The sequence below is a fragment of the Equus przewalskii genome, chromosome 30, assembly GCF_037783145.1.
Source record: "Equus przewalskii isolate Varuska chromosome 30, EquPr2, whole genome shotgun sequence".
Taxonomy (NCBI): domain Eukaryota; kingdom Metazoa; phylum Chordata; class Mammalia; order Perissodactyla; family Equidae; genus Equus; species Equus przewalskii.
In genome coordinates, this window is record NC_091860.1 from 7,063,542 (window position 1) to 7,135,630 (window position 72,089).

Here is a 72,089-nt window from a genome sequence, read left to right on the forward strand (position 1 = left end):
ATGTTGCGGTACTTTCCTTCTATACCTAATTTGTTGAGAGTGTTTATCATGAAAGGATGTTGTATTTCGTCAAATACTTTTTCTGCATATATTGAGAAGATAATGTGATATTTATCCTTCATTCTGTTAATGTGGTGTGCCACAGCTGTTGATTTGTGTATGTCAAACTGCCACTGCATCCCAGGGAGAAATTCTGCTTGATCGTGGTGTATGATTCTTTTATGTGCTGTTGAACTCTGTTTGCTAGCATTTTGTTGAGAATTTTTGAACCAATGTTCATCAGAAATATTGGCCTATGATTTTCTTTTCTTGTAGTGTCCTTATCTGGGTTTGTTATCAGGTTGATGCTGGCCTCATACAATGAAGTTGGAAGTGTTCCCACCTCTTCAATTTTTTGAAGAATTTGAGAAGGATTGACTTTGAAATTCTTCTTTCAATGTTTGGTAAAATTCACCATTGGGCCATCTGGTCCTGGGCTCATTTCTTGGGAGATTTTTGATTACCAATTCAATCTCCTTACTTGTTACTGGTCTGTTTGGAATTTCTATTTCTTCATGATTCAGTCTTGGTGTGTTGTATGTTTTCTAGCAATTTGTCCATTTCCTCTGGGTTATCCAATTTGACATAGTTTATAGTGGTCTCATGATCCTTTGTATTTCTGTGGTATTAGTCATAAGATTTCATCTATTGTGTAGAATTTTATGTATTTGTGTCTTCTCTCTTTTTTCTTAGTTTAGGTAAATGTTTGTCAATTTTGTTTGTCTTTTCAAAAAACCAACTCAGGTTGTTTGATCTTTTCTATTGTTTTTCTAGTCTCTACTTCATTTATTTCTGCTCTAATCTTCATTATTTCCTTCCTTCTGCTAACTTTTGGCTTAGTTTCTTTGTCTTTTTCTAGTTTCTCAAAGTGTCAAGTTAGGTGTTCATTTGAAATTTTTCTTTTTTCTTAGTGTAGACATTTACTACTATAAACTTCTCTCTTATAACCGCTTTTGCTGCATCCCATAAGTTGTGGTATGTTGTGTTTCCATTTTTGTTTCTCTCAAGATATTTTTTTATTTCCCTTTTGGTTTCTTTTTTTGACCCATTGGTTGTTCAGGAATGTGTTGTTCAATCTCCACATATTTGCAAATTTTGCAGATTTCCTCTCTCCTGTTAGTGATTTCTAGTTTCATACCATTATGGTTGGAAAAGATACTTGATATGTTTTCAATCTTCTTAAATTTTTTAAAATTTGTTTTGCAGCCTAATATAGGATCTATCCTGGATAATGTTTTGTGAGTACTTGAGAAGAATGTGTATTCTGCTGCTGTTGGATGGAATGTTCCGTATATGTCCGTATATGTCTGTTAGGCCCGTTTGGCCAAATATGTAGTTCAAATCCGTTATTTTCTTATTGATTTTCTGTCTAAATGATCTATCCATTGTGAAAGTGGGATATTGAAGTCCCTTACTATTATTGTATTGTTGTCTGATTCTCCTTAAGATCTGTTAATATTTATGCCATATATATATATATTTTTTTTTTAAGAGCTCCAATGTTGGGTGCATATATATCTATAATTGTTATATCCTCTTGGTGAATTAACTTCTTTATCATTATGTAATGACTTTCTTCATCTTTTGTTACAGTCTTTGACTTAAATTCAATTTTGTCTGATTAAGAATGGTCACTTCTGTGCTCTCTTGGTTACATTTGCATAGAATATCTTTTTCCAATCCTTCACTTTCAGCCTCTGTATGTTCTTAAAGCTAACATGAGTCTCTGGTAGGCAGCACGTGGTTGGGTTTTTTTAAATCCATTGGCCACTCTATGTCTTGTGATAGGGGAATTTAATCCATTTGTATTTAAAGTAATTATTTAATAGTAAAATATGTAAAATTATTTAAAGTTTTCCAATTCTTTCTTATGCTCTATCAAATCTGATTTTGAGCCACCCTAGTGAATTTTGCAGTTCAGTACTTGGGTTCTTCAGCTCCAGTATCTCTGTTTGGTTCTTTCTTGTCATTTCTGTCTCTTTGTTAATATTCTCATTTTTCATGTATCATTTTCCTGATTTCATTTGTTTAGCTATCTGTGTTCTCTTCTAACTTACTCTGCTTCTTTAAGAAGATTATTTTGATATTTTTGTCAGGCAATGTACAGATCTCTATTTCTTTTGGGTTGGTTACCACAGATTTGTTTTCTCCCTTTTACTGCATCACGTTTTCTTGATTCTTCATATTCCTCATAGGTTTGCTTTGTTGTCTGCACATTCAAAGAAGCAGCTATCTCTTGTGATCTTTATGGACTGGTTTTGACTGGAGGAGAGCTTCATGAGTCAGCAGTGCTCGATATGAGGCAAGATAGAGACCCTCCCCTTGGGGAGTATGCTGTAAGGCTGGAGACAAGGCCCCCTTTACTTCCTTCTCTCTTTTCTGGAGGAAAAGCCTCAGCTCTGTGCTTTTTCCCAATTATACATAGTAGTGCTAGCTATAAGAGGATGCTCACTGCTTTTCTTTGCTGCTAATTGTCCCGGGGATTGAGCTGCTGTTACTCTGCAGTATGAGGTGAGATAGAGATCATCTCCATGGAAGGCACTCTGACTTGCCCCTTTTATTCCTTCACTCCCCTGTGGAGAGAAGCCCTCAGTTCTGTCCCTATTCCCAGAACAGTGCTGACTGTAAGGTCATGCCCTTCCCTTTCCTTTTTCCTAGCTGTCCCAGGGTACCAGGATCTGCAGCTCTTTCAGCACTTGGTGTGGTGAGATAGAAACCACTCCCACAGAGGACACCTGAGAGTCCAGGAGGACAGGTGACCGGCTGTGCACCCCAATCTTGCTTACCCTCTGAGGGAGAAACCATGGACCAAAGTGAGCTTCTTGGCTCTGTGCTAAGCCAGTTTGGTGGAGGGACTGACACAGGTAAAGGGCAATTGCTCTTCTTACCCAGACGGATGCTCTCATCCATGCTCCTCTGGAGTTGCTTCTACTTCTTAGCTGGATTTTGAATTTCTCTTCAAGTATTTTGGTACCAATATCTTGTTATATAGGTATTTCTATAGAGGAATGAGCGCTAGGCTTCCTGTCCTGCCATCTTGATGACATCACTCTGATTTATTTATTTCAGTTTGGCTTTTAATTGAGATTGCTTGTTTAAATTTCATTAAAATTTTGTTCAATTATGTCAAATATTTACATGGTTCCAAAATCAAAACATTGAGTTCCAGCTGCCACCTTTCTCTCATCCCTATCTCCTTCTTCCATAGAAAACAATTTTAAAAGATTGTGCTTTACCCTTCTATTTTTGGAAATGTAGGCAAGTACATCTCCATATTTACCTCCTTTTCTATCACAAAAGTGGCATTCTGTACACATTCTTCTGCACCTCGGGTTTTTTTCACTTAGCAACATATCCTACTGATCACTTTACAGTAATTTACAGAGATCTTCCTTGCTCCTTTTAATAGCTACATCGTGCTCCATTTTAAGGATGTGCCATAGTTTATTCACATCTCCTATTGATGGACATTGGATATTTCCAATCACTGGATATTACAAATTGTATTACAATGACCATAAACGTTATTTCATATTTTTGCCAGTGTATCCTTGGGATAGAGTTCTAGAAATGGGTTTTTAGGTCAAAGGGTAAATGCATAATTTTTGTATATATTGCTGATTTTCCTCTGTTAGGATTATATTATTTGCTTTCCCAGCAGCAATTATGAAGTGACTATTTCCCCAGTCTTGCCAATAGAAATATGTTGCCACACTTTTGGAGTTTTGCCAATCTGATAGGTGAAAGTGTTATTTATGTGTAGTTTTAATTTGCATTTATCTTATTATGATCAAGGCTGGGTATCTTTTATATTTTTAAGAGAAATTCGCATTTCTCTTTCAGTAAACTGTTTATATCTTTTGCCATTTTTCTATCATGTTATTGCTGTTCTTATCAATTTTTAGAAACTCTCTGTATTAGGAATATTAGCCCTTTTCTGTAATATAAGTTGCAAATATTTTTCCTGTTTAGTCTTTTGTCTTTTCACTTTACTGTAGTTTTGCTGTTGTTGCTGCTGCTGTTTTGTTCATTTGCTTTTAGCTGCACAAAGTTTATTTTTATTCTAATGTGCTCAAATTTATTTATCTTCTTTTGTATTGCTGCTTGATCTTGAGTATAGTTAGGAAGGTTTTCTTAATTCAAGGATTTAAAGTAGTTCAGGCATATTTATTTTAGTACTCAAACGGTTTTACTTTTTGCATTTAGGTCTCTGATCCTTTTGGAATTTATCTTAGTGTATGGTGTGAGGAAAGATCTAAATTTCATATTTTCCCATTCGACTATCCAGCTGTCACTATATTAAAAAGTCTTTCTTGCCCTCCGCTGTTGACATTCTACCTTTATCATATACTAAATTTCCGTAGACTCTTGTACCTACTTCCAGATTTTCCATCTGGTTCCATCAGTCTGTCTGTTCATACATAATACCACCTGTTATAATTAAAGAGGCTTTAAAAATATTTTAATGTCTTGTGGGGTTAGTCTCCACACTCCTCCTCTTCTTTTTCTCATTTGTCAATCCTTCTAAGTGGGCTTTGAAATCAATTTGTCTAGCTCCAGCAAAAAAAGCTGATGGTAGTTTTCTTTGGACGACATTAAATATGTAAATTAACATAGGGAGAGTCTACATGTGCTGGATCTTGGTATGAACAAACGTGATACATTTTATTATTCATTCAAGTTTACATTTGTGGTTTTCAAGAGTGTTTTATAGATTTCCTCATATAGTTTGCACATTTCTTATTCAATTTAAGCTTAGGTATTTTGCATTTTTGCTACTTTAAATGTGGTTTCTCTTCTACTATTTTTTCTAACTAGTTAGTGTGTATGTATGATTTTAATTTACGTAGGTGAATTTTATATCCTGTCTCTGTACTAAAACTTTCAGAGGAGATTTTTTTCCCATTGATTCCTTTAGGTTTTTCACATATATAAACAGATCACCAGCAAAGAGGAATAGCTTTACTTCTTCCTTTCCAATTCTTATGCCCCTAGTTACTTTCTCTTGTCCAGTTGCATTAGCTAACAACATCTCCAGTACAGGCTTAAATAGTAATGGTGAGTAATGGTCATTCTTGCCTTGTTCTTGACTTAGTGAAAAAGCTTCTAGTGTCTCCCCGCTAAGTAAGACGCAGGCTTTAGGCTGAGGTATATATATTTTGCTATGCCATGTTAAGAAAGTTTTCTCAGTTCCTATGTTTTAACATGGAATGTTGATCAATTTTCTCTAATGTATTTTTTGACCATTATTGGAGATGATCATATGACTTTTATTCTTAGCCCTGTCCATATGATAAATTGCATTAATTCACACCAAGAATTTTGAGCCCTCTAGAAACATCCACCTCTGCATATAAATTCCCTTGTCTTTGACTGGCAGAAAGAAACTAAGAGAGGAGATATTTTTGAGGTGTTCACTATCAGTAATCATACTGAGCCTTCTCTAGGTTTCTGGCTTATCTCCTAGATATGTAAGCAAAGAGAGAATTGCCTGGCTAAATGTAACTCTATTTTTATGACTCTTTGTAAAATACTATATCCCCCACCACCGCCCCCACTCTCTGTTTGGCATTCGCACAATCAGACTAAACTTTTGAAAACCAACAGCTTAAAACCCTCAAGTCTTAGGAGACCCGTAGCGAGTTACAATGCTCCTCGGCCAGTGCGGCAGTGCCAAAGTTAAGCCCCATTTCTCATTGGATAGCACAGACCCAGAATACACGAGCACATCCAAATTAAATGCAGACGTGTTTCAGCTTGGGAATGCAATCCGATGCCAGAAGGGAGAGATCAGCTTTACTAACCAAGCCACCCACTATCCCAGGAAGATGACAGGAATTAAAACCAGGCTTTCCTGGTGTTATAAATTTGACTTCTGTCAGCAGTGGCAATTATACTTTGAAAAATTGCACTTATCATTATTTTCTCAGTCCCTAATGTCACAATCGAGGAGAACTGAGTCCAACAAGGTGTTCCAAGTTCTCTTTCAGGTAAGAAAATGAAATAAAAGGCTGAGTGCTCTGATGGTGAGATTTCATTTCTTCATTGTTAGAGGGAAAAGCCTCAGAGAATTCTAGAAGGAGGAGGTGATGTTACCATATGGGGACTCCAACCTCCATCACTTAGCCCCTCAGAAAACACATTCAGGGCAGGTCCTATTGGCGTCTCTGCCTTTCATCCTCATGAAGAAAGGAGTGAGATTAAATGGTCAGGCACGTGCTAGATATCTCTTTCATTTCTATCATGAAATTAACTAAGATGACTCTTGTGAAACAGGCAGTCAGCTTTGCAAATACCTTCCCCTTGTACACACACACACGCGCGCTCACACATCTCTGAGGCAAGGATGAGAGGACGTGATGTCAGTCTGAAGCCAACCCTGAAATCCTCCCCATATCTTTTGTCAAAATAAAGCTGCTCCCTTGACCTGACTGTCTTTGTATCTGAGGATTGGAAGCATTCCGAAATATATTTTGGTTCAATCAATCTCATACCCCAAATTACAACCCTTTGCAGTGAGATTGGGGAAGAGAAGATAAATTTATTCTTGTCTCAGAAGTTACCATGTCTCTAAGCAGCCCCACGGGGCCAGAGGCCTTCCCTCCACCAGCATCCCCATATCCACCACTCCCGCCTCCATCAGTCCCACCTCACCACCACCTGCGCCCTGCTCTCGTGCTGCTTCTTGCATCTGCCTCCAGAGGTGAATGGGTGACCCAGGCTCCAGGACTGAGTAGAATAATGGCCCAGAGGTCCAAATTCCAGAAGGGGGCAGAAAGATCACTGTTTGGTGCACCAAAATGAAATTATTGTCATTTTAAGAGACACAGAGGTATTTTCAGAATAAACTTAAAACAAATTTCTGGGTTCCGTGCCCTGGGGTCTGAGTGAACTGCCAGATTCTTTCCCCTCTACACGGGCTTTGCTTTTACTGTCTATTTATATCATGCTTAACTCATGTCCTTCATGTTGCCATTTGAGCGCGCTTCCTCTTGTGTCTTCTTTGGTGGGGACAGAACCCAGCTGGTGACCCATGCTCTCCACGGAGATTTCTGTATTACAGATGCTTTCCTCTGAATACAAACAGACTGCCTTCAAGCCCTCCAGCCTACAAACGCTCTCTAATGACAGCGATGAACGTGGCTTGTCCACGTGATTTGGGGCATGTTTTGTTTTTCTGACTTTGGACATGGGAATTTCTCTCTCTCAAAACCGTCATTGGGAGGGGACCACGGAGATTGCAGGAGAAATGCAAGTAATAGAAAGATGGCCCCACCCCACCTTAATAAGTGACCAAGCAGATCTGTTTCATGGCCGAGCCCTCTGTGGGGCCATGGCAGTTTAGCAAAAGATAAATCAGCCTGAGGCTGCGGACAGCGTAGATGGTATCCTAACACTCCACGAACATGGAGCCACATCCCGATATATTGGGATGCTTTCCTCGCTCACCGTTCTCCTCTCCTCAGCCTGTCTCCTTCCCTGCTTGGCCACTGCCCCTCGCCCCCACCAATCTTTTCCTTATTTGATTGTCAAGGAGGCCGTGGGCCAGGAGAAGGACCAGGCAGGATTATGCATGCCCATTCATGGGGCAAACAGATTATGGATTAGGTACCAAATTCAATACATTCTCCAAGGAATCCCATCTGAATGATCTTAGCTTGGGGAATATTTCCATCTCTAGCATTAACGGAATCCCAGATTTGAAACTTCTCCACAAATGAAAAGCCCATTTTAAACACAAAACAGATGGGAAGTTTCTCAAAGTCTGGTCAGCCAGAATTTCAGGTTCACTCATGGTTTATAAACTTCATCCTCAGAAGGACCAGCCAGTGGGCTGAAGGAAGGAAGGGACATTCTCTGTCTACGTACCATCTGAGCAACTTATCCTCATTCCCAATGACACACAGTGTCCACCATGGGGAAGTGTGGCTCCCACAAAGGAAACCAGGCCCCCGACAGAGAAGTCAGCAGCCATAGGCCTGCAAGCCAGATGGAACGTGGCAAAATGCGCTCGCAGAATCTCCTGGAGACTTTATTCCACTGGGGCTGGGTTTCTGGTTGTGACTGTTTAATTTTTAGATTTGCTTGTTTAGGTTTGAGGACAGTGGCCTAGTAAGGACAGGGATGAAAAAAGGAATTGTACACGGGCCAGCCCTGCAGCGTAGTGGTTAAGTTTGCTCACTTTGCTTTGGCGGCCCAGGGTTCCCGGGTTTCAATCCCGGGCCTGGACCTAGCACCACTGGTCAAGCCACACTGTGGTGGCATCCCACATATAAAATAGAGGAAGACTGGCACAGATGTTAGCTCAGGGACAATCTTCCTCAAGCAAAAAGAGGAGGATCAGCAACAGATGTTAGCTCAGGGCCAATCTTCCTCACCAAAAAAAAAAAGAAGAAGAAGGAATTGTATATACCTCTTCACCTAAAGAGGCAGCATAGTCCTCTGTCACTCACTAGCAGTGTAGCCCTCAGCAAGCAACTTAATTGCTCTCTGCCTCAGTTTTCTTATCTCTAAAATGGAGATAATAACAGTACTTACTGAGTCTATGAAGACAAATATTAAGAAAGCTAACATCTGCAAAGCATTTAGGACAGTGCCGGCGAGAGCAAATGCTCAATAACCACATCTCAAACCTGGAGCACAGAGGAGGAGGCGGTTCTCGACGGAGAAGGGGATGTTTCTGACACATTTTCAACGTTTAGCATTTCATTTCCCAAATCTTTTTTTTTTTCAGAAAAGTAGAATGAAATTGGTACTAAATCCTTAGACTGCATCATAGAAGAGGAGAGAAGGAACACGCTGCATAAAGGAAAAGCAGGAAAAGTGGTACAGATTGCATCAGCGCTTCCTTAGGTACATCAGGTGGGACAGAGAAGTGGTGGAGGGTCAGGACATCGGGGACACAGCCGTTAAGCCGCTTGCCCTTAGAGTGTTGTTTAGGTTTTGATTTTGTTCCCTCTGTACCCTCAAGTGCTATAAACAGTGCCTGAAGCGGTACAAGACAAACGTGCTGGGATGACCCAGCTTTTGACGCCTGTCTCTGCCCGCCCTGCTCTCTGAGGATGGCTTTCCATCTCAGGAATGTGTGGAAGCTGTGTGGTGAGCAGGTTGCGGGCAGAGGGATGGAGCATCACAGGGCCTTTCTGGCCTCACCTCCAGCCTGCGGGCAAACGCGCCAGCCTCTCTCTCCTGGATCCTGTCGTAGCCTCCTATCTGTGCTCTGTGTCCATCCCGTTCCTTCCAGTACATTCGCCACAGGGCAGCCACACAATCTGTTGAAAACCTGTATCTGATCACTTCACGTCACTACTTAAACCCTTAGGGATTCCCCAGTTCATTAGCACAAAATCCCAAATCTTTAAAATATTCCGTAAGGCCCCTGGTGATCTCGGTCTACCTCTCCCACTTCGCTGACCAGTTGGCTTCCTCTCAGCTCCTCTGACGGGCCAGGCTCAGTCTAACTCTGGGGCCCGCCCACTTCTGTTCCTCTGCCTAGAACACCTTTTTCTCCCTCCACCCTGCTAACCCCTGCAGATTTCAGAGTCTCTGTCACAGGGAAATTAGCCGTCATCTACCACCTTTCTGGGTTCGATCTCCTATTTTATGTTTTCACTGGACCCTGCACGTCTCCCTGATCATTCTTGTCACGTGCTAATCAACAACTTGTGCAATAATACATCTACCGGCTTCCCCGCCTGGTGTAAGCTCCATGTGGGCAGGGACCATGTCTGTCCAGTTTGATGCTTCAGCCTCAGCGCTTACCATAGAGCCAGGCATATGGTACATGTTCCATCAATATTTGTTGAATGAATAATGAATGAAAGTATGTACCTGGCAACCCAAAAGCCTTCTCGTGTTCAGAAAGTTTGGCCTGGGAAAATGCAGCGTCTTTAGATCTAATTCACTCAATCGTCTCGTAGACCTAAATAATCATATGACATTTACCTACTCACTCACTCATATATGGCCTGCCTTCCCCTATTGGCAGCTGTTTGTGGGTTCACAACGAGGAACTGACATTGATGATTCAGCAAATGGCATAGCCATTCATTCATTCTCCCTCCATTCAGACATTCACCAAGCCTCATGTTTGCAGATGCTTGAAAGGCACAAGGAGCTTTTGGCTTGATAATTATTTTTTTTCTACAAATAATATATACTCAAGAAAAGATTTCACATGCTTCAAAGCCAGTTTGCAAGTGGAGGGTGCAGGCTGGTTGGAAATTGGGGGTTACTTATGCCAACCACGGAGGTTACGTCTCTAAAGCAGAGCAGTTCAGCCACCTGGAACTGGCTGTGGAGTGTTTGGGGCAATGGCCCGCCCAGGGCTGGCCTCCAAGGCTGTTTAGGGTGCTGTGAGAGTCCCCTCACGCTGGGGCCAAGGTCATTAGGAGAGGGCCGCACAGACCTCTCCCGGCAGGAGGAGGCTGGAGGGAGCTATATTCATCCCCTCCGTCATGGCGCTGATTTATAATCTGGGTGATGACAAATATTCAACTCAGGCTTCCCTTCTGTGGCTCTGCCTCCTGAGCTCCGCTTGACCTGAGAGGCTGCGTCCTGCAGAAGCAGCAGCACAGCCGCTCTGCCCTCCTTATGCCTCCGCCTCTGTTTCCACTGGAGACGATGAAGGGACAGCAAGATTACGCAATCCCAAGGGTAACTCCTCAGTTCCAGCCAAGTAAGTGCACTGAAGGTAGAGACCTTCAGTTTGACGTTTGAGAAACGTGTCTGGGGTCTCTGAGTAAAGATCAACGAACTAGCCACCGCCCTGCTGCGCTGGAGCAGGCATGGTGGGATGCAGCGGGTGGCTGGCCTTCTGCGGCTCTCTCTTTGTCTTCCTCTACCTGCTGCCCGTGTGGTTTTCCTGCTTGTTTCCCTGGGAGCGCCTGTTCATACCATTTCCAGGAGCTTAGCAGAAACATGATTTCCAAGGACTGGGTACATATCTATGTAAAAGAAATGCTCGTTTACGCCAAATTAGAACACCAAGAAAGTGCAAGCGAGCAGGTGGATTTTCTCCCAGCTCTACGTTTATAAAAACAAAAGAGAAATGACAAACGAGCAACTCACTCTGAGGGATGAATTCTGCACAAGAGCTCTGGAATCTGCAATTGGAATAGGCTTAGCAGATTTCCCAGTTTCTTGAACTTAATCTACGGTGTCAGGCTCCTAACAGCGCCCTCGGGTGCCGTGGAAATGCAAGGACCTTCTGAATCATTAGATGAGAAAAAAGCCGTTTTCAGAGGAAGTTATAAAGTATTTCATTTACTTAAAATTCTTTGAAATTGGAGAATGCTGTATGGTATGGATAGGAATTCTTAATTAACTAAAATATTTGAATACTTGAATAACCAGAACATTCCATTATGGGACCATTTTAGAGAAACAGGCGTTGGTCCCTCTGTAGAGAGCACACTGTGCACAGAGCAAAATCTGAGTGAAATTATTGATTCATTTTCGACAGAAGAGTAATATCTGCAAGTATGACGTGTATCGAATCAATTTGTAGGTTCAGCCATCCAATACCTTTAAGTTCTTGCAGAGGTAGAAGAGCTTAGTTCTTACATTTCCTCAATAAAATTGCCCTTGATGTTCTGGAATGAGGTTTCTACAAATCTAATATATTGCTCCTGAAATAGCCTATTAAAAACGATGACTTGTTCTAATCTACGGCGCTTTCTGGCAGGGAATGCGATCATAATCAGTAGAGCAAAGGTCAACAGGAATGAATGGCATCTGTTCTCAAGGCGTCTAGGAGAAAGTTTTCAAAACCAGATAAGAATTTAATACAGGAATTTTTTGTCTGCCTAATCAAATTTAGATGCCCCACTGCTGCCTGGAATCTGTGCTGTAGATTGCAATCTGCAGGTGGCTATAAATGAGTCATGCGTCTTGGAAAGGAGTTCCTAAAATAGGAAACCTTTTTTTTTTTCCCTATGGTTCAAAGGTTCTTATCAGAGACCTGCTTCTTGACAAACATCATTGTATTCATCCTTACTATCTATGGGTCAGATATTCTGCAGGGCTCAGCTAGGCATTTCTTCCATTCCATGTGGCATTGATGGGGGGCAGTAGGTAGTTTTGGTGGCAGTTAGGCTGGGCTGGAGGGTCCAAGATGACTTCACACATATGCCTGGTGCGTTGGCAAGAAAGTCAGGCAGGGGGGCTCAGCGGGCCCCTCTCCTTCTCCACGTGGGGTCCACGCCTCTCTGCATAGTCTCTGCTGCAATAGTTGGGCTTCTTGTATGGCAGCTCAGGACTGTAAGAGACAGAGTAAGACCTGGGCCAGCAAATTAGCGCAGCATCACTTCCTCTGTACTCTATTTGTCAAAGTTGTCACAGAGCCTGCCCAGCTTCAAGGGAGGGAAACAAAAACTCCATCTCTTGTTAGAAGTGTCAAGAAATTTCCAGTCATCTTCAACATGCTCCAAGAAGACTGAAGGGAAAACACCCAGAATTAGTTTGAGCATCTTTTCAGGCAACTGATGGACAATATCCAAAGGGCCTGAGAGCAGTAAAGTCTCCATGTAAATCATGTTCTTCTACCTTCGTTGCAATGTGATTGCTCAAAACAGCTCTTCGCTTTGGCAGGAGAAGCTGGGCAGAGATTGAGCCCCAAAATGCCACCTGTGAATAGGAACCCCACGTCTGATAGCCTCATATTCTTTTCCATTTGAAAAAGGAACTTACCTAGATATTTCTCTTGTCTTTGATTACTGCTCCCTTAATTTTGTTTAAAATGCTCAGAAAATCTACTGAAAAAAAAATTCAGTTACTATATGCACTCATTTCAGGTCCACGCTGACACTCTCTTTAGTTCTTTTGCTGTGCCAACTGCCTTTGAGCTGGGGCCAGTTTTCCCTTCTGGGTACAAAGGAAAAGGAACTAACGCACAATTTGTAGCCCTCCCACCCATGGTTGGAAGCCCCCCGGTACATTATTGTTGTATCAACTACATTGCCAAGGCGTGAAATGGCGAATTAGGACTCAAGTTTCAATCTAACTTTGCTACTTCCTGACTCCTCTTTCCCTTTCACCCTCTTCCAACGTTTGTGACTATAATACAGGGTGTGTGTATCTTTGAGAATTTCGCTTTTTAATTCCAGCGTGAGCCCAGGCCTAGAAGGAAAAATTTCAGACAGTAATCAAAGCAGATGAGAAGTCGCATTTCTATTCTGCGTCATAAACTTTGCAGGGCCCCGAAGACAGAGGTCCTCTGGTCCAGACGTCTGTCTCCAGAATGTTGTCCTCTATCACGTGCTGGACCTCAGGGCCCCAGCAGAGCCATGAATTAATAATATTGTGAAAGGATTTTTCTCCTATGGTAACTTCCTAATGGCCTTAAGTGTTTTTAGATCATTAAATTCTTGACAAAAAATTGGGGTGAGGGAAGCAGAGGAGAAAGAAGGAACAAAGAAAGTCACTTTTAGCCAAAAATGTTAAGAAACATTGCCATTTGAAAATAAATCAGGACAAATCATCTCTGAAATGAGAATATAGAGTCAAAGAAAAATACAGAAATTGGTTTACAAAACTTTGATGAACACACAACATTTCAGGAACACGTGTTGCCAAAGCAAGGCCCCCTTTGACTGTGAGTGTGCATACCCGTCCGTGTTTCTTTTCGTTTGGGTTTCCACAAAGGAGCAATCAGATCTGGATGTGGTCGATCTCTGGTTTCCTGGGTGAGTGATAAACAATTATTTCTGTGTTGTCCTCCCAAAGACATGAGTCCTGCAGTGAGTACCACAATCACTGTCATGTGTCTAAGTGGCACAGAGAATGTATTTCAGTCACAGGGTGTGTGATTTGCATTAGGTATAGCGATGACAAGCTCAAAGGTGACATGGATATTGGGCTGTACCAATACTTGCCTATCAACTAGCATGCAGAGAACCCCAGGTTTAAGTCAGACTCACACGACTCTCCTGATTAAGGCAATGAAATTTCTAATGCATTTCATCCCCCACTCCCTCTTCCGCCTCCAGGTGGACAGGGCAGGCTGAACAGACCAATGGGGAGCTCAAGCTTTGCTTTGTTTCCGTTGTGCATAAAATCCTTATGGTTAAGAACAGTCTAGATCCTGGAGAAAGCTTTAATGAATTACTTTCAGTTCGCTCTCTCCTTGTCCTCTCTATTGCTGTATGTTTTCCTGGTACATGGCTAACTGTGTGTACTCTGCATTCCTTCTCTAGGAGGGGCTCAGCGAAGGCTATTGCTCACCATGCTTTGCTCTAAGCCTGTCACGCTAGCCATGCCTCTTGATCACTCAGCATCGTTCACAGCCCTCCTGCCTTACTTTTTTCCACGGCTTAAAGGTGCTTCACTTTCCTGGTTGCTTCCTGCCACTTTGCTGCTCTTCATAGTCCCGTTACTGTCTCAGTTTCCTCTGCCACATTTTTAGTGTTGGAATTCCCCAAGGCTCCATGCTGGGGCCACTTCTCCCTCCAGACATTCTCTCCCATGCATCTATCAAACACAAACTACACAAATGATGCACAAACTCATCTCGAGCCTAAGCCTCTACTCTGGACTCCAGATCCGCATATCTAGCTGCCTACTTGATAAATCCAAGTGGGAATCTCAAACTTTAAACTCAATATGTATAAAATCAAACTCATTTGGCTTCTGCTAAGCCTAGTACTCTTTCAGTGTTTCCTGTCTCTCTAAATGAACCCATTATGTAGACTAGAAACTTCAGAGGCATTTTTGAAAGCCCCTCTCCCTAGCTCCAAAAGGCAAACCATCGCTTAGTAGGTCACCTTTTCCTCTCGAATTTAACTCTTGAATTTTCCCACGTCTCTATCTCTGCCCTGGTCTCCTCTCCACTCATGTCCATCTATTCTCCTCTCCATGTGCAGCCAGAGAGATTTTTTGGAAACTCAATCTGACCATGTAACTCCCTTGCTTGAACACTTCTTTGGCTTCGTGTTGGTCTTACAGTAAAACCCCAAACCTTTCATCTGGTTTCTAAGGCTCTGCATGGTCGGGCCCCAACAGCCTGGACGAACTCGTTTCAGGACTGCACTTCCTTGTTCTCTGCGCTCCAACAACACTACACGTTCAGCTCCTACAATGTTCTGTGCTTGTTGTCTTGATAGGGCCTGTAAGTGCTGTGTCCTCTGCTTGGAATATTCTTTTACCGCACCCCCCTTGGCTGGTTAATTCCTATTCCTACAGATCTCAACACCTTAATCACTTCTTCAGGGAAGACTTCTTGATCTTCCTGAGCAGGTCAAGTTTTCTATTATTAGAGTGGCCTTATGGTTTCTCTTCCAAACTAGGACACTTTTGAGAGTGAAATTAGGCACTGTGATTAATTATGCTGGGATACGGGTGGAAATTGGGATGATCCTTGGCAAACCACATCATATGTTCCCCCACCTTGGACACCAATAGGACTTGCACTGTGCTGTACCCCTCTTTTTACCGGTTGTAATTGTGCATCTGTATGTGTGGTTCTTTGGTTGAAGGCTTCTCCGCCAGAATAGCTGCAAGCTCCATGAACTCAGGACCTCTAGTTTGCTTGTTTTGGAAACTCCATTATATTCCCACATTGAACACATTTTCTAAATAAGTTAAAGTATCAGTTTGTCGCCTGAGTCACTCAAGAAGGAGAATCAACTAAACCATTGCATCTTTTGCCCAGAGACTTCCCTGCTTCCTGACAAAGCAGGGCAAGAGAAACCTTAGCAATGAACCATTCAAAGAGTAAGCAGAAACAGAAATATCACCATGCACCACACAGCACACGGCCCTGTGGGACGCCTTCCATCTGAAGCATGTAGGGAGAAACACCATCATTTTAGCAAATTACTGTTTTGTTTTCACTTAAAGAAAGAACCTGTGCTCTGGCTGTGAATGCATTGCAGATATTACGCTGAACCATATTTCCCAAGTTCTGTTATCTTTTCACTCAATAGCTTTGCCCCAAATAGAGCTCTTCACTTTCACATGAATGGCTGCCAAGTTTTTAAACTCTTCTCTCTAAGAAATCTCACTCTAGAGGATATAGCATCTCCATTCTAGTCCAAGAGAGTGAAAGCATGCCTGTGAGAGCCTGAGAAAACAGGTGGGGAGGTGAAATTTTCCTACAAAACGTGGCCTCTGTGTAGAATCAGGGACACTCCTGTATGTATACAGATTGGAGGTGATCCAACATTATGTCTTCGGAACATGAATTTTGATTTGGGAAACTTGAACTTGAATCCTGGTATGTTCCATGAGTTTCATACCCTTCCTTCTTTCCTCCTTTCCTCCCTCCCTGTCTCCCTCCCTCCCTTTCTTCCTTTTCTTCTCTCTTAATGAAAGCTATCAGGCTCCCTGTTCAACACACCCTTCCCAGATCCTCTTAATTGTAAGGACAGAGTAAGAATACAGCCAGAAGTTGAAAAGGTTTGGCCAAGAACATTATTGCAAAAAGTCAGAAATGTGTCTAGCCTGGTGGGCTCACTGTGTGTATACAAAGTTCAGGGACCCACAGGAACACCTCGCTCTCTGTGTACTATGGCACCTACTGGACAAAGAAATACATCTCTGAAGTGGAAGGGAAAATGTGAAACACAGACATGAAATTACGTTTCTCCCCGTGGCACCGTCAGTGAAATTAATGGTAGCATTAGGAGAAAGTGGAGAAGGAGGAGGAGGAAGAGAGGAAAGTCGCCTGCTGGGATGACAGCGGTGGGAGCGGCTGCTTGGTGACTCAGCCTTCTTAGACTTTGCTGTCCTGAGGTGATCTTGGGAGCAGGGCCCTGCTGCGGGTGCAAAGTCTTCTCCGGCAGATGGAACTAGCCTGGTCTTGTTATCAGCTGACGTGCCTTCCTGAGAGCAAGAATATAATCAAATTATCATCTTGAATTCTGTACCTGGTTCCATTTTTCCATCAAGGGCTATAGGATGGGGAAGGACCTCCAGCCCCCTTTAAGGCAAGGGAAGGGACTGTGCCTCTTGGACCCCCACTAACTTCCGGACACGGCTGAGCACGCCACAGATGTTCAGTCCTCCCGACAAGCCTCCAAGGGCAGCATCACCTCGGTTTACAAATGAGAAACCTGGGCTCAGAGAGGGTAAGAACATTGCCCAAGGTCACACATTGTGTTGGCACAGAATCAAGACTGGAAGCCAAGCATGTCTGGCCTAAAGCCCATGGTCTTTGACTCATCACCTGCCTCGGTCTTCACGCTTTGTCCACAGCAAACAACACCAGGTTCCCCCAAGCAGAGCTCAGCTCGCTTTCATTGAATGGTTGCTTACAAAAGGTTTTCGACAACGACCCTGTGAGGCAGATACCCTTTTAATCCTCATTTTACAGGTAAGGAAACTGGGGCTCGGATTGGCTAAGAAACTCACCAGAGTCCACAGCTCCTCAGTGCTGGGTCCCCACCTCTCCATCCTGAAGCCATTGCATACACAGCTGTGCCTGTGGGTGAACGACAGTGTGGGCCTCCCAGGTAGTCATGAGCGTCACCATCATGGACCAGGGAATTTAGATTTGGGGCTTCCTGAGCTCTAAGCCTAGGGACTGCTGGCACAGATTCCCTTGCCCAGTTGTTTTTTGACAACTCCCCAGTCAGCTTTTCCATCACTCAACAGGCCTCAAAGCGACCTTGCTTCCTCCCGGCATGAGGGAACTAAGGAAGGGATTGCAGAGGAAAACTAAAACTGAAGCCGTATATAGATCTTCCTCCACTTACGATGGGGTCACGCCACGATAAATCCATCGCAAATTGAAAATATCCTAAGTGGAAAATGCATTTAATACACTTAACCTACCCAACATCCTAGCTTAGCCTCATCTACCTTAAATGTGCTCAGAACACTTACATCAGCTTGCAGTTAGGCAAAATCTAGCACAAAGCCTATTTTGTAAGGAAGTGTTGCATATCTCATGTAATTGATTGAATGCTGTACTGAAAGGGACAAACAGGATAACAGGATGGTCCTCTGGGTACTGAACAGTTGTCAGCTCATCAGTTGTTCACCTTGTGATCTCGGGGCTGACCGGGAGCTGTGGCGCTGCTGCCCAGCATCACGGGGGAGGATCCGACCGCATAGCGCTGGCCCAGGAAATGGTCACAATTCAAAATTCGAAGTATGGTTTCTACTGAATTCATACTAATTTTACACCATCATAAAGTCAAAGAATCATAAGTTGAACCATTGTATGTCAGGGACAGTCTGTTTTAAAAATTCCTGTTTTTTCCATTCATTTCCCTTTTCAATCCTAAAAGATGCTTTAGTTTCTGTTTATTTCCATGCTGGGCCTCTAGTCTTCCCGAGAATCTGTGGGCTCCTCAGTAGCTTCTAATACATTCCTTTTCTAATCAAGCCAGAGAAAGAGTCAGTGTCTATTCCTTGCAAACAAAGAACTATGATACTTTATATATTAAATATGTAAATGTAAACCATTAATTTATACTTATCCAGAATCCATTTAAGTATAATTTAAATAATCCAAGTTCCATAATTTTATAAGAAAAAGACAAAGGATAGAAAACCAAAGAGTGATCTTGGTTTTGCTTTTGTTGTTTATTTTTACGTAACTTGGAATATAGAACAATTGTACATTTTTGCACTGGACCACAATTCAAATATATTTCTTGTAACACCCCTTATGCTATCACACCACATACCCAAATATTTGCCTCGAAATAAATATTCAGCCATTATAATAACAGGGTCTGTGCAGATTCCCCTCAGTCCCCATCCTTTCCTTTTATAAGGAAAGTTTGTCCGTAACTGGACAAGGATAGTTAATTTTCATTACAGTACTCTGATTAAAACTCTGAAGTGGTTTATGAATCAAAAAAGATTACATTGTTTAATATTTAATTGATAATCTGTTGCAACCACAAAACTAGGTGATAAAAACCCTGAAACTCAGTGGTGTAAAATGATAGGAATTTATTTTGCTCGTGATTCTGTGGGTCAGCTGGGCACTCTTTCTGGACTATGCTGGGCTTGCTCATACACTGACACTCACTCAAAGTTGGCTAGGCGGCTCTGGTGATCTTGGCTGAGCTCTCCCCTGTATCTGGGGGGTGAGCTGGCTGTCAGCTGGTCTAGGATGGCCTCAGTTGGGACAACTAGGGTGAGCTGACTCATTTTCCAGCTTGGGCATGTTCTCCATGTGAGGGCAGAGGACCAAGAAGCAGAAACATGCAAGCACCTTTTAAAAAAAATCTGCTTATTACAAGTGTGCTAACATCCTTTTAACCACCAAGTTAGAAATATATTCCACCTCTTGATGGGAAAACTGCAAAGGCAACTTGTAAAGTGCAGAGATACAGGATGAACTGGTGCCATTTGGTTCAATCCATATCCCACAGAGCATAGTATTTTGCAATTATCACTTTTTTTTTTTGAGGAAGATTAGCCCTGAGCTAACATCTGCTGCCAATCCTCCTCTTTTTGCTGAGGAAGACTGGCCCTGAGCTAACATCCATGCCCATCTTCCTCTACTTTACATGTGGGATGCCTACATGTATGGCTAGCATGGCTTGCTAAGCGGTGCCATGTCCACACCCGGGATCCGAACCTGCAAACCCAGGGCCACTGAAGCAGAAGATGTGCACTTAACCACTGCGCCACCAGGCTGACCCTCAATTATCACTTGATATTATATAATTTTGAAATGTAGCAGGCCACTATATTCTGTATATAGAGCACAACATTTCCGCTTTTTAAGTAGTTCAGTTCCAACAATGTTAAATTTAGTATCTACTTTGTGCTCAGGAGTATGAAAGGGACTACAGGTGGAAACTAATAAAAGGAACCCAAACTAAATGGGAGACGGGATGGCCTGTAGGGGGAGCCCTCATGGCCTATCACACATCCTCAATTACACCAAACAAGAAGAGACCGTCATTTGCATCTTGGACAAGAAGTAAACCTACTTTACTACTGAAGGAAGACTTCCCTCCCTACCTGGCAACAGCGCATCCAATGAGAACTGCTGCAGCTCAGCCAATGAGAAGCCTTTGCTCCCTGAACTGTTACTTTCCCCCAATGGACTTTCATTTAGAACAGCCCCTCCCACTCCCCTTTCCTCTATGAAAGCAGCTTCCTCCTTTCTTTTCCAGATTCGCCTATGCTTCTCCAGCAGGCACATGCCAAATTGCAATTCTTTTGGCTATTCCTGAATAAACTCATTTAGAGATGAAATAACAGACAAATTTGCTTTTTAAGTTGACACAGGTAATCTTATAAAGGTGTGATCCAGAGAAGTCAGTAATAGTATAAACTCCTTGAATGTTACATTGCTTCCAATGTCATCATGTTACTAAAAATACAGTTTATTTGAAACTCTTTCTGTTCTTTCAGAGACAGGCTTTAAAGACATATGCAGGTGTGACATCTTGCAAAGATTTGCATGACATCTTGGTTTGACAGTTTGACACTTCTTTTGCATCAGGATGGAATGAGTCTCGGGGACTCCCCGGGTGGGGAGCAGCACTGCTGGGCCCCTTTATGGAAACTGAGAGCAGAGGCTTGGATAACGTCCTCCATGCTTAGAAGAGCTCTTCTGATTCCTCCAACAGGTCTCTTGAAGACATGGCTCCTCAGGAGCAAGCACGGCCCTGGGCACCAGCGGATGCGGCATGCGGATGAAAGGCACAGGCAGCTCCAGATCCTTCCGATGCAACGCGTCAGATCTGAAGGAGCAGCAGGCTGAGGCTCAGGTCCAGCGTCAAAATGGGGATCAGGCATGTGCGCGTGCGCGTTTGTGTGTGTGGGTGTGGGGGGGTGTGTGTGTGCGCGCGCGCGTAGGAGTTGGAGGAAACAGCAAATTAAAAGAAGAGAGAGAGAATTATTTAAACTTTTCTAAAAAGCAAAAATAATTGGACCATCACATTCAGCATCTTGATGTCTCAGGCACACCCTCCCTCTCAGCTGCTGGGTGAGTGACAGGGCGACGTGAGGAGAGGGAGTTTGCCTTAAAAGCCCGGCAGAGAAGACAATAGTGGCAAAGGAAACCTTTTGAGAACATTGAGGCCTCCCAAACCCATTGTTTTATGACAATGACTTATTTGCAGGCCCTTGTAAAAGCAACCAAAAAGCCTTTTTAAGTGAAGTACAAATGTTATGGTCGCCTAGGATGACTGTTGGGTAGTATGCATTTTTATTGCTAAAAATCAGGAGTCAAATTAATCAAATTAAAAAAAAAGCAGTTTACAATTCAGAAATTTCCAAAGGCCTCAGCACTTGTGCATCCTAACATAAGATACATTACATAAACTCTATGAGGGATCCTCAGTCACTGTTTGATTATTTGCAGTTTTGCTGCATAAAGAAATGGAAGGACGCTCGGATTCCAACTCCGGAGGTTGAGGCTCTCAGTTCTGCCCTGCCACACTTTGGGGTGCTCGTTCGGTGCATCCTACCTCCTGCCTGGGAGCCAGGCTCCTCCTGTGTACAACTCTCACCCCAAGGTTTTTCCTTGTTAATATCTTAGCAGTTTCACCAGAAAATCTTTAGAGCCAACCAAATGTAATTAAGCGTATTTTTCCAACATATAATGTTGCAACAAAGAGGCGAATAGTAGAACCATTTTCCCCAAACCATTTAACAGCCTCCAAGGAGGCATGATTTCCTTTCAAAGTAAACTATATTTCAACTCATAGAATGTTTTTATTATCCAAATTGGACTAAGTAATTGACTGTTTTGGAACTGACTCCTTCATTGTCTCAGTAACAATTAGCCAGTGAAACATTGCATAGTAGAACGATAACCTGAAAAGATTCAGGTAAGATTTCCTGTAATCATTTGCTATAAAACCAATCTTGCCTTCCCCAATTACTCTTTGGCTACTCAAGATATGATCAGTACATTTAAATCGATCCTATAACTTGGCACATACACAAACTTGCAAGCGTACAACAATGTTCCTCCTAATGAAAGAGAGGAGTGGGGGTATTTTTATACTGCTATGTGGCTGCGTTCTAGAACACAGTCCACACAGGGCCAGAGTGTAAGCAATATTATAACTCCAACACATCGCATTTAATATTCAACTTTATAAATGATAGAGTTGAGCACTTTTTCTTTTTCTTTAAATTCTCAGCTTTGTCTCCATTTATTTTTATTCCAGCCATCATCAGTTGAAACATTCACTAGCACTTACCCAGTGCAAAGTACCACACTAGGAAGAACTGAAGGATGTTGACCTTGCTCTTAGGAAGTATACAACATAGATAAAAAAATAAGATATGAACACAAAAATATAGATATCTATCACTCTGTGCCAAAAGCAGGCTATGATAGAGTCAATTCGTGGTCCAGAATCTGCCTCCTCTGGGTAAGAGTGATCAGGGTCAGCATACAGGGGCGAGGCCGTTTGTGCTGAGAAATGGGTAGACTCTAGATGGTGCCATTTTATTCCTAGAAAGGGGATGGAACATGCAAAGATCATTTCTAGTTTTCACAGAAGACAGATGTACATTTCGATGCTTAGCGTATATTGATGATTAGACTTATTATTTCTTTTCTTTTCACACTTCCTTTGCTAAGTGTCTGTCTCTCCTGAATTTTATCTTCAAAACTTATCAGTTATATCTGTACTTGAGCTGTGGCTATACCAACTTATCCCACTTTTCAACACTAGAAATTCCCATTAGCTGCTGTTTTTCCAGAAATGGGAAAATCTGACAGACAGACAGAAGTAAGCCCGTAAGAATCTCGTTTATGTGCACCTCTGGTGAGTACGTGGTTTTTGCTGTTGGTAAAAGGAACATGGATCAATGGACAGGCCTCGTGGATGGATCCACTGGCCTTTGTCTGGGGGGTCACTCCTCCCTCTGCTCTCCTAAAGGGATGAACTCAGTCAAAAACTAACATCATTCTTGCTTAACTTACTAAATGCCAACCACACAAGGATCTGGCAGGTGGGTCAATGTCACTGTCTACGGTCAGCTTGGCCGCAGCGGTGAGGAATGTTGTGCTGCCATCGCCTTGCCTCGAGCTCTAGGAATCCTCCTTCCTTTAAAGTTGGGCTATTTTTAGTCTTAATCCTTTTCTTAGGCAGCAATTTATGCTGGAGACAATTCAGAGGTATTTTCCTTCTAATCCCACAAAACTCAAACTAAGTTTCCATAAGCTTCTTTCAGGATACAGTCCATGCAAAACCGTATGGGAACTTGCCCACCCTGGAACAGACACCGCCTGGTTGAAACGAAGTTGGTAAAGACTGAACCCCACGGCGCAGTTGTAGTAAGACTATCACGGTGACTCACGTCCAGCTTCCTTTCCAGCTTTACTCACTGAGCAAGACTGACCACTCCCCTTACATTTCTACCCAGTTCTGGAGAGTTACGGGTCTTTGTTAATGTCTTTTAAATGCCACTTTGAGCAACTGGGGAAATACTGTAACCAAAGCCACAAATATAAGTGCTTCTCTCAGAGCAAGGAGGACCCAGAGGGTCTGTGGGCGAAAGCTCATTGGATTGTGTCTATTCAAAAGTATATAAAACACTTGTCAATAAAACGCAGAACCATCCATGGAATGACTGTCAACCCTGGTATATGTTGCATCTTATGAAATTGGCCAGTGGCAGAATAACACCGTGAAGTGCTTTGAGCTTCTCAGAGGAAAGTCATTAAAAAATGCCGGAAGTCAACCAAGGGCATCGTGCAGTTAAAGGGGGCACAAAGGTGCTTCCAGAACGCTGTGCAGCTACGAACTACTCTTCCCGTATGGTGATCCTGGGTGGCAGTGCCACGTGGAGTTTCACCTCTCAAAGAGACAACACGGAAAAGGAGAACAAAATGAGACCTCAGGGACGTCAGTTACGTCAGCACAGACCAGGGCAAGAAAAGGGACTGGAAGTTATCAAAGAGTTTTGATCCGTGTAGAGAATCCACTTGCATAATCAAAGCAGGCAAATGAACAAGCGAGAGCCCATCTTACTTCACGTCTAGAGGGCTGAGCTGTGTCATTTGCCAGATTTTCATTTCATCTTGTGGTTGGTGATAGTTACAGCCTGGGAGTGACACTCCTCCCTTTAAAGCAAATATCTAAAACCCAGGAGAGTTTGTAATGGGTGAGGCTTAGTGGGCAAGCAGTAGAGATACACTCAGAAACCCACGGGCCTGGGGAATCTGAGAAGGAAGGAAAAGAAAGCAATACGGCCTGCCTGCCGGTCCTGCAGCTCCCGCTGGGCAGGCTGGGTGAGAAGCCCTGAGGTGGAAGGAACTAGGGCTCTGGGAGTGGTCGGGCACGATCCGAAAAGAACAGAGCCTTTGCCTGAACTCTCCTATGCCAAGTGCCACAAAGGAATCAGAGTTAGAAAGAAAACTATTGCCGACCCTGTGGAACAGCCTGAAGTGCCCGGCAGGCCTGGGCCAGAAGAGGCAGAGCCGGCCAAGACTGAGAGAACTTAGGCCCTTTCTCTGTAGTTTTCCAACAACTTTCCTGTGTCACACCCAATGCCATAAAGAAGAGGGTCCTTCTCTAGCTACATTATGACCTGAGACTGATTTCATTCTTGGTGAGTCAGCTTAAGGTTGACAGCAAACATCTCCTCTACGTGAGGAGTGTGCTCCATAACAAATCCAGGAAAGATAAGACAACAACGGGGCATCCTTTCAGTAGGAAAAGATGACAGAAGTCCTTTTGTAAACTCAAAAAATACGATTGTAACCATATCAAAGAGAAAACAGTTTAAAGGGAAAGCAAAACTCCTGTAATGTTCATATAATCTGAATTGCTGAATTTGTTAATAAAAACAAAAATCTTAGAGAGGAAACTCCCTCAGCTTGACAAAAATCTCCGTGTGTTATACTTAATTGGGAAGGACTGACTGCTTCCTCCTGGGATGGGAAGTGAGGAAAAGATGTCTACTCTGTTACTTTCACTCAACATAGTGCTAGAAGCTCTAGTCATATATGAAGGCAAGAAAAAGAAATTAATGAAGATGCAGATTGGAAAAAAAATCAAACCACCTCTACTGGCAGATGACATGATCGTCTGCATAGAAAATCCCATAGGATCTGCAAAAAAAGGAACCTCCTAGAACTCATACATGACATCAGCAAGCTCACAGGATAAAAGATAAGCACAAAAATTCATATTTCTATATATTAGCAATGAACATGTGGACATGGAAATTAAAAATACAATACCATTTACAGTTGCTCAAAAATATGAAATAGGTATAAATCTAACAAAACTTGTATACTTTCATATGCTGAAAACTACACAATGCTGATGAGAGAAATCAAAGATCTAAATAAATGTAGAGATTTTGTGTCTATGGCCTGAAAGTCCCAACATAGTAAAGATGTCAGTTCTCCCCAAATTGATTTACAGATTTAATGCCACTTCTATCAAAATCAGAACAAGATTTTTTTGTAGACATAGACAAAATTACTCTAAAATTTATACAGAAAGGCAAAGGAACTAGAATAGCCAAAACAACTTTGAAAAGAAGAAAAAAATAGGAGGGATCAGTCTACCCACTTTCAAGACTTACTGTATAGCTGTGTGGTATTGGCAGAGGGATAGACACATAGAACAAAGGAAAAGAATAGAGAACCCAGAAAAAGACCCACACAAATATGCCCAAGTGGGTTTTGACAAATGTGCAAAAGTAATTCAATGGGGGAAGAATAAACTTTACAACAAATGAAGCTGGAAGCAATTGGACACCCGTAGGGAAAAATATGAACCTCAAACCTAAATCTAACATTTTATACAAAAGTTAACTCAAAATGGATCATAGATTTAAATATAAAACTATAAAATTTGGGGGAAAACATCTTCAGGGTCTAGAACCAAACAAAGCGTTCTTGGGCTTAACACTAAATGTGCGATTCATAAAATAAAAAGTTGACAACCTGTGCTTCATCAAAACTAAAAACTTTTGCTCCGTGAAAGACCTGGTTAAGAAGGTGAAAAGACAAGCTACAGAGTGGGAGAAAATATTTGCCAACCACATATCAGACAAAGGACTAGGATCCAGAATGTGCAAAGAACGTCTAAGCCTCAAGTCAAAGAGCAAACAATTCCATTAGAACATAAAACACACACACAGATTCACTGAAGAAGATACACGGATGGCAAACAGGTCTCTGAGAAGATGTTCAGCATCATCAGCCCTTAGGGAAACTCAAAGTGAAACCACGATGAGCTATGTTCCCCCATCAGAATGGCTAAAACAAAACATAGTCAAAACACCCAATGCTGGCGAAGATGCAGGGAAACGGGGTCACACTGCTGTCAGGATATAAAATGGTGCAGCCACTCTGAAAAACAGTTTGGTAGTTTCTTAAAAATCTAAACGTGCAACTACAACAGGACTTAGCAGTTATACTCCTAGGCGTTTGTCGCAGAGAAATGAAGACTTGTGGGCGCACAAAAACCTGGACACCAATGTTTAGAGCAGCTTTATTCAAAATGGCCAAAAACTAGAAAAAACCCAGATGACTTTCAATGACTGAGCGGTTAAACAAACTGCATCCGAACCATGGAGGATTACTCAGCAATAAAAAGTAGTGAACTTTTGATATACAAAACAACCTGGATGAATCTCTAGAGAATTATGCTGAGTGGAAAAAAAGTCAGTTTCAAAAGGTTACATACTTAACGATTCCATTTATATAACATTCTTGAAATGATCAGATTTTAGAAATGGAGAACACATCAGTGGTTGCCAGGGGTTAAGGTGAAGTGGAGGCAGTAAGTGGGTGTGGCTTAAAAAGAGAATATGAGAGATCCTCACGGTGATGGAAGTGTTCTGCATCTTGACGGTATTGATGTCAATATCCTGGTTGTGACATTGTACTGTAGTTTTGCAAAATGTTACCAATGAGGGAAACTGGGAAAAAGTATGTATGGGATCTCTCCGTGTCATTGTTTACAATTGCGTGTGAATCCACGACCATCTCAAAATAAAACGTTTAATAAAAAAAAAACACCTTCCTGTTATGTTTACAGCACCATCTCTGCTCCCAATCACTTTCAAAACTCTATGTTTCACTCTGGGAACACAGAGTTCATTAAAGTGAACTTGTCGATGACATCCTCATCTTTGTTATTTACATCAAGGAAAGGTCTTTACTAATTGCAAATACAGTGTCTTTGCACCAAAACATTTCTTTAGGTGAATTTTGAAATGAGTTGTATCTTCCAGTTAGTGACATAATCTTTCTGAGTCTTGGAGGGGAAATCAGTTATTCTGAAAACAAATTTATTTCTAAAAGAAAAGGCACAAGTTTTACATAATGTGCTCTTGGCATGATATTTTGTATTAATTCTTCAATTTATGTATGTGGGAATACACATGCCACAGTTTCTACTGGGGAGTCTTTGCCAAAATTTCCTTCTAGTCTGAGGTCCAATGTTTCTGGTGGGAGTTTCATAACAAAATAAGCATTGTTTCCACTGGGGTTTATACCAGAAATAATTAGGTAAAATGGTGGTATAATGGAAACTACAGCTTTTATGATTCATTATTGCATTGTTGCTAAACTTTACAACATTCAGGGTTTGAAGGACTAAGTTAGCTGCTGCAGATCACCAGGAGCAACCATGCCTGATACGTAAGCATCCTCGTTTGGTTCAATAACCGCAGTTTCAGAAACCTGAGACCCAAGACACTGCTGATTTTTGCAGACTCTTAATATTAAAAGGGTAACTTCGTGTCTGTGCATTAATGAACTCGCAAAATTCATTGCTTAATTCAAAAAATGCAGGAAGCCTCCATCACTCCCTCTGACACTCCCTTACGTAGACAGAATTCTGTGAACAAACCCCTCTGCCTGCTCCTTGCTTCATACAAGGCACTGATTTCGCCATATCTTGAATTTGCTCTTCTCCGTATTTAATTTTTTGTTTACTATTCTCCCTGAAGTAGATTTGAGGGTTGACAAAATGCTTTGATAGCTTTCAGGGTATCAGAGGAAAGTAGATAAGGGAAACTCCCTTTAGCCAGAATAACAACAAATAAGTTAAAATAAAAAGATTGAAATATACCTATTATTTTTTAAAATAGAAGACATTGAAAACTCTCTAAGGCATTGAAATACGAAAAGTCTTCAGAACTGCTGAGTCATTTCTTAAAAAGATTTAGTTTAGATTATTTTATGATATTTTAGATCTTTGAAAATTGGTTACCCAGATAGATAGTCCAATTCAGTGCCCAGAGTATGGACCAGTAGCAGCATGGCTGAGGGGCTTGTTAGAAATTCACATTTGGGGGCAGACCTATTGAATCAGTTTTAGATCAGCTGAGTGAGAGTCCCTGGGCGCCGGAGAATACAGGGGCATCGTCAAGCTCTCCAGGTGACTCCTATCCACGCTAAATGCTGAGGATTACTAACGTTAGATCAGTGCTGCTCACAGGCAGTGTGCGTGCTGCAGACCGAATGAGCCTCCCTGCACCGCCCCCCAAATCTGTATTTTGAAGCCCTAACCCCCAAAGTGACTGTATCTGGAGATGGAGTCTTTAGCAGGTGTTTTAGGCTAAATGAGGTCATAAAGGTGGGGCCCTGATCCAATAGGACCGTGACCTTATAAGAAGAGGGGGAGAGAAAGATCCTCTCTCTCTCTTCCTCTTTCTCTGTCTGTTTTCCTGTCTCTCTTCCGTTCTCTCTCTCCCTCCGTCTTCTCTCCCTCTCCCCCCACCACCATGTAGGACAGAGCAAGCAGGCGGCCGCCTGCAAGCCAGGAAGAGGGCCCTGCCCAGAACCCAACCATGCTGCACCCTGATCTCTGACTTCCAGCCTCCACAGCTTTGAGAAAATACATTTCTTTCAGCCACCCAGTCTGTGGTATTTCATTGTGGCCCCAAGCTGACTAAGGCAGTCATATGAACCATCTGGGATCTTGTTAAAACAAATTCTGATTCAGAGTCAGGACATGGGGCAGCTCTCCTGGGTGACGCTGTCGTCCTGGTGCATGGTCCCCACTTTGAGTAACAAGGATATAGATGACCTTCCATTTCACTGAGAATCAAATCCACCCCTCCCTGCCATTTTGACCTGTAAGGCCCTACAAGATCAGGGGCCCACCCACCGCTCTGATTTCATCTTGTACCTCCCCCTACACACTTCAGCACTCCACCCTCCTACCTTTTCCTCAAACATGTTCAGCTTCTCCCTGCCTCTTCGTGCCTCAGGACCTTGGCACTTGCTTTATCTTCTGCCTTTACCCCCAGCTCTTTGAATGACTGTTCCCTTCTCATCTTTCAGATCTCAGTGCTGTCTTCTTAGAAAGAACCTGGCTACCCTGTCTAAAGCAGCCCATCTCCTGTGGCCACTCTGTCACGACTTAGCCTTTCATAGCCTCATCTCCATCTGAGGACATCTCTATCCATCCTGCTATAAATTGTTTGTCATCTGTCTCTTCCACAAGAATGCAAGTCCCATGACAGCAAGGCCTTATCCCTCTTTTTCACCTAAAATATCTGTCAACAGGTAAACGATGTGATGTCACTCCCCATGAGGTCCGAATACTGAAATAATAGGGGCACTCTCTTCCACGTATGTGGGTAAACGAAGACGTCAGCTCCACTCACTGGGTGCTCACTGAAGCCGGTGATCCGTCTGGCCCTGGTTTTGGAGTCCCTGGTGTTCTCTATCAGCCGTGCCCCCTCGTCTGAGCCTGAGCCAGGTCTGACCAGGAGAAAAAGGACATCCTCAGCTCCCAGGACCTCAACCCCTGGGTTATGACGGCAGTTTGGAAGTTGGCCAGGGATGGGTGCTGGCACCCCTCAGCCTCTCTGAGGGAGATCTTCCTCCTATTCCGCTGTCTTGACTGAACTTCTGCCCCAGCTTCGCAGCTTAGCACCAGGTCCTGCTGCCTCTAGCCTGGGGGCTAGCCTGGGGGCTGGTGCCCCAGCACACTGTGCACTTTGTGCTAGTGGCCTCCTCTGGGCTGCTGGATTCTACCCCTCTGGCTCCTGCCTCGAGAAGTAGTTGTGGTCCTGCCACGAATGGATGGATTGCACTGAAACAAAACGCCGTCAGCCCCCACTGGCTCACAAGAGCCCACGGTGCATGTCTCTTTCCAGCTCCACGGTCAATGACTTCACAGTAGTAGCTTACAGTGGACGACAGCGGGGGTCTTTACACCAGAGAAATCGGCAGCTGCTTCGCATCAGGACTCTGTTCCCCCCAGGGAGCCAGCTGTTAAACATTTACCAGCACCCCGCTGGCTTGAGTCCACCTGCATAGAGAAGCTCTTGTTATCTGCACGTCTCTGCTGCTTTGCCTACCATCCGGAGGGATGTCTCCAGAGAGGGCCTCAGCATCCCACGCAGACCGGCCTGAGTCAGCTCAGGCAGCTTCCTCCCAGAGTTTCTGTTCCTGGTTTCTGCAACCAGCTCATTTAATCCTAGTCTCCTCTCCCTGTGCCTATAGACACACACACACACACACACACACACACACACACGCACACCACATAGTGAGGTCTCATTGGCTCGGAATCTTTAAAACATATTGCAAATTCTGACGAATGTGCCGGGTACTCTGAAAAGTGCTGAGAGAGACACAAAAACAAGCAAGGTCTTGGCTCTTAATGCACAACACAATATAATTCGAAAACTACAAAAAGAAAATAACCAAAGTTAATGTCCATTCTCATTCTCCCCAAAATTTTTGTGGATACTTTTCTAAGTTTTCACAGACCAGAGATAAACACAACTTACATCACTGATATTATCGAAGGTGCTGGCACAAATCTGCAGTCGGTTGACCAGAAGAGAGAAAACAACTCAACACTATCAGGAGGGTCAGCCGAGTGCATTATCACCCGTGTGTGCCATTCATCACACACCGCCCGGAGATGCTTGATCTTGTTCAGCCTGATATTTAAACCTGTGGTTATCAACCAGGGAGGGGCCAGTGATGACCAGCAGCATCCAATGGGCTTTTCAAACTCTGAGCAGCCAACAGCCCCATCCCCTAGTGCCTACTCCTCTTCTTTGTGAAAAGCTGATGCCTTAAATATTGCATGGTTTATTTCACATACGTTTATATCTTATTTCCACAGGTGGGTTGCAGGTTCTTGAAAGACAAAGACAGTGGCTTACACTTACTTTATTTCTTCCAGGATACCAGAACAGTTCTGACAACATTTAACTTAAAATTTTCTATATGTCAAACACACTGTAAATATAGTTTAAGGAAAAATGACAAAATAGTAAATGTATTTGCAACATGTTGCATCTATAGTATAATTTTAAAACTTCTTATAATTAATGGGGAAAAAATTGACTCTCCTTCCCCAAATAGACAAAGAGTAAAAGGGGAAATTCACAAACATACACAAATGACCAGTAAACATTTGAAAATATAGTCAGCCCTACAAGTTATCAAAAAGGTACAAATTTAAGCTACTATTAAGCAATTATTTAAGCAAAACTAAGATGCCTTCTTTACCTATTAGACTGATTTTAAAATTATTTATATGATTATACCCTCTATAGATGATTTTTTAGGGAAATGGGTGCTATTCTACATTTCTGGGAAAAGTGTACATCATGATATTGCTAAAAAAGAGAAATTAGAAACAGCATGAATTTGTAATAATGGGAAAGTAAGTGGATTATAGTACAGACATGGAAAATATAATAAAACCATTAAAAATATAGTCATAGGAAAATATTTAATGATGTGGAAAATGTTTGTGAAATGTGCTAATTAATTGTGTAATTGTAAAAAAAGAAATATACAGAAATATCATAAAAATATTGTTTTGTGATGAGAAAAAGGCAAGTGCTTAAGGTTTTGATGTTTAAAATGCAAAGTTTTTTACACTTGTGGATATTCAGTGAGGTCTTTTTCTGTAAACAGAAAATGATGAAGCCCCTTCTTTCAGTGTTCCTGTTTTTTGGGTTGTTTTGAGGAAGATTGGCCCTGAGCTAACATCTGTGCCCACCCTCCTCCATTTTATACGTGGGGCACCTGCCACAGCATGGCCTGATGAGCGGTGTGCAGGTCCGTGCCCGGAATCCGAACCAGCAAACCCTGGGCCGCCGAAGCAGAACGTGCGAACTTAACCACTATGCCACTGGGCCGGCCCCAGTGCTCCCGTTTTAATTAGGAATAACTCTTCAGAGGATGAGCAAAGATTTCTTCAGGCATTTTGTGTCAATAGGCAAATAAAATATTTTACCCATTAGAAGATCAAAATATGCGTTCAACCCAGGAGTCAAGTTCTCAGTCACAGCTGTGTGGCAGTAATAAAAAGTACCCATTAGAGATGAAAGGGGTAAGAAATGTTTTAGCCTTGGATTTAGTTATGGAAATATCCCATAGAGCGTTGAGTAAGGGGTCCTAGGATGGGGAAGGGAAAATGTGCACAACAGGGCGGGGATGCGCTGGAGACAGATCAGGGCCGACATGCTCTCCACTCCTCTCTAAGAGTGGAGCAGCACTGAAGACCTCAAGAAGACCAGTGACCTCTGGCCCTGGAGCAGCCTTCTCGCAGATCCCGTCTTGCTCTACATAAGCCTCGTTAGAAAGATGTGTCCTCAGGCAGCCAGGCTATAGCCCACAAGGTGTGTTTCTGTGTTGCCAAATCAAGAGCTCAGACAGCATTAGTGTTTCAACAGGCGGATCCAGAACGTGTGGAGTCCACACGGTCTGAGATTCCCCCTGTCCTAGGATGTCGGAAGGGCTGAGAGAGTGCCTTCTCTGTTAGCTTACTTTCTTACTTGCTCAGAGCCTGCATTTCTGACAGCATTGACATTTTTTCCATCCTTTCTTAATACGAGAGCTTTTCTCCCCTCCCAAAGTTCCCTTCCCCTACCACACAGTAAATTCAATCTGGACTCCAACACCTAGGACATTTCTCCATGGAGCCAACAGTCTCCACATGAGAATCTGCTCAAAACGTTTTACCTGATGAACCACTTACTTAGCCTAAACGATGGCTCAGTTAATCCAAACAGCCAAATTGGCGTGTACATGTGAAATCCAGACAGGCACACATCAGTCCTCAAATCCAGCTAGGTGATGCCTTAATCTGTGCAAGCTGCTCTAACAGAATACTGTAGACCATAGACTGGGAGGCAGTCGGCGGGGCGGGGAGGGGGACAGGGCTTATAAACAATGGACATTGATTTCCCACAGCGCTGGAGGCTGGAAGTCTAAGATGAATGAGACTGCCAGTCAGTGTCTGGTGAGAGCCCGCTTTCTGTTTCCTGTTTCCTAGCCGGCATCTTCCATCTGCAACCTCACGTGGTGGAAGGGCGAGAGAGCTCTCGGGAGCCTCTTTTATAAGGGCACTAATCCCATTCCTGAGGGCTCCACCCTCATGACCTAATCACCTCCCATGTCCTAACACCATCACCTTGCAGGTTAGTATTTCAATATGAATTTTGAGGCGAGAAATCCAGACCATAGCAGGCAGTGTCCTCGCACAGCCGAGGACCTGAAACCAAGCTAAAAAAATCACTAGGAGCAAAGGTGAAACACAGAGAACAGCTTCATCGTCCTGCATCATGTGCTATGCTTCTCCTGGTGATGGGACTGGCCAGAAATTTGAACTAAAAAATGCCTTCCTTGGTACCCCTGAGATGAATGGAAATATAAAGGCTCAGGTCCACAGGGACCTGAGAAGTGATTTTTACCACATTCCTCCTAATGTCAGCGCCGTCTCTCTGGTCTCCCTAGTGGCATGATGTGGCCATTTACCGCACAGCCCCACCAACATCGCATTGTGCTCGCTAACTTCACAACGGTAGCCCCTGGTTTCTCTTAGTCTGTGTCTTCAAGGTCCTAAAGCAACTAAAAGAAAATTCACTTCTTTACTCAAAGGAAAAGGCTCAGAGGGGCTGGCCCCGTGGCCGAGTGGTTAAGTCCGTGCGCTCCGCTGCAGGCGGCCCAGTGTTTCATTGGTTCGAATCCTGGGCACGGACATGGCACTGCTCATCAAACCACGCTGAGGCAGCATCCCACATGCTACAACTAGAAGGACCCACAACGAAGAATATACAACTATGTACTGGGGGGCTTTGGGGAGAAAAAGGAAAAATTAAAATCTTTAAAAGAAAAAAAAGGAAAAGGCTCAGAGGTTTTTCTGAGTTTAAACTAGTAAAAAGTATTCTAGCGGCACTCACATTTTTGTTATAAGCCATGGAAACACCATAAATGAATTTCTTCTAATCCAATAATTTGTGCTAAAATCATTTATCCAGCCTCAGCAGAGACATAAAGCCTTCGGGGCTGGAAAGATGTTTACTATTAACTTGAGGGCACCATTATTAAATTTGCCAACATTGAGGCTAGGTGTTTGTATGCAAATAGCCTCTCAATTACACTTTTCTGTTTTTTTTTTTTTTTTTTTTTTTTGCCTTTTAGCAACTTTGCATGCTCTCTAAGGACACAAGGGCCGACTATAGATGTCTGGTTGCCCAGGGCAAGCACAGTACTTTGCACAGAATAGACCATCAATAAATATTTGTTGAGTAAACAAATACTTGAGGAAGGGAACATTTACACAATGCACATTATTTGGGGGTAAAAATTGAAAATACTTTCAAATGAAATATGTACTTGCAAATGCTCTCAGGATGAAGAAACACATCCAGGGCTGCAGTGCCGCCAAGATGCACAACACCTGAGGACTCGATTCTCACAGGTTATAAACTATTTGCCTTTATTAAAAAAAAAAAAAAATCTTACTAGGATTAAATAAGAAGAAAATGTAGGGGCCGGCGTCATGGCCAAGTGGTTAAGTTTGTGTGCTCCACCACAGCAGCCTGGGGTTCACCGGTTTGGAACCTGGGCACGGACCTACACACGCTCGTCAGGCCATGCTGTAGCAGCCTCCCACATAGGAGAGGTACAATGACTTACAACTAAGATACACAACTATGTACTGGGGCTTTGGAGAGAAAAAAAAAAGAGGAAGATTGGCAACAGATGTTAGCTCAAGGCCAACCCTCCTCACCAAAAAAACCCAAAAAAATTACCTTTAAAAAAAAGAAAATGTAGAATTTTTCCCCTCCTTCTGTAGAGAAGCCACCACAACTCTAACATCAATACGCCCAAGTTGCTCAATCCATGTAATGAAATACCAAAGCAAATATATGTTTTTAAAAAATCTCTGTGGTTTAATTGGTACACAAGATGACCATTGAAGATCCGGAAACCACTGGCCCGGTGAGAACAGCACATTCATCAGGCAGGTGTTGTCAGTGCCTGAAGATGCACACAGGCAGGAAGCGTTTAAGTGACTGAGACCTTCATGCCGTTTATCCTGGAGACACGGTTTGAGCAAGTCCCTTTTAGAGTCAGAACATCAAGAGGTAATGGAAACACTGAAAGAATTAATCAGTGAAGCCCAGTGTCTCCAAGTAGGTACAAACAGAAGACACCTGCTCAGGAAGAAAGAATCACAAACTGCAGGAAGACCACCCCAGCCAGATTGCATAGACGGATTGAAACAAGGCACGACAGACCCACTTCAGGGAAGGTGAGCGAACACATGTGGAGGCTCTGCAGAAATGAGCCTGGCTTCGCAAGTGACACAAGCGGCATGGGCAAGCCTCACTGGATAAATATTCACCTCTTACTGGAATCCATTAAGCATCCTAAGCCTGGAGCATGCGTCTTAAAAAATCACGGATGTGGTCACTCCATCCAAATACAGAAAAGTCAAAGAAATTATAAAGTGAAAAAAACATAACAAGTCACTCATAGCGAAGCAACTATCTCTGAGATTGAATAAGAAGAGAATGCAAAGAATGTAATATTTCCATGAGATGGTACAGTTTCACCAAACAGATAGAATACCATCTTAAGAGTTTTATAAAAACTTTAAGACATTTTGCTCTCTCTATTTAGGGACCTGAAAAAGTATCCGGTAAGAACTGCATGGAGTTTCCACTGAAGAAGCCTCTTAAGTCGCTAAAGCCAGGGCCTCTTGTGAGACAGTCTTTCCCAAACACTCCACTTGAAATATGTACGGCTTCCAAGTTCAAAGGGAAGTGAAATAAACGCACTTTTAAGAAACGGAAATATGTGTATCAGCAAATTTATATTTCAACAAATCTCTTGTGCTTAGACTCAGAGTAAGAAACGCCGATAGGACCGGTGCCACTTCTGTATCTGATCACGTGACAAAGCCAGCGCTATATTTAGAATCTCGGGCCTTTAAAGCTGAAAGAAACCTTAGAAAGCGACTGGACATTGCTGATAAGATATTTTCAAATTCTGCAGCGTGCAGAATGCCCTTGGCTGGTCGTCCAGGAATACAGTCTGTGACTCCCCAGACCTGCTCCCTCCCGCCACACGGCCTCAGGGCCTTCGCAGGAGCTGGCTCATCACCTCTCATCTACCCAACTTCAGATCTCTCCAGCTCGTGAAGCAGCCTTTGAAAGCAATCTAGCTACACTTCCAAACTCCCTAAACCAAGAAATAAATCAACTTACAGAAAGGTAGACAAGTTGGCCCCAATCTGTGAAACTTTTGTTTTCATGAATCCATGAATATGATAAAAACAAGCAACATAGCAGTGGCAATGACCAACCACAGTAGTGATGGTTCTAGAAATGAGACTGAGGAGGCATAGTGTCCTGTAACTACATTTGATGAGGTTTTATTTCTCCTCAGTTTTCATCATATTTTTATGATTCTTTTGTAAAGATTTTCTATAACTGATTGAACTGAGGTATTCTGTATGCAAAAATCATAGTAACTTTCTTTCGAGATATTTAATGTTTATTTCAGGTTGGGTATTTCAGTGTGCTCTTACATCAGGGAGAAGGAGGCAGTAGAAATGGAAAGACTGGAGAAGCAAAGGGAATAAGTGACAAATCAAAGATTTCAGAGAGAGAACAATAAAGCATCAAAAACAAAACAAAAAAAAAGTGACAGTAATTCCCCTTCCAGATATGTACCCAAGTGAACTGAAAACTGGTAACCAAACAAATGCGTGCACATGAAGGTTCCTAGCGGTACTATTCACAACAGCCAAAAGGTGGAAACAGCCCAAATGTCTATCAGTGGATGAAAGGATAAACAAATTGTGATGTATGGCTTCTCTTCCAGAGTTTTTTAAAAATCAGATGTCTGGCAGCTTGTTTAGCTGAACTTCCCACTAGAGCATGGACTCCGTGAGGGCAGGGTCTTCACTGGTTTCATTATCAGCTAATTACTCAGCATCTAACACATAGTGAGGGCTATTATCTAAATGTTTATTTCCCCCCAAAATCGTATGGTGAAATCCTAAACCCCAAAGAGTAATGGTATTAGTAGGAGGGACCTTTGGGAGGTGCTTAAGTGATGCGGGTGGAAGCCTCATGAAGGGGATTAGTGCCTTGTGAAAGAGGCTCCAGGAAGATCCCCAGCTCCTTCCACCTTGTGAGGACACAGCAAGAGGGTGCTGCTATGAACCCGGAAGCGAGCCCTCACTCAGCCTCGCTGGCACCCCGGTCTTAGATTTCTGGCCTCCAGAACTGTGAGTAGTAAATTTCCATTGTTTATCAGCTACTCGGTCTCTGGTATTCTGTTATAGCAGACCAAATACACTAAGACAGTGGGGGCTCATCAATACTGTTTTATTTCATCTGATGATTGCAGTCCTTCCTATTTCACGAATGAATTGGGAAGAGAGAAATAAGAATTTATGTGCACAGAATAGACAGGAGGGCAGACGGAAATATTTTCGTGAATTAACCAAAAGTACGAGAAAGCAAGAAGATTAAAAGGAACGTGTACATGGAGATGGGAAAGACTGAAAAAGGTAGAATTAACTAAAAGCTACTAGTGACAAGGACAGAGGAAAGTTAGAGAACTCCCAAACCTGCACCTGTCTGTTCCCTGCCTCAACCCTCAGGTGGGTCTCCATCGCTTAACCTCTTGGTACTGCGGAAGCCGTGCCTCATGACCTGGCCCCCGGCCTCTCTAGCCTCCAGTGCCCCAGTCACAATGTCCCCCTTTGCTGTATGGAAATGATCTCTCATGCCTCTCACCTTGTCCCGCCTGAAAAGTCCCCTCACCGCTTTCCACTAGGCGGGCTCACAGACGTCTTCCATCTCCCTGCTCACCCACTGCCCCTCTGTGAAGCCGCACAGGTCTCCCCTGGGCAAACTCAGGGGCTCTTCTGGGTCCTGCTTCAAGCTTTGAAGGATCTGAAGCTAATACAGTGTGGGAGCCCTCTTTACAGAAAAGAATACAAAATTCAAAGAGAAAATTCGGTGTGAAAGTAAATGTTCGTTTAGAAAGAGAAAACAATCATGAGAGATTATGTTATCTACATCTGACAAATATCACAAATGCTACACTATTTTTGTAATAGTGATTGCCTTACGTACCTCTGTAACAATTTTTTCCTCTACTTTTTAGCTGCATACTCTCTGATCACTTCCTCTTAGGACGTTTTCATACCTTCTATTTTCTTTTCTTTTCTTTTTTTTTTTTTTGCAGGGAAAGATTCACCCTGAGCTAACATCTATTGCTAATCTTCCTCTTTTTTTTCTCCCCAAAGCCCCAGAACACAGTTGTATATTCTAGTTGTCAATCCTTCTAGTTCTTCTATGTGAGCTGCCACCACAGCATGGCAAGTGACAGAGGGGTGATGTGGTTCTGTGATGGGGAAACAAACCCTGGCCACTGAAGCCATGACAGCGCCGAACTTTGACAACTAGACCATCAGGGCTGGCTGTCTTCTTTTCTCTGTACAGAGACTAGAAAGAGCCATTCTCTTTCCTCTAACATAGTTGATGGTAATTTGGTTTATATTACAGATTGTTTGAAAACATTTCTTTCAGTTTCACAGCTCAGCATTGGAAATGGCATAAAAATTTTAAGATTGCTATCAAAGCTGGGGAAACTTCTCTCAAGTTTCTCCTCTGCTTACAGGACGACAAGTTTGATGATTTGAAGAATCTTCCAGACTAGCTTCTGGCTCCATACATTTAAATCGCATTTCTCTTACGTCAATACTCACATAGTTCTGGTGCCAGGGGTTAGAAGATATGTTCAAATTGTGCTATAACCTCTGATCAGGAAGCTGTACATCACAGGGCTGGTAAGTCATGATAGGGGGTGAAGTCGTTTCTGCACAAGGCAGGCTATCGATAACTTGACTATGAACCACGTAAGCACAGCTCACTAAACCCGAACAAAACGCACCCCAAGTTCAACCTTCCTTTAGTCAGTTACAAAAATGCCCTTGGCTGCTTCCACACCACCTGACACAAGGAGAAACATGACAGAGAGAAGGTCAGTATAGAAGAAAAGTAATTTTAACTGGTTCCTTTAAAATAGCTTACTTTCACACATTTTATGAAAGTATAAAATTCAACACCTTGCAAGGGCCCCAGAAGCGGTCCATGCAAATGAGCAGGACCTGAAGCTTTAGTTTCCTCACTTCAAGATAAGTGTGCTTCTGGTTCCTTCCCTGGGACCTTGTATATACCTCTGTGTTATGGGCCAATCGTTTTAAATTATAATCACTTATTTGTCTATCTGTTTCCTCAATGAGCTGTGGCTCCTTGACAGGAGCTATATCTGTTCATATTGGTATCTCCAGTGTCTACAATGCCTGGTGCATGGTAGTTAACCAACAAAAAGTTACTGAATGAATGAATGAATGGTACATTCCTACTGAAGGATAAGGAAAGAGATGAGGTGTGAGGTCATAGAAGCTTTCTGCTGTCCACCAGGGGGCGCTGTTGGGTGGTGTTGGATGGTGGGTGGGTTGGGTGGGGTAGAGGTGGGTAGAGAGCATGCAATTGGCAGTTTTTTCAAAAGATACTTGAAATGAGGTTTTTGTAGCTCTGGAGATACAAAAAAGGCAAGATGGGCCTTGTACAATCAAGCAAAGCGAGTCAAGAAATGGAAGCTGAAAAGGAAAAAGCCACCTCTGCTTTGGAGAAGCTCTGAATTGGCAAACCACCTCCATTTCCAACTTTTCTGTGACCTGAGCCTTTGATGGCGGCTAACACTGGGAGTGTGCTGGAAACACCACGCCCAGGTCTGCTCCTTATATTTATAGAGCTTTTAGCACAAAGGCATTTTCATCAAAGTGCTTTAAGAGCTGGACACACCCTGTCACACACATGAGCTCCATGAAAGGAACTGCAACTTCACAGACGCCCCGAGGCCTGAGCTGGCACACAGGAATGCTTTGGAACGCACTCCCTGGCCACAGGCGAGCAGCCCAGTTTGAAACTGGTGGGAAGAATGACATCAGGTGGGGCTGGTAAATCCCTGCCGAGGGGCCCTGACCTGTACTTCTGGAAGAAAACCTAGACTTGATTCACACTGACCGTGCGTCAGGCACTTTAGTAGGCTCTTTATGTACTTCATCTCATTTAATCCCAGCATTATCCCCGCCGTGCAAATGAAGAAACTGAGGCTGAGAGAAGCAAAATAATGAGCCTCAGGGCAATAGCCAGAAAGAGCCAGAGCCAAGGTTAAAATTTAAATCCATCCGTCTCAACAGCCATGTACCTTTTTGCTGCTATTCTAATGCATAATTTAAATTTATCAGAAGAGATGCAAAATGTAAGATCTAATGAGTCCAACATGGTTCTGGGTCGACTTGTGTTACTTGATATTGAGACCACCGTGATGGCTTCAGAGTAACTCAGACCCGGAAGAAACGGGCCTTCTAAGCCCGTATTTCAGTCCGCGCTCCTGAAGTCCCCGTGAATCTCTGTGTAAGTTGTGGAGAGGATGATACATGTCACTGTTTGTCATAGCCACCCATGGCAAGAAGGGCTCTGATTACCTTGGTGTCATTTGCCCCTGACTTGAGACCCCTACTGAGAAACCAAGGCAAGTTGCTTCGAACAGGCCACCCCAACAAGATAGCACTTACTCCTCTTGTTACAAACGTCTGGAACGCAGAAAGCCTACGTAGACTTTGTGACTCTGGGAAAGTCATTACACTTCCTTTCACAGTCTCTTTATCTGGAAAACAAGGGTGTTCAATGGCAGGGCTTCCATGGTACCACAGTGAGCATTCTCCAATACCATTTAATGTTCCCGGGAAAAATCAGCTTTTCATGGAGACCTCAGACATTTCCCCCCAATAAGTCTGCTGAAAATGCCTTCTCTTAGAAAGAGTACAATTTAAGTCTTGGCTCTGCCTGCTACTAGCTATCTGACCCTGAGCAAATTTCTTAACTTCCTCATGTGCAAAGTGGAGATAACGTTGCTTACCTCAAAGACCGTTATGTGAATGAGCGAAACAAAGGACAAAGCAAAAATGTAAGCTCCATTGGATGATAGTGAGGACACATATGATAATTATGTTATTTAATACCTATTTTCACTGCTCTTGGCAACAATCTTCTCTCCTGGCCAGGTCCCTAGACCTGAATCAATTGGTGTGCCCTATTTAGCACCTAATGTGTACTGCCTCTGTCCCAAGAATTTACAGTGCCACCAAACATGTAGAAACAGTTTAGTTAAGTCCAATCTATGGAATGAAAAGAGTCTGAAAAGGAGGAGATTAGATAAAAAAAAAAAAAACAGAAGGAAAGTTTCATGATGGAGATGAGACTTTGGCTGGGCTTTTAAGGGTAACATTTAACCAGGATTAACTGACCCAGATGGGAGACGATAGGAGATGTTGGGAATGGTGAGATGACGTCAGGTCTGCTGAGTTCCTACTTAAGAAGACGGGGACTTTGTTCATTCAGAGTGAAGTGTCCACAGTAAGGGTTCGTCAAGTGTCGACTGCTACTGATTTGTAGCGTTTGCTGGTTTTCATGGCGTCAATACTCCCGCCATAGCTGGTTTCAAGCTGCCAATAAGACTGAAAGCAGAGTAGAAAGAGTTGCTAAGTGGCCACCATGATATGGTATTTGCAGCACACAAATACAATAGATACCAATAACCTCAAGAGTTTAGATAATAGTAAAATAGAACAAAATGAGGAAGTAATAACTTTTTGATTATGCATTACCTTGGTTTTTAATATAACTTGATGATAAGTTTATGCTATTTAATTTTTCCAGCTTTATTGACATATAACATACATAAGTTTGAGGTGTATAATGTGATGATTTGATACATGTATATATCACAAAATGTTTACCACAATAAGTTTAGTTAACACCTCCATCACCTCACATAATTACCATTTTGTTGTTGCTGTTGTGGTGAGAACATTTAAGATCTACTTTCTTAGCCACCTTCAAGTATACAATACAGTATTATTAACTACAGTGGCCATGCTGTACATCAGATCCCCAGAACTTAATCCTCTTAGAGCTGGAAGTTTGTATTCTTTGACCAACATCCCATTTCCCCCTTCCCAGGTTCTGGCAACCACGAATCTACTCTCTGTTTTTACGAGTTCAATGTTTTTAGATCCCACATATAAATGAGATCATACAGTATTTGTCTTTCTCTGTCTGACTTATTTCACTTAGCATAAGGTCCATCCATGTTGTTGCAAATGGCAGGATTTCCTTCTTCTTATGGCTGAATAATATTCCATTTTATATGTGTACCACGTTTTCTTTATCCATTCATCTGTTAATGGACATTATTTAATTTTTAATCTTGGCTGTACTTACCAACTGACTTGCAAAGTTCCTGGAGATTTAACAAGCAGCTCCTGAGTTTTAACAAGCTGGCTCTGGCATACCACTGAGGCCATTACAGTAACCCAGGGGAGAGACTCAAAGCTTGGACCAGCATGTTAGTTGTGAGGTGGTCAAAGGGGGTCGGATTTTGGATATATTATGAAGATACTGCTGAGAAGATGTGTTGGTGGATTGCCTAGGGGACAAAGGTGACATGCGGGGCTTTCTTTGTCTTGTTCCCTATGTCTCCCCACAAAGCCTAGGGTGGTGAACCATCAAACTGCTCTTGTCCTTCGTCTGTGTCATATTCACCTCCTTCCTAACTTTAGCCCCAGCTTTACGCTACAGGAACATTCTGAAATCGAAGGCCTTCAGTCATTTTGCTTTATATAAAGGAAAGAATTTGACAAAATGCTTGTTTTCCACCAAGCGAGGCTTTTCAGACTACTATTTTCTTCCTGCAAAATAGTATCCCTGTTTTATTTAAATATACAGAGAGGGGGGAGAGAGAGAGAAAGAGAGAGCAGTGGGGGAAGGAGAGAGAGAAAAAAAGAAGGAGAGAAGAGGAGAAGGTAAAGAGGAGGGGAAAGGAAGGGGAGAAGAGAAGGAAGGCGAGGAGGGGGACGGGAGAGGGAGATAAGGAGGAAGTAGGGGAGGGGGGGAGAGGGAAGGAGAGGAGGGGGATGAGGGTTAAGGGGGGGGGAGGCAGAGGGGGTGAGGAGGAGGGGAGGAGGGCACCCCCTAGCGGCTCAGGAAGGCAGTGAGAGTGAATGTGTTCCAAGCCCTGAAATGGCCCTTTCATGTCATGCTCTCTAATCTTATACACAATTTAAATCCTTTACAACAAAAATATATTAATATTTGTATAATAAAAATGTAAATAAAAAGGAGGAAAAGTCATAAATAAATAATATATTGACTAAATTCATTCCAAAAAGAGAGAAGAAGACCTCTGGAGATTGGGAGGCCCTGGCAGGGACAAGAGGGTCCACGGTGGTCACTCAGCAGAAGGGTGATGCAGGACGTGGACAGGAAGACCCCCAGTCCACTCCAGAAGGCTGTTAGCCTGGATGAACCTGGAGAATCCTTTCACCCTCCATGCTTCGGACGAGGAAACGCTCATATGCAAAGTGGGAATACAAATAACACTTCCCTGCCTCACTCCACCACGCTGACAAGGGTCAGACGAGAGGAGAAAAATCAAAAGGGTGGAAGTCTTGAGAAGGAATATACCCTTCACACATGTGAGCTTGTGCTAGTAAATTGCCTGGGATGTTGCCACGAATGCATGCAAAACAACGCCGACATCTCTGTGTTTAAAGAAATCGGAAAATAGCAATAATACTTTTCCACATCAAAGGGGTAGGATGGATCCTAGGACTGGGCTGAACTACCTGAGGGCCTCAGCTGCCTTCACAGAAGTCTGTAACCACTGTGACCCTTGGTCACTGTGACTCAGCTGACATTTCGTACCTGACAGACCTCACTGAAAATACTGAGGGGGACTTGCAGTCGTGGAATTGGAACAGGGAGGCTGAAATGACACTGTGAGTCTGAACGACACTGATCTGCGTCCTCTCTTCTTTTAAAGCCTCCTCTTTGGGGCTCACTGCTCAGAGAGATGGGAGGCAGGGTGGAGACTGTGCACCGGGTCCCTGCCTTCTGGACAGAGCACATAAATGATCAGGGAACACAGGACCCTTTGCTGGAGTCCGTGGAGTGTCCTTCAAGCTCGGTGCTTGGAAACCGCGGGGCTCTGAGCAGCCACCCGGCCCTCAGACGAGACATCTCACATTGACAGCCTCGGAGGGCTCTTGAGCTGATCAATAACAGCATTCCTCCTCTGCCTCTGGCTAAAAGCTAAAGAGACAAGCTGGTGCATATGTGATCACTAGAATTTAATTATATATCACATTGATTTTTAATTAGAGCTCTGGTGAGCGCCTCACCTATTAAAAAAATACTCCAACTGGTAAATGGGTTTTACCCAGTCCATCAAGTAATTTGAAATGCACTGCTCCTTCTGACCTTTAACCTTCTTGATAAGGAAGAAACCTGCTATGCAACCTTCACCATGAGGGTGAAGACCTCGAAACCAGCTAGCATTTCTCCAAAATTTTTATTCAAGCTCCATACCTCAGCATGTAAGGCAGACACCAGGAAAAACAATGGTGAGAGACTTCTGCATTATTTATAATTAATTCCATTTAACACCAGGAAAAAATCCCATTGGCTCTGATACTTGGTCTCACTCCTTTGAGAGACAGGTCCAAAGACACAGTCTGGCTCTAACATCAGATCTGGCACCATTCGACCCCTGTTTTCAAGCAGAAGTAGGATGCTTCAAAGCTCCCAGTGCCCCTTTGCTGGGCTTCTCAAGGCTACAAGACAAGCGCTTTGCAAGCTGGACTATGGACCCAGAGCCAAAACTCAGTGCTTAGGAAAGGCCAGATTTCTGCTTATGCTTGCACAGAGGGCCTCGGAGACATTAAGCTTTGCCTTCTGGAGTCCCTAGGTTTCTCATCAAGGTTGCACTGTGTGACCTGACAGAGTCACACAGGCCACTAGTTGCTCATGGTGACCAGGGGCGAAGAGACAGCTCACATGTCAGCATCAGTCACAACTGCTGACTGAGGTGCACCCAGTTACATGGTGTGACGAGGACCCCCCCCCGAGGGGAGCCTAACAGACATGATTGATGAGCACACTAATCATAGCACTACCCACAACCCCGACATTGGGCTGCTCTCTCTCCATGACTAGTCTCGTTATCAGCAGGTCAGAGCTGCTGCAGGAGTCTCAGGAGACTTAGGGAGTCTAAGTGACGTGCCCAAGTTCACACAGGTGGCAGAGCCAGGACTTGAGCTGCAAGGCCCACACTCTTATCCCCTCTGCCACACTGCGTGTCGCATCAGCATGAGCAGAGTGCGCTCTGCCAGGAACGGCCCACCACCTCCTTCACACCTGCCAAGAACAGCCACGGGAATACTACCAGCCACGGTGAGGGCAGCCATCTCCTCTCTTCCTTTCCACTAAACCATGCCATGAGCCAAGTTAGTCACACTGCCGTGGTTTCCTCCTTATGACTCTCACCATATTGACTTGCACGAAATAGCCCTGCCTCCAAGCATTTTCTTGTGCCAACCCTCTGCCCAGAATTTCCTACTTTCTCCTCTCCGCTCATTCTTTCAATCCAACACATTTGTTGAACTTCTCCTGTATGGCAGGCACCATGCTACATGCTGGGGATCTCCGAGTGAACAAGCAAGACAAATCCTTGTCTTTAGCCTCATTGGGGAGACAGCCAGGTAAACAGACTATGAGAAATGATGCGAGAAGGATTAAGACAGAGAAAAGCAAAGACAGATACCAAAGAACGTGAGACGGATCCTTTGAATCAGCCTTGAGTGGGAGAAATGGTCATGAATGATGGGTTTCCTAAAAGGGCCCATCCTTCAGAGCCAGGTCCAAATGCCATCTCTTGTTGCTGTCTCCCATTTTCCACTCCTCATTTACCTTTCCTCTACCTCCCCATGCCAGATTGAGTATACTTTCTCATGCATGTATCTTAGCACCATGGGCAGACTAAGTTCCAAACAAAAGGAAACATCCTATAATTGTGAGTCCTTCAAAGTCCGCAGTGTGCTCTTGCACACCCAGGAGATTAAACGGAGACTTGAAGTAAGTATCATTAACACACCTTCTCCAGATCTGGTCCTAGTCTTAGAAATCCTAGGACAGATCATCCCGTGATGTAATTGCTCAATCTGACCTGAGAACTACAACTGCTAAAATGGGTTCATCATTATGAGAATTAACTACTCTTCAGAGAGATGACGAACTAGTCCACTTCCCAAAAATCTGAGCGCCAGGAAACAGTGGGTGTTATGCTCAGCTGACTAATGGCCACCCAAGAAATGCACTCCCTGATCCCCGGAACCTGTGAGAGTTAGCTGATGTGACAAAGACTTTGACCTTGTGATAAAGTTAAGGATCTTAAATGGAGAGATTATTCTGGAGTATCTGGGTGGGCCCTGAATGCAATTACAAGTATTATAAGAGGGAGGCAGAGGGAGATTTCAGACAGAAGAGGAGAAGGCGGTGTGACCACGGAGGCAGAGGTTGGAGTGATGTGGCCATCAGTCAAGGAAGGCCGGCAGCCACCAGAAGCTGGAAGTGACAAGGCATAGGCCTTCTGGAGGGAGTGCAGCCCTGTCAACACCTTGATTTAGACCAATTTCAACTGATTTTGGACTTCTTGCCTGCAGAACTATGCAAAAATAAATTTGTGTTGTTTTAAGCTGCCACATGTGTGGTAGCCGGTTACAGCAGCTCTCCGAAACGAATCCAGGTGTCTTGGATACAGAAGCCGCAACGGCAGTGACATGAGCTCATGCTGGAGGACTCCGCACAGCTTCCCCTCATACACTCCAGGGAGAAGAGAGTTTCTTCTTGGGGTGGAGATCGGCCTTCAGCTGCTGCAAGGCACACTGTGCAGCTTTTCTATAGGAAATGCAAGGCTTTAGATTGTGGGTCACTCTTTTCTTCCTTACTTTCTTCCCTATATCTCCTGAGGTCTTTGAAATAGCAGTGTCTGAATTATTTCACTGTGTTTAGAGAGAGTTAACCTAGTCTGAAAAAAAATAGCATAAATTCCCTTCCCAGGATTAAAGGAAACCAATGCTCATTGAATGGAACCAGGCAACAGAATGTATAAAGTCATGACTTCTAACTCTGTGTCCCCTTCTGCTTCATCTCTCTGTTCCCCCTTCTCCTGGCGCACGGGTTGTCTGAGAAGGAGCTCTATGTTTCAGTGTTAGGCTGCTTTGTTTGTTGTTGTGTTTGTTGGCTTGTTGCTACAGGCTAGTGCAATAGAAGGAGATGGAAAAGAAGGCAATATTGATAAAAATCTGGCGGAGCCTCCCCAATTCTGCGCAATGATTAGAATACAGCGGGATCTAAGGATTTTTACGTGCTTAAAACAAAGGCGGTTTTAGCACAATTTCTCCTGAAGCCAGTTCCTTCATCCCTCGGGGGAGGCGATTTGATGCTCATTCTTGTGTTGCTGAAGAAACATTTAAAACAAATGAGCCAAAAATTGAAATAGAACCTGTTATTCCTATCTGGAACATGGGACTGCTTAATATAGTGCTCAGCCAGGTTCTTAATGAGACAAAAAACCCTTAAGTGTTACAAAAATAAGGAATAAGAGGGCAGTGAATTTAGCTAATCCCATTGATTTCCTAATTCTTCTCCCTTATTCCCGAAGTCTACATTGAAAATGAGATGTAAGACTGGGAATGTTTTTCAAAGACCTCATCAAGGCGGGTCAGTTGTGTATTCTCTCACCATCTCTACAACCTACCACTGTAAAATGTGGACGTAAGTGAATGTGGCTCTTGGGGAAACTTTCCAGGCACATATTTAATAAATGAAGGTATTATGCTGTGGGAGGTGGAGACTCATGGGCACTGGAGTGGGTGGGTGTTGGGTAAAGCTCGAAGGCTGATGTTCTTAACGCTTGCCTCCTCTCGGGTGCCCTGGTCAAGGTCGAGGGTTTAGCGCAGGGAAGTGGCAGCGGTGTCCTTGGTTATTCAGCTGCACCAGGGACTGGCAGCACAAAAGTATCAGTTTGCACCAACCCTATGTTTTCAAAAATATTAAAAATATGCATCCAGGAAGTTCAAATCTGGTGATATAGTCTAGTGAGGGAGATTCCATTTAGATGAAAAATGCCATAAAATTTATGGCAGGAGCTTTTGGTATGTACATTATTGTCAAGGCTGCGTGAGTAACTCCAATACTTTTCTGTAACTCTCTTCCCCTACAAGAAATTCAAATTTTCTATGTGCCTGCTTTTCACACTAAACAGCTTTAAATTTAATCTGCTTTCAGATACTGCAAATAGCATTGTCACTGTCGTCTTTTTGCATAGGAGCTCTTCTCCAACTTTCCCTCTGGTTGTAGAGTGTTTGAAACCTGATTTCATTATCTAGCTCCTTCTCTGACTTCTGGTATCTTTCTTAGAAGTTGTTTCTTTTCTGGATACTTCAGCTTTGGGATATGAGTGCAAAGGAATTGAAACTTCTTGCTCCCAAATTCAGAAACATTGGCAAGGATACATAGAGTTATGTACAGAAAACACTAGACAGTCTTAAAGGATTGTTACTCAATATATTTCAAGGCATTTTTGTCTCTCATATTTCATGTGTCTAGCTCGATTTCCCTTACCTTCAAGTAAGAGGAAAACACCAACATCCCATAGAAATGGTGTATTCCTGGATATTGATTCTAAATGTTCCCAGGCAGGAATCTGGAAAGAAAACAGCAATGCAGCAGACAGATCTTCACAGATGTGGAAACTCAAGAGATCTGGCGAGATGACGGCAGATATCAAAACCTGTTAAATCGTAGTGACTAAGGTGCCTTAGAGTTAAACTCAGGGACTAATGATTTAGGCCACTGGCAATATCAGCAGGGATTCCTGCCTAATTTTAATTCTTTTAAAAGACTATTCTACCGCGCATTTATTCTCTACATTGAAATAGAGTAAGAATGAAGATTTAGATATTACCCACATTGGTGTCACTCTCTGTGGGTTTTCTTCTTTTTTCAGACGGCTAAGCAGATCTCTGCTCCAGACACAGCTTTTTGTGAGGAGACATCTAGCGAGTCTGACGTACAACCAGCTCATTATGTCGGGCGTAGGGGGTGTTAGGAGCCTCCCCATGACCTCTCCCAGGACATACATGATTGGCAGTGTCGCCAGTTATAACTGTAACGCATTGTTTGAAGCAGGTTTAATAGACAGGTGCCTCATTTGTAGCAACACTAAACAATAAATACTTTTAATTTCAAAAGAGCTTGATCTCCCAGGAATTTTGAAAGCATTATACGTACTGTTTCGTTTGTTTGCAATTTTTGCAATTTGTCTTTTGAGAAGATGCACATAGATTTTTACTGTGATTTCCTTCAGTATAACTGATATGAATCACAAATTACCAGTTTCATTAGTTTTTAAAAAATGAGAACAAATCACTAATTGTATGGTAAGCACTAAAGTCTGTGGGTCTATAAAGGGAATCTGGCCAAGGTTTTTTTTTTTTTCCAGAACAGCCACTTTAGACCACAAGTTCCACTAAGAAACTTCTTGGCATCATTAGCACATTAATTAATAACCAAGAAGACATAGGAAGATTTATAGATGATATTGGCTCTTAAGTGTAATACAATTTCCTGACTTCATAACCAAAAGTTTTCAAACATGAGTATGGAAAGTAACAAAGAAAATCCAATCCTTTTCCCCATTTACAAAAAAGGATTACCTTTTCCTTTGTTTAACTATTTACGCTACTGACTTCTAGCCTTGGCCACAATATGAAAATGATTTTGAGGCAACGATGAAGAAATGTTTTGTAAACTTTCTTTTAATAAAGGGACATGAATTTCACAATGGATATAGTCTGTATGTTTATAAATGTGATCAGTTCTCAAATACAAACAAAATCCACCACTATAATTGCCATCAGTCCACAGAGAAATTTCAAATAACTGAAATGTTTTGCTAGGCCATACTTTGATCAGAAAGAAGCAAATCATAAAAAAACAGTTTACTCTGAGATTTTTAAAGAAACTCTATAAAATATGTTTACTTCGTGCATATTCATTTTATCTCTACTTCCTACATCTAGAGACTTAACAGAACGAGAAAGAATCTTCTAGGCCTTGTAGCTGCTTGAGTCATAAACAAAGATTCAGAAATGTTTACTCTACTCATAGTGACTTTTCCAGTCTGGGTTTTGGTGGGATTATTATGGTTCATGTAATTTTATTATTTTCAACAAATTGTTAAATATGATTTGTTTGCATAGTTTTGTAAGACTTTTCATTTAAATAAATTGACAACATATAAAACAAGTCTTTTCTCAGACCATGAAACTTGGTATTTAGTTTGGAAAATATGGTCATTGCAACAATACTAGACACAATAATTCAGGAAAGGGTAAAATTTACTATAACCCAAAAAAGCAATCAAGATTGTGGATTGAGTATACACTAAACCTCCCTCCTTCTGCTGTTGATGTATAGAAATGCCTCCTATGTCAAATACATAGACATTTTAGAAAAACATTAAATTATTCCAAAGAAGAAAAAAATTAGTTGTACTCAAAAGCAAGAAATAATCATTGTTATGCAGGAAAAATACAAATGCATTAATTCATGAACTAAACACAGCTAAAGTAAAGATTAGTGAATTAGAATTCAAAACTGAGAAAATGTCCTAGAACACAGCACAGAGAGATAAAGACATGGAAATTGTTTTAAAAATCATTTAAAACACATGGAGAATAGCAAGAGAATTTGATCAACAGATTTCCAAAAAGAAAGGAGAGTACAGAAAAACTAAAGGAGAGAAAATATGCAAATTTAAACACTGTGGAAATTTCTTGGAAAAAAGAAAGATATGAGTCAGAATAAAAATATCGACTAGGGATTAATAAACAAATATCTATATATACCATACTAAAATGCAGAAATTTGAGGAGAAGGAGAAAGCACTAGAAGCTGTGAGAGAAACAATTAGGTTGCCCACAAAAGAACCATCAATAGCAGACTTCTCATGAATAATAATTTGTTTTTAAATGCCAGAAGAAAACTGAGTAAAATCTTAAAAGGGGTGAGGCAAAATTACTATGAACTTGGAATTCTATGCCTGCACTAAATTTGCTTTAAGAATGAGGACAAAATGAAAGCATTTTCAGAGACATAAGGACATGGAAAATATACTCTCTCAGATGTTTACTGGAACAACCACTAAAGAATATACCTCCACAAGAAGACAACCAAACCCATAATGAAGAAATATTGCAAGGAGCAATGGTGAGAAAAGAAATATTAAAAACATGATAGTAAACCTAATTGAATACCTTTTAATAGATAAATACAAAAGAAGTAACAGAAGACAAAGACAGAAAGGAGAAAAAGAAGGAAGGGAAGAAAGGAAAGAAATGTCAGTGTGATTAGATAAGCTTGAACTAAGATGTGGGTGATCACATGGGGTTGAGAGGAGAAAGCTCCAAGGTACCAGAGCGTGCTAATTACAATACCTTGTGAAGGAGGATATAGACATCCATACATTTCAGGTTTTGAAGGAAAAATATAAATATAATATGCATATTAAAATTGTATTGCCTCTAAAAGAATAATAACGAGATAAATAAATTCCATATCTGCAGAAGAAAATAAATGAATGGGCTGCACGGACACACCCCACCTTGTAATGACAGTGGCCTCTGGGGAGGGGACTGGGAGTGGGTGTGGACCTATGGTTGGAGGCTAAAGGGGATTTTAACCTTATCTCTAATAGTTTATATCCTTAAAAACACTGCAAGCAAATAAGACAAAATTTGCCAAGTTAGTAGCTCTAGATGGTAGGAATATAGGTTTTTGTTACATTGTCCTTCGTATGTTCCCATATTTTAAATTTTTATCAAAACAGAAAACTTAAAATGGTCGTGCTACTTTTGAGTTGTTATCCATGTGTATGAGGAATGTGAATGAATTCCAAAGCAACCCAGGTTCAAGCCCGCAAAGTCGGGCGGATCAATTCGGCCCACATCCAGAGCAGACAGGGGACGGTAACACACACCCCATCCTTATACGCAGGTGAGAAAAATTCTTAATGGGAAAGAACTCCAGTGAACTTAAGGGGTCATTGCCTTTTAAATACCAGCAGTTTATCTAGCCCCATTATCTCATGCTCTGTGTTGGTTTGAATTACTGTCTCTGGCTTCGGTGTGCAAGTAGTGGAACAAAGATGTCAATATAGAAACTACCGTGGCCAGGGTCAGCAGGGGGTTACCCAATTAGAGAACCTTAAGAAACCACAGAAAAGAAAATAACTTTTCTGTCATAATAAAGACCCTTCCTATGGGAGACGGAACAATCACTTCTGTGTGTTAGTTTTCTCCTGCAGTGGGTGAGTCGTGAAGCACAATGAGAAACACAGTCAGATTGTCTTCTGTGAATGACGGGGCACTGGTGGTGAATTGCCCATGGGAATTCCTCATTCACTAGAACAGCTGTTCCACAGCACTACACCCGTGCATAAGGAAAAAGCCATCCTATTAGAAGAGAAGACGCAAAAGGCAGATCAGTGATTGGGCTGTATTTGCATTACCCTCAATGGACGTTTATATGAGAAACTTTCTCAAGTGAGCTTCATACTTTAAGAATATAGCAAGATCATGGTTATAGCCCAAGGGAAATCCTATGACTATCCTACCCCTTCTTCAATGGGGGATCCAGGTCTCACTTCTGTGAAGCATTCCTCTTTATTGCAGTCAGGAATGGCTCAGGGCAGGCACTAAATTGGGATATCAATGTCAGGATCTCTACCCAAGATGACGAAAGACCGACCCAGGCAGTGGCCGTGGAGATAGAGAGTAGGTTACAGATCCAAGAGAGAGTTCGGTGGTAGAATCATAGGAATTGGTCACCAATTACCGATGCATGAGTTGAGATTACAGAAGTACTCTACGGTAATCTCAAACTTCCTTGAAATCCCATCAATTTACATGGGAAGTAAGAAATAGAAGATGTAAATGGGGGAGTGGACATGGCAGGGAGGATGAAGTTTCAGACATGGTGAGGAACATATGGACCTTTGTTGGGTAAATTCTAGTAGGAAACTGGAAATGTGCAACTAAAAGTCAGAATAGATCAGGAGATGGTGATTTAGAAGGCAGCAGTGTGTACTGGCAGCTGATGCATGGGCATGGGTGGAACTGGGTAAGGACAGTGTGTAATGTGATAAAAGGGCTGAGAGTCCTCCAGTCAAAGGGTTTCAAAGCCCTGCTTCTCATGGCCACAGGGGGTGGGAGGGACAGTGAGAAGGGTAAGCAGGTGAGACTCCAGCCCCACATTTTAACTGTAATAGATCAACTCTCTTCATAGTTTACAAATGAAGGCTTCTACATTAGATTTCATTTGAAGAGAGGATCCTATGGCTCCAAAAACTTTCTGAAAACCACTGCTTTTGTCCACGAATTGACTGAGGTTCATGAAACTGCTTCCTCTGCAGTCTGAGCACTGCCACTGGCATCAGGGTGGCTGCTGGAGCCCTGCCCACAGCGTGGAGCCCAGCAGGTAGGAAGCCCCTGGGGTCCAGGTGGGCAGAGAGAAGACGTTGCCACAGGCTGGCTAGAAGCCTCTGCTGGGATAGGGAAGGAGAAGAGGCTTAGAGGAAGTCAAAGTCCCGGCCAGGAGGATCTCAGGGTGAGGTTGGATAGGCAAGCCAAGAACAGAGTCAAATGCAAGTAGCCAAGTCAATGTTGGGAGAGCCCAGGCGAGGACACAGCAAAGAGTAACGTTGAGTGGGAGGGTGGTTGGGACTTTGTCCTCAAAGAGAGAGCATGTGCCAGGGCAGCTGGCACTGTCGGAGGAGGCAAGGTATAGCAGCTTGAAGCAACTGTGCTATGCAACAGAGTCCTTCCTACTCCAGGTAGAATGGGTCATCCTCTGGTTACATCATCTAAGGGACTCTAAGAAGGTCACAACAGACATAACTTTTACCCGCTGTCTCTAACTATGAAATGAAATTGCAAATACCTACCCCTGAGTGAGGGAACATGTTCTCTTACATTTACCTTACATTTAAAATGAAAACAGCTGATAATGAATGCTTTCCTGGAAGCAGATGGGAAAACTAGAGAGAGTTCAATGCAAATCTTGTCATGAAACTGTGGAGCTCATGGAATCGTCTTTGGTCTGAGAAACTTCACGGGCACTAGAAGTTTGAAGGGAGAAGGGCGAGGCTGCTAACAAGTCAGTAGAGTAGGGATGTAGCTGAAAAGACAAGGGCTTCTGCCACAGTTTTGTCCTGACCCCGTCTAATAGCACCGACACCAATGTTGGGACGACGCGTCTCCTCTAAAACGGAGTCCAGAGTGCAATCTCCTTCTTCTCCAACCTTCCCTAACTTCTTCCCTCCCTTTTTGGAAATCTCTGAGGTTAGCAAACACGCCTTTCAGTCTGTTCGCTGTAATTACCCCCTGCATGTCTCTATCTGCCTCCACCTCTGCACTCATCATCCACCCTGGGCTCTAGGGAAGCACTGTGCCACCACCAAGACCGCCCGAGGCAGCAAGAACCCAGTTCTCCCTGGATCGGGCTTGAAACATCTCTTTTTTAATCCCCCTCTACCCAGGATGATTTATAATCCCTACTCTTTGTCTTTTACAGACTCCTTTTATTAATATTCCTGTAAGCTAGGTCTTGTCATTTTTAAATCCCTTTTCCAGAAAATTAGAAGGGGAAATAAACCTCAGATACAGTGACTCCCTTGTCATAAAAACCACCAGACCACTCAGCATCTCAAAGCTTCTGGAAAGAAATACCTGGGCAACCTTACTCAATATCCCATTCCGGTGCTTAACAACATTCATCCTAATCTCTCTCTTTTCATTATTTCTACATTTTGACTTTTCTGATATTGTCTGAATCCAATTCTCATACCCTCAAAACCATTGCCTACTTTGGTTTGATATTTAAAGACTTTGTCTCAATGCTTTGTGTTAAAGATGCAATATAAAAATTAATTGCCTTTTATCATGGGAAGCCAACTATTTAAAGTGTTGTCAACTAGCGTTATTACAATGAACGTGATAATAGTTTAAGATGAGTCATGTAAAGCAAAATTGCAAGTGTGCTTAGATGAAAGAGTCAGCAGGAGTTACAACCAAGCCTCGTAATGAAGGGATAGAACAGATGACGACATTCTAAAAACCCCATTTCTTTTTGGCCAGATGCAATTTGAAATAATGATAGGTCTATCTAAATCCAACCAAGTTCTCTTTTTATTACAGCTCTTGTGATGAAGACCCTAAGATGCATACATCTTTTACCTCTGCAAACATTGAAAAAGTGAGAAAGAACATTCCAAAGTGGCCTTTGCACCCTAATGATATATCTCTCTCTAACACCTGTCAACAAGGGTGATACTTGCCAATTCCTTTTCCTAGTCATCAGAAAGGAACATTTTGCTAATGAGACTGTAATGGTATATGACTCCCCAAGGGAAACACACTCTTCATGACTATTGGAAGGAATTCTAGAATCCGAGTCAAGAAACCTGGGTCTTAGTCCTGGCTCTGTTATAAGGAGATCTTGGTCAAATCCTATAAACCTGTCTGTGCCTCACTTTTCTCATTTGGCAAAAAGTGATTTAAAATTAAAAAAGCGACCACTTGTCCCATCTATCTTAAGGATTTACTGTGAGCACGCTTTGAAAAGTAGGTGTCCTAGTTGGTTCTTACTCTCGTGATTATTTATAGCTTTCTGGCCTCTTCACCTGGACAGGTTACCTGAAGTTTCCTCACCTCCTCCTCTCAAAGGGGGCAGTGCCATAAATTTCGTGTATATAAAAACAATCTGGCCTGACATGACTGAACAGGAATTAGACGTTGGACTGATTTAGGATTCAGTATTCTTTCCTACTCTGAACCCTGTAATTATAGTGAACTATAAACCACAGTGTAGCATACCTGCTACGAGCATTCTAGTAAATAACATGGAATTACAGGGCTGGAAGAGCCCTCGGAGAGCATCTTGTCCAACCCTTTCATTTTACAGATGAAGAAACTGAGGCCCAAGAAGATTGAGAAACTTGTCCGTGGTTGAGACAAGCAGCTAACAATGACACTGGATTAGGATTCAGATTCCTAATTTCCTTGTTTTGTGGTCTTCCGTGTTGTAAAGCTGCTCATTGACCTTACACAATTTAGGTGAACTGATTTATTGAGACAAACACTCATTTAGAGATTACTATCACAGTCACTTCCCACTTCTGCTGTCTAACGCACATCTGTCACTTAACAGTGGCAGGAATTCCTATTTTCTTATTGGCTTTCATTATCAAAGTGAAGAAATGTCTCCCCAGTAGGTTGAGTTGCTGTTGCCTCCCCAGTGATCTTATATATTCCCTGGAGGCAGACACAGTGGTGCATTGATAAAGACCACAGGATTAGACTTGGAAATCCTGGATGCAGGTCTTGGTTCTAACCCTTTGGAGTTGGACTCTTGGGGGAGCCTAGTCACCTTCTGAGCAACTTTCCTCATCTGGAGAATGACATAATATCTCTGAAAACATCCTGTAAATTGCAAGGTGTGGTATAAATTTTGATACTAATTGCCTTAAAAGCCCAACAAAGGCCAGCATGTGGCAAGCTGCACAAGTTTGAATAATTCTGGTCCCAAATTATGCAACCCCATGGCTTTTGTAGGCATCACAGGAAACCCGCAGACTTACTTCTCCCTGTTGGTATCCACACAAGGGTTTTTTCTCCTTTCTCCCGTTTTGAATCCCTCCTTTGCTTCTAGCGACTTGCCCCTTTTCCATCTCCGGTGGAAAAAAATTTTTCCTATGCCCTGCAATGACCTGGTTCCATATTTTCAGTAATCAAGACTTGCCAGTTTTTTGAGGTTACCTGGGGAAGTTGGTGCCTCCTCCTGCACATCTAGAGCCATATACTAAGGGAAGGTGCCATATTGAAGTGGGCATTACTCTGGCATGCGTGTGACAGAAACCTTATACAAACTCTCTTAAGGCAAAAAAGATGATATATTGGAATGGCGCTAGGACGGCTCACAGAACTGAAGGTGAGACCGAATATAACCAAGTGTCTGCAGGGACCTCAGAGATAGGTACTAGGGTGTCTCCCTTCCCAGGCTCACCCCGCGTCTCTCACTGAGTTGGCCTAATTGCTGCCTGCTGCAGGCAGGTCCCCTCCAAACCACAGGAGATGGCCACAGCATGTCACTGTATGATTACAGAGAAACCAGCTCGGGTTTGAGAAATCCTACAGACGGACTCTAAGCAGCCTGGCTGGGGTCTGGGGTTGAGGGAAAGAGTTCAGGTTCTATGGCCCGAGGCCAGACATATAACTCAAGTGTAATCTTTTAACCCCTATGCAAAATAATTGGTTCAAAAAGGGTGTGCTTTTCCAGAAGAAGTGTGCAAGGTCTGCTGGGCAGTTGTAAACAACAGATGTATACTACAGTTTTTATGGCCTTATTTTTCTCCTTAAAAACAGAACTCTTCACTAAAACAAATACCTGTAACCATTGAAGGTCATTATCTTCCAATCTGGTGTTTGAAAAGGTAACTCAGAAAGGAATAAAAGCGCCTACTTACAATCAGATATTTTCTGTATTACTCTTGGATCATATCAATAACTCCTTGCAGTTCAACGGCTGTGCTGTACGAGCATATTGGAGTAAATCCCCTCGCAAGGGTCAGAGCATATGTATTATTTTTCCATTGACCTTGTCTTTCTATTGCTTACTTGCATCCTCCTACCTCCAGTGAATCAAACATGTTTGAAGATTTAGTCATAGTTCTAAGGTTGTGCATCGAATTATCGCTGGAGTACTTGCAGGCAATTTCCCCTTATACTAACGAGAGAGTTGATGCTGACTTCCCTTCCAGAGCAGAGGCTCTCAAGCCTTAACACACATGAGAAATGCCTGGACAATGTGTTCAAATGTGGATACTCTAACCCAGTGGTTCCCAAGCTTGTCTGTACATTGGAATCTCCTGGGAAACTTGTCAACACTCCGGAGTCTAGTTCACACCCAAGCCCCATGAGATCCCAGTCTCTGGGGGTGGCCCACAGGCACCAAGAGTTTTTGAAGTTTTCCAGGTGCTTCCAATGGTCAGAAGAGTTTGGGAACCATCGCCCTAGTCCGTGGTTCTCAGCCCTGCCTGTACTCTAGAATCACAAGCACAGCTTAAGGAATTAAAAGTGCCTGGGCCTCCGCCTAAACCAATCAAGTTAGAATATGGAAAGAGGGAGGATGGGATGGTTGGACATGAGCATGAGCATTTTTTACAAAAAGCTCCCCAGTTGATTAGTCTTAGCCCACGCCAAGAGATTCGAATGAGGGGGTCTGGTGTGGGGCCCAGGAATCTGCTTTTTGGCAAACACTCCCCCAACCCCCAGGGGTCTGCATCTCACTCCAAAAAACCTTTCACTTTCACCCTGGCTACTCGAAGTGTGGTCCACAGACCAGCAGCACTAGCATCTCCTTGGAGTTTGTCAGAAATGCAGAAACTCAAGCCCTGCCCTGTTGAATCTGAATTTGTATTTGAACAGCATACAGGGGATTCGAGTTTAAACGTCACTTCTGGAGAGGTATTCCTCAACATTGAGTGCACATTGGAATCACCTCGAGCCTTAAAAGTTGCTGAAGGCTGAATCCACTGTGACAGATTTTGATATAATTGGCTGGAGGTGTGGCCGGGTGCACTTTCATTTTTTAAAGCAGCCAAGATAGGGAACCACTTCCAGAACCTCTGCTCTCATCCAATTGATGGTTATTCAGTTCTCCTTTCGGTTGGGTTTAAGGACTTTAGTATCAGAGTTACATCACTGGGCCCTTTAGATTGCAATGGAAAATTCTCTATCAGTCACCGTATGTCAGTGTCGTGCTTGGACTTGTCTAAATCTACAGCAGCAAAGTAACTGAAAAATGAAAAAAAAAGTCCCATCCAAAGGTTTTCCTGTTCACCCACTGTGATTCCCTCATTTCCAACATTTTTAAAAAGATTATTTCCATCTCATTAAATACACATGTGAAAGTCATCAGCAATAAAACATAAAAGGCCGTGAGCACAAAAATTTATGGGGATTTTTTACATTTTTATATTTCAAAGTTCAAATTCAGTCTCCTGAAAAATGACATAAGGGCCTAGTCATGGGAAGAACTAATGAGAAACAAGAGCTTATCTTGTCCTCTCTGTTTGCTTTGTAGTGGCGATAAGATTCCTGAAGGATGCCATCGAGCCGAGCAGGGGCTGAGGTCTGAAACTACCCATGTCAGGACAGCGGCCAGCAGTGGTGGGTGCTCAGTGAACACCCGTGTCTTTCTCCTCGAAACCCCTGCAGCCCTACATTCATGTCTCTTGAGATACTTATCCCACTCAATCTGAATGACTCTCATTGGTGCGTTTTGTTCTGTCCTTCCAGGTTGAGAGTAGGTTCCTTGTGAAAAGAGAAGATGTCTTACTTTTCAATCTCACCCCTCGTGCCCAGCCAAGTGCCTAGTATAGAAATCACCTAATTATGTGTGTGCATGGGTTGTGGGTGGATGAGCTATTCCTTCGGACGATAGTCCTGACCAGTCGAGCTGACATTTTCCTTATCGAGGTATGCAGACTGAGTTTTCTCAATTTATCATCAGCCCCTGCTGAGTCATTCCCATTAAGCATTTTTCTCCACCATCGATTGTGATCTAAGCCTGAGGAGCCAGCTGTGTGAGCGGTGGCGACAGTCAGACTCCAGACATCTGAATGGCAAGAGTCCACCTTAGAGTTTTCACATTGCAGATAGACTCAGGCTCCTGCAAGACAGATGGACAAATCAACTCCCCTCAGGCCAGGTACTGAGGCCGAGGCTCGAGGACTGCTCTGGGCACCGCAGCTTCCTCATCTTCTCTTCCTTTCCAAACTGAAAATGACACTGGCTGTCTCACAGGACACCAGGAGGAGCTTCGGAGATCTTAACCTCCGTCTAGAGCAGCCTATGGCATAAGCATCTGAGAGCACAGATAGAAGGAGTGGGGATGTTTTTCCCTTTAAGAAAACAAAGGACAGTATAGAAAGAGGGAAGTGAAGACAGAAGTGTTAAAATAAATTTCTAGACCCAAGATGGAGCCACTCCTGCCCTTGGTGTCACATCGGCAAATCAAAACCTAGATAACTTTCATGTCCCTGAAAACTCTCTGCTTGACCAGAAACGCAGTAAATCCAGTCAGCCAGTCCCCAGACGCCAAGCCAGCTCTGCGCCTTCTCACCCCAAACAAGGTTGACTGTGTGGCCCCAGCCAATCAGATTTCTTCTGGTTTTTCTCTTCCTTGTTCTTAATTCTTTATTCCTTAAAAGTCTCCTGCCTTCTGCTTCATTTGCAGTTCTCTGAATGGAGGCTGTCCACTTCATGAAGTGTTAAGTAAAGTTTGTATCACCTAAATTGTTTCCTTTAGTCATTTTTATTAGTAGAAGTAATCTCATATATTTGAGATATGGTCAGATTCATGTCAAAAAAATTTTCCTAAGTTTGTTGCGAGCCTCTAGAATAATCAACTTGTTGTGGTCTCCCCATCTATCATGAGGATGACAGTCATACCATGTCCCCTGGTGGGAAAATGTCCCCTCTGCTCTGGAGGTTGCAGTTAAACAGTTGGTCCAATACAACCACAGGCACACTCTTGGTCCTTCCCATAGGGCAACTCAGCCACTGGGTTAAAACCCTTGGCAGGACCAAAAGAAGCTAAAGATAGGTGAAAAAAGATCACGGATTCTCCAGACCAAAAGGAAACTTAGTTAGCAATTTACAATTTCTCTGTGAGAAACTAGCCTTCTCCCACCCCCTCTGAAGCACTGGCCTCTCTTGGATAACAAGTATTTATAGGCTTCTGCTGGATCTTGTATGGCAGCCCTCTCTTAGGCTTTCATGGCTGGCATAACAGGGCAAGTAATAAGAAAGGTGATTTTTTTTTTACGTTGTTTAAGCAAGAGCAGAGGCATACATATATTTAAAACAAAGAAAAATAAGTTAAGGGAATGATAAGCGTAGGCCCAGAATGCTGGCTGAGCTTGGTTGGGGAGGCCGGGCTGGGAGAGAGGAAGAACGCGTAGGAAGATGCAAGTCACAGGCAATCCTTGAGGCTTTGGGTATGGGCATTGGAATCACAGGTGTTCATCATATTATTAAAAATAAATGACTAACAAAAACAAGTAGTAACCACAACCACATTTTCTCCTGTTCCGCTTCTGACTCAAGTGCAGTTGGGTTGGTAAATCTTCTCTGCAAACTAGTTGGCTCCGGACTTCCCCAGTGATCCTCATCCATGCATCTGGGTTATAAGGGACTCAAGGCCCACTTGGAGGCCCTGCAGCCCTTCTTCCTTGTCCATGCCTGAATGTGTGCTGGTCCCTGGCCTGGGCTCCTGTGTTAGGAAGCTTGCCAGGCAGATCTGGAGAGATGGAGAGATCCTAAAATGTGGCTCTTAATGACAACTTTTCTTCACCAGTGAGCTATGCTGCTGGTAAGAAGAGAGTGACTCTTTTGTATGTATATCCCCCTCAGAAACCCCTGGACTGGTGGATTCAAGCATTCCCAGGACTGGCCATAATGTCAGCAAACACTGTAGAAGTTTTCCCAGCCAACCTGTTTGATCAACTCTGGAGACAAACCTGGTCTCTGCATTCCCTCTGTAACACAAACACAACAGTGGCCTCAGCTCCTGGATGCTGGTGATGACACCTGGCCTCTTCTCTTCCCAACCGTTGAGTTGTTTTCTTACTCAGTTAGCGAATACCTTTTACAACAGTTGTATTGGCACAGTTATGTGATGTAATTTTGTGTTAAGTAAATTGATGAAAATAAATATCAAAAGAAGGTGCTCTCTATAAAACTGGGTGGAGTGTTTTGGAAAGTTAGATAAAAGTGAATTGCCAAAACCAATATTGTTGTCAAATCAGGTGAGAGATAGACAATTGAAGATGATTGGGTAGAAGAACAGAAATCGACAAGGAGTCTACACTCTGGTTGTTTTGCAAGTGTCCTCAGTTTTGTTGTAGCTTAAAGAAAGCAAAACTGGAGATGAAGCATGATGTTTTACAGACGTGAGTTCTGCTAGAAGAGGATAGGAAACCCCAAGTAGAGTAGATTGGAGCAAAGCCCTCAGTCCTGCATCAAAGCTTGGCAAATAAATATATGTACACTCATGCCTCGCTTAACGATGGGGATATGTTCTGAGAAATGAGTCGTTAGACGATTTCATCTTTGTGTGAACATCATAGAGAGCACTTACACAAAACTAGATGGCATGGCCTACTGCACACCTAGGCTGTATGGTACTAATCTTATGGGACCACCATCATATATGCCACCCGTTGTTGACCAAAACATGATTATGTGGTGCATAGCTGTATTTAACATGGTTTTAAGGTACGTATGTAACATTTTTAACGTTTTCCTGCTTCATAACTTTATCATTATTTTTAATAACTGTCCCACTAACAGTTCCAATTATATTGGCTAAGAGGGTTTCTAGTACAGCACAGCACCCACTCTCAGCACCTAATAATGTTAAATACCTGGGAGAGTGAAACAATAACAAAATGCCAAATTTTCATCATTGTCTCCTTTCCCCTTTATTTATGTGTTTTGAGCTAAAACTCAGAAGGCAAGACAGTATTTACTAAGTACTGTCCTTACCAAGGGCAGCAGTTTGCCTCGATCAAGTCACACACCATACTCATCAAACTTCCAGTAAAGTTTTTGAATTGACCTTTATTTAACTCTACAAAATATAAAGGCGCGATTACATGACTATATTTCACAGAAAGGCAAAGAATACAGACAAAGGTAAGTTCTTGTGATCACTCCAACCTCATCTCAGTCCCCTTTCCAGAGGTAACCACCATAATCAATTTGGTAATTGTCCTTTCTATCCTTTTCCATACATTTACATATTTACATATAAGTCTATAGAAACATACAATAATGCTTTATGTTTTGCTGTTTTGTTTTACATAAATGGTTCCTTTTTTTTACTTCTTTTTTTCCTCAACTTTAGTGAGGAATACTGGCAAATATAATTCTACATAAAATGTGCAATGTGATGATTTGATATACATAGACATTATGGATTGATTACCAAGACCAAGATAATTAATCCATTCATCACCTCACATTATTAACTTTTTTTCCCATGGTGAGGACACTTAAGATCTACTCTCAGCAAATTTCAAGTATACAATACGGTATTACTAACTATAGTCACCATGCTGTACCTTAGATCCTCAGAACTTATTCATCTTGTAAGTCAAAGTTTGTGCCCTTTGACCTACACACCCCATTTCCCCTTCCCCTCAGCCCCTGGTAACTTCCCTTCTATTTTATGTTTCTATGAAATTGGCTGGGTTTTTTTCGATTCCACATATAAGTGATACCATGCAGTATTTGTTTTTCTCTGTCAGGCTTATTTCACTTAACATAATGCCCTCAGGTTTCATCCTTGTTGTCACAAGAGGCAGGATTTCCTTCCTTTTTATGGGTGAATAATATTCCTGTGTGTGTGTGTGTGCATGTGTGTGTGTGTGTACTTCCTTTATGCATTCATCCACCAAAGGACATTTAGGTTGTTTCCATACCTTGGCTATTGTGAATAACGCTGCAATGAACATGGGAGTGCAGATATATCTTCAAGATATTGATTTCCCTTCCTTTGAATATACCCAGGAGTGGGATAGCTGGGTCATATGATAGTTTTATTTTTAATTTTTTGAGGAACCTCCATACTGTTGTCCATAGTGGCTGCACCAATTTACATTCCCACCAACAGTGTATAAAGGTTCTTTCTTCCCCACATCCTTGTCAACACTTGCAACCTCTTGCCTTTTTAATAATAGCCATCCTAAAAGGTGTGAGGTGATATCTCATTGTGGTTTTGATTTGCATTTTCCTGATGATTAGTGATGCTGAGCATCTTTTCATGTACCTGTTGGCCATTTGAATGTCTTCTTTGGAAAAATACCAACTCAGGTCCTCTGCCCACTTTTTAGTTGAATTATTTGTTTTTTTGCTATTGAGTTGTATGAGTTCTTTATATATTTTTGATATCAACCCCTTAGCATATATATGGTTCAACCCACTCAGTAAGTTGCCTTTTCACTTTATTGATTGTTTCTTTTGCTGCACAGAAGCTTCTTAGTTTGATGAAGTCCCAAGTATTGATTTTTGCTTTTATTGCCTGTGCTTTTGGTGTCTTATTCAAAAAGTTATTGCCAACACCAATGTCAAGGAGCTTACTGCCATGTTTTCTTCTCAGAGTTTTATGGTTTCAGGTTTTACATTTAAATCCTTAATCCATTTTCAGTTAATTTTTGTGAGTAGTGTAAGATAAGGGTCCAGTTTCACTCTTTTGCATGTGAATATCCAGTTTTTCTAACACCATTTATTGGAGATTATCCTTTCCCGAGTGTATATTCTTGGCTCCTTTTTTGAAAATTAATTGCCCATATAAGCATGGGTTTATTTCTGGGCCCCCTGTTCTGTTCCACTGGTCTACGTGCCTGTTTTATGTCAGTACCATACTGTTTTGATTACTATAGCTTGTTAATATGGTTTGATATTAGGAAGTGTGATGGTTCCAGTTTTGTTCTTTCTCAAGATTGCTTTTGTTATTTGAGACCTTTGTGGTTCTACTCAAATTTTAGGGTTGTTTTTCCAATTTCTGCAAAAAATGCCATTGGAATTTTGATAGAGATTGCATTGAATTTGTAGATCACTTTGGTTAGTGGGGACATTTTGACAATGTTAATTCTTCCAGTCCATGAATGCAGGATACCATTCTATTTATTTGTGTCTTCTTCAATTTCTTTCATTGTCTTGTGGTTTTCAATGTATGGATCTTTCATCTGCTTGGTTAGATTTATTCCTAAGTATTTTATTGTTTTTGATGCTATTGTAATGGGATTGCTTTCTTAACTTCTCTTTCAGAGGGTTTGTTGTTAGTATATAGAAATGAAACTGATTTTTGTGTTGATTTTGTATCCTGCAACTTTAATGAATTTGTTTACTAGTTCTATCAGTTTTTTGGTAGAGTCATTAGGGTTTTCTATATAAGATAATGTCATCTGCAAACAGATACCATTTACTTCTTACTTTTCAATTTGGATGGCTTTTATTTCTTTTTTCTTGCCTAATCACTGTGGCTAGCACTTCTAGTACTATATTGAGTAGAAGAGTGGGCACCCTTGTCTTGTTTCTGATCTAGAGGAAAGGCTTTTAACTTTTCACTATTGAATATAATATTAACTGTGGGCTTTCAAAATATGATCTTTATTGTGTTGAGGTACATTTCATCTATAACTAATTTGTTAAGAGTTTTTATCATGAAAGAATGTTGAATTTTGTCAAATGCTATTTCTGCATCTGTTGAAATGATCATCTGATTTTTATCTTTCATTCTGTTCATGTGGTACATCATATATATTCATTTGCATATGTTGAGCTGTTCTTGTATCCCAAGGGTAAATCCCACTTGATCATGGTGTATGATCCTTTTAACGTGCTCTTGAATTCCATTTTACTCGTATTTTGTTGAGTATTTTTGCATCTGTGTTCATGAGGGATACTGGTAATTTCGTTTTCTTATAGCATCCTCATCTGTCTTCAGTATCACTGTAAAACTGGACTCATAAAAGAAATTTGGAAGTGTTCCTTCCTCTTCAATTTTTTGGAAGAGTTTGGAAGGATTAGTATTAATTCTTCTTTAAATGTTTGGAAGAACTCCCAGTGAAGCCATCTGGTCCTGGGCTCAGTTGTTGAGAGACTTTTGATTAGTGATTCAATCTCCTTGTTTGCTATTGGCCTGTTCACATTTTCTATTGCTTCATGATTCAGTGTTGATAAGTTGTAAGTTTCTAGGAATTAATCCATTTCTCCTAAATTATCTAATGTTGGCATGTAATTTTCATAGTAGTCTCTTATGATCCTTTGTATATCTGTGGTATCAGTTGTAATGTCTCCTCTTTCATTTATAATTTTATTTGCATCTTCTCTCTCTTTTTGTTAGTCTAGCTAAAGGCTTGTCAATTTTATTTATCTTTTCAAGAGAGCAACTCTTAGTTTCATTGATCTTTTCTATTATCTTTCTAGTGTCTATTTCATTCATTTCTGCTCTAATTTTTATTATTTCCTTCCTTCTGCTAACTTTGGGTTTAGTTTGCCGTTCTTTTCTAGTTCCTTGAGATATAAGATTAGATTGTTTGAGTTCTTCCTTTTTCTCAATATAGACATTTATTACTATAAACTTCCATCTTAGAATTGCTTTTGTGCATCCTGTAAGTTTTGGTATGTTATGATTACATTTTATTTTTCTCAAGATATTGTCTTATTTCCCTTTTGATTTCTTCTTTGACCCATTGGTTGCTCGGGAATGTGTTGTTTAATTTCCACATATTTTGAATTTTCCAGCTTTCCTCCTTTATTGACTTCTACTTTCATACTGTTGTGATTAGAAAAGATACTTGATATGATTTCAATCTTCTTAAATTTGTTAAGACTTGTTTTGTGGCTAACATATGATCTATCCTAAAGAATGTTGCATGAGTGCTTGAGAAGAAGGTGTATTCCACTGCTTTTCGCTGCAATGTTCTGTCTATATCTGTTAGGTCCATTTGGTCTATAGTGTAGTTCAAGTTTACTATTTCTTTCTTTTTTTTTTTTTAAGGAAGATTAGCCCTGAGCTAACTACTATCAATCCTCCTCTTTTTGCTGAGGAAGACTGGCCCTGAGCTAACATCCATGCCCATCTTCCTCTACTTTATACATGGGACACCTACCACAGCATGGCTTTTGCCAAGTGGTGCCACGTCCTCACCCAGGATCTGAACCGGCAAACCATGGGCTGCTGAGAAGCGCAATGTGCGAACTTCACCACTGCGCCACTGGGCCAGCCCCTCAAGTTTGCTATTTCTTTATTGACTTTCTGCCTGTATGATCTATCCGTTGTTGAAAGTTGGGCACTGAAACTCCCTACTATTGTGACATTGCTGTCTATTTATGCCCTCAGATATGTTAATACTTGTTTAATACATTTATGTGTTCCAATATTGGGTTACAACTGTCATATCTTCTTGATGAATTTACCCCTTTATCACTATATAATGACCTTCTTTGTCGCCTGTTACAGCTTTTGACTTAAAGGCTCTCTTGCCTGATTTAAGTATAGTTACCTCTGCTCTCTTTTGGTTTCCATTTGCTTGAAATATCTTTTTTCATCCCTTCACTTTCATCCTATGAATGTCTTTGAAACTTAAGTGAGTGTCTTATAGGCAGCATATAGTCAGGTCTTCTTTTCATATCCATTCAGCTGCTCTGTATACTTTAATTAGAAATTTAAATCGTTAACATTTAGAGTAATTATTGATTGGTAAGGACTTACTATCACCATTTCATTAATTGTTTTCTAATTGCTTTGTAGTTCCTTTCTTCCTTTCTTCCTATCTTTCCTTGTAAATTGATGACTTTTTTTGTAGTGGTATGCTTTTATTCTTTCCTCCTTATTATTTGTGTATCTATTATAGGTTTTTGCTTTGTGATTACCATGAGGTTTTCATCATACATCTTGTAATTATAAAAGTCTCTTTTAAGCTGATAACAACTTCAATTTCATTTAAAAGTTCTACATGTTTACTTACCTCTCCCCACTTTTTGTGTTGTTGATGTCAAAATTTACATGTTTTTATATTATATGTCCATTAACAAAATATGTAGCTATAGTTATTTTTAACACTTTTGTCTTTTAACTTGTATGCTAGAGTTCAAAGTGATTTATACACCACCATTGCAAATTGAGTATTTTTAATTTTACTGTGTATTTATCTTTACCAGTGAATTTTATACTTTAATATGTTTTCATGGTACTAATTAGTGTCCTTTCATTTAAGTTCAAAGAACTCCCTTTAGCATTTCTTGTAAGGCAGGTCTCATGGTGATAAATTTCCTCACCTTTGTTTGTCTGGGAAAAACCTTTATATCTCCTTCCTTTCTGAAGGTCATTTACCAGGGAAAGTATTCCACTTGGTAATTTTTTTTCTTTGAGCCCTTTGAATATATCATCTCACTCTCTCTTAGTCTGCACGATTGCTGATAAGAAGCCTGCTGATAGCCTTATCATGGTTCCCTCATATGTGACTAGCCTTTTTTCTCTTGCTGCTTTCAAAGTTCTCCCCTTCTTTTTTCCTTTTTTTTTTTTTTTTGAATTTTGAGAGTTTCATTGTAATGTGTCTCAGTGAAGATCTTTTGGGGTTGAATCAGTTTGGGGATCTTTGAGCTTCATGTACCTGGATGGTCATGTATCTCCCTAGATTTGGGAAATTTTCAGCCATTATTTCTTTAAATAAGCTTTCTGCCCCTTTCTCTCTCTCTTCTCCTCCCATAATGCAAATATTACTTCTGTTGGTGATATCTCATAATTCACATAAACTTTCTTCACTCTTTTTTATTCTTATTTTTTCTCCTCTGAGTAATATCAAGAGATCTGTCTTTAAGTTCACAAATTCTTTCTTCTGCTTGATTGAGCCTGATGTTGAAGCACTCTATTGCATTTTTCATGTCATTCATTGTGATCTTCACTTCCAGAATTTCTTAGTTCTTTTTTACAATTTCTGTCTCTTTGTTGAACTTCCATTTTCTTCATGCATTGTTTCCCTGAGTTCATTGAGTTGTCTGTGTTCTCTTGAATTTGCTGAGCTTTCTTAAAATAATTATTTTGAATTCTTTTCCAGGTAACTCACAGATCTCCATTTCTTTAGCATCAGTTAATGGAAAACTATTGTGTATCTTTGGTGGTATGTTTTCTTGCTTTTTCATGTTTCTAGTGTCTTTGCATTGATGGCTGCACATTTGAGGGAGCAGTCATCAACTTCTGCAGGCTTTCGAACAGGGAGAAAGACTTTCACCTGAAAGTAGTTGCAAGGGTGCCAGATGGCTGGGTTGCAGCATCTCTGGTTTTGGAGAAGGCACAGTGGCATAGTCTCCAGTCTCTGTGAAGCCCTGTCAGCTGAGGACAGTGTTGGTGAATACTGTAGGAGTCTTCTGTGGCCAAGACTGTAGAGATCCTACAAATGGCCATGGTGGCTAGGGCTATTATGGTCCTCAGTGTCAAAGGCTGCTGGGGTCCTCTGTTCTCCTTTTTCCTCCATGGGGGAAGCACTATCCAAGGAGATCCCTTATGGTGCCAGGTCTAATGTGCTGGCAGTCAGAGTGGCGGCAGTGTTGGGGTCATGGTGCATGGGTACACTTGCTGTGGAGGTGGAACCAGTGTCTGAGGTATGGTCATGTACAGATCTTCCATGGAACCGTGGTCTGGGTCTCTGGGTCTCACCACAGTGACTCAGCTGGGGGAGGCTGTGGTGGTGGGGAGTACAGCAGTACAAGGATGACAGCGTGCAGCAGTAGCCTCGGCCCAGGAGACGGGGTGCAAAACAGCTTCACATCAGTGGTGGCAGGCCAAAGCTGAGACTTAGGTCCCAGAGGGAGAAGCATGGAATAGGAGCAGCTTGACCAGAGGTAGTAGGTCAAAGCCACAGCTTGGGACCCAAAAGGTGGGGCTCAGGTCAGTGGCAGTGTGGTCCCCATGATGGCAGGTCAAAGCCACAACTTTGAACCCAGAGGACTGGGCACAAGGCATATACATTGTTTCTTATTACTTACTGCTCTTCACCTTACATTTTACACTCCACGACAGCTTGGAGACATTTTCATAATATTAGTTTATTCCAACAGTTCCCAATTAGTGGCTATTTTGATTGCTGTTGATCATTTGTTAGTATAAACCATGCTGCAGTGAATGTCCTTGTTCATGATTCCTTGAGCAAAGCTGCAAGAATGTCTTACAGTAGATACTGAGGAGTAGAATTGCTCGGTCTTGGGTATGCACTTATTTATTGATAATGCCAAACTGTTCTCCTAAAAGGCTGTATCAACTTACTCCCATCATTTTCTATATCCTCTCATTTTATATGTGAGCCACTTTGCAACTTTTACCAAATCACTTGAAAAATGGTAAAGCCAGTTAGTCTAATCATCTTCTCATTGTACATTGGCTTTCAGGTTTCAGGAACTTCCTTGAGTGGCCTTATCTCTTCCTTTGCTCATTTTTATACTCATTTTGTTCTTTTTTTATTAATATGTGGAAGTTCTTTAAAGTAATATTTTGTCTTTTGTCTATATTGCAAATATTTTTGGCTATGCTCTTGCTTGTCTCTTTAACTTTGTTAATATGTAATGTATTTTATCATACCAAAGATTTTTTGTTTATTGTTGTTTTATTTGTTTGATACAGACAAATTTATTATGCTTTTGCTTTATGGCTTCATGAATTCCACTTAAGAATGCTTTCCCTGCTCTAAACATCAGAGACATAGTTGTCTATATTTTCTTCTAATGCTTTTACATTTCTCTTTTCTTCACATTTAGAAGTTTAGTCAATGTGGAATTTGTTTTTGCAATTCGATTGAGTACAGATGACATTTTATTTTATTTTATTTTTACTAAATGCATAGATAACTTTTCTAACATAGAAGTTACTTTTGGGGTTTTCATTAGTATTACATTGAATTTATAGATTCATTTGATGAGGAATGAAATCCTTATAATAAGGAATTTTCTCATTCATAAACAACCTCTCAAATGAGGTGACCTCTGAGAAGTAAATCAAAATTTCCTAAAATTCTGCACAATTATCTTTAAAAAGGTTTTATCAAGGGTCCAGCCCCATGGCTGAGTGGTTAAAGTGCCATGTGCTCTGCTTCAGCAGTCTGTGTTTGCAGGTTCAGATCCTGGGAGCAGATCTACTCCGCTCATCAGCCATGCTGTGCAGGCATCCCACACACAAAATAGAGGAAGATTGGCACAGACGTTAGCTCTAGGCTAATCTTCCTCAAGCAAAAAACAAAAACAAAAAAAAAAGAGGAGGATTGGCAGTAGATGTTAGCTCAGGGCAAATCCTCTTCACAAAAAAAAAAAAAAAAAAAGGTTTTCTCAGGATGGGGTGCCTCTAATGTTTAACCTGACAGATCTCTTTTGCCATGATCTCATTAGACTTGACTTTTAGATATCATATAAAATGAGTTGCCTATTCTAACCCTAAATTTTTCCAACTTCTAGTCAGGGAGGCTGAGGAGCACAGAGCTGGACTGTCTGACCAGAGCACTACAAAGATGCCAGGACAGCAGTGGGAGTTAAGGTGGGATCCTCTTTAGAGACAATATAAGATGGTGCCATCAGAAGGAAAAACCAAAACAGTGCCAGAGTGCCAGAGTCCGAAATGGTGAGTGGGGAGTTAGAACGAGGAGCAGTAGAGAGCACTTTAATGTCTTCAAAGTGTTGGGGCACTGGTGGAGAGGACAAGCCCAAGCATGGTGATATTAATTTAGGAATCCTGTTCAAACGCCCATAACATCCCTTTAGACTTGTGGCTTTCTTCTGTGGGTTTCTGAAATGTGGTTAGTTGGTGAGGGAAGTGCTGGGTCGAAGCCTGGTTTAATGGCCCATGTGTACAGCAGACACCATTTAATATATAGCTCAACATAAAGAGAATATGTAAAGTCAGTGTTGCTCTAAATGGCTGTTATAAGAGGAGATGAAATGTGCTTGACTGGTAGAAGAAATCTGGCAGAAGAGAGTCAAGCATGAGGTGGATGGTTGGACTAAGGACTTTAAGCTCTCAATAAAAAGCCAAGATTCTGTGCAACTCAAGTTGAAGCACAAAGTATAAGGACATATGAAAAGGAGAATGTATTATTCGGAATAGGCTTGGCTATCCATGGTATCAATAAACCCAGAAATCTCAGTGGCTTAACACAAAGAAAGGTTTGATTCTCATTCACATAAAGTCTGATGGGGCAGATGACTCTGCAGGGCATCTCTCCTCTGCCTGGTAGTTCAGAGATTCAGGCTGTGTCCTTCTTTTAATGAAAT

At 42.1% G+C, this 72,089-nt stretch overlaps 1 long non-coding RNA gene across 1 annotated transcript; it reads right to left on the reverse strand.

Annotated features, from left to right (window-relative positions):
• Window positions 1–40,970: 40,970 nt before the first annotated feature.
• LOC139080499 (uncharacterized) lies at window positions 40,971–49,259 on the reverse strand. Its single transcript, XR_011535049.1, has 3 exons — window positions 49,113–49,259; window positions 48,766–48,847; window positions 40,971–41,759 (listed from the first exon to the last, which is right to left on the reverse strand). It is a non-coding gene; the product is annotated as an uncharacterized lncRNA (long non-coding RNA).
• Between the last annotated feature and the right edge of the window lie 22,830 nt (window positions 49,260–72,089).